At 39.0% G+C, this 72089-nt stretch overlaps 1 protein-coding gene and 1 long non-coding RNA gene across 4 annotated transcripts in view; both read left to right on the top strand.

Moving 5' to 3' along the window:
• The window catches only part of LOC116579505, an 8119-nt gene extending 7621 nt beyond the window's left edge, over positions 1 to 498 (top strand). The window contains exon 3 of the long non-coding RNA XR_004281301.1: positions 254 to 498. This is a non-coding gene — a long non-coding RNA (uncharacterized LOC116579505). The remainder of the gene's footprint in view (positions 1 to 253) is intronic.
• A 48745-nt stretch (positions 499 to 49243) lies between these two features.
• On the top strand, positions 49244 to 53887 carry LOC116579495. 3 transcript variants are annotated; one of them, XR_004281296.1, is made up of 3 exons: positions 49244 to 49633; positions 50533 to 50626; positions 52004 to 53887. XR_004281296.1 is itself a non-coding variant. In XM_032324959.1 (3 exons), exons 2-3 carry the CDS (start codon positions 50927 to 50929, stop codon positions 52247 to 52249), a joined length of 648 nt encoding a protein of 215 aa, XP_032180850.1. In that variant the 5' UTR covers positions 49244 to 49633; positions 50533 to 50926; the 3' UTR covers positions 52250 to 53887. The 3 variants fall into 3 exon arrangements, 1 of the variants encoding a protein (XP_032180850.1); XM_032324959.1 differs by having other exon boundaries at positions 50533 to 51328; XR_004281295.1 differs by lacking the exons at positions 50533 to 50626; positions 52004 to 53887 and adding an exon at positions 49774 to 50484.
• The last annotated feature ends 18202 nt before the right edge of the window (positions 53888 to 72089 follow it).

Genomic DNA, 72089 nt, shown 5'->3' with positions numbered 1-72089 from the left:
ATCTGTTAAAGAATGATCAGTTAGTTATTTTTGGTATTTGTAACAATTTAGCCAAAGTGCTGGAAATACTACATTTAAAAAATACATAAAAAAACATACATCTAAAGCAACGTAAGCCAAAGTGCCGTCTTCCCTTCCAGTATGAGGATTTGTTTTTTCATATTCTTAAAAATAGTATCTAGGTTAATGCCCACCTGTGGGTAACATGATTCTTTTTAGAAAGAGAAAGAGGATAATTTTTTTTTTTTCCTAGCAGGGACTGTAAAGGTGACTTCAAGAAACATGAATCCCCCACCTTCTTGAGCAGACATGTTGCCACTATCCCGTGTTTTCAGAATCCATTCCAAGTGGACTAAAAATTCCACACCAAGATTTCCCGGTGCCCGCCACTGGTGCAAACAGTATCTAGTGATGTCTGCACAAGTGTCAGAGAGGTGGAGAAATCCTTCAAATCTGTTAAATGTGGAATAAAGAGGAGAATAACTTGAATTAAATTCCTGTCCCCACTTGAAATAGACTCTGACTGTGCCTCTGTACCTGGCCCTGATTTTTGCATGAAAATATTCCTTTTGTCCCTATCTGGTGCTAGCCTTCAAAAAGGAACAGGGTTTAAAAAGCAGGAAATAATGTGAGATTTTAAGCAAACAGTTCAATATTCTTTTAGAATGCTCTCTGTATTCAAAAGCACTTTGATTTATATCTTTAGGAGTCTTTGAAACTGTACCTCTTTTAAAAGACCATCCCTGATTTGGGGTCTTTGTTCCTTTATGAGCTTTGTCCCCGATTTCTAATATAGAGACCCGAGAGGCATGTTGTTAAAGGAAGGAAAAATAATTTTTAAAAAGCCTGGCAAACTGTGTTAAATATGCTTTTGAAAATTAAGTTTAATATAAAGTTCAGTATAACCATCACCATTGAAAGTATTGTCTGTGCCAAATAACTCTTCAATAAAAATATCCTTTGTTTTCCTGTAATGTAATTAAAAGTGAACCCAAAAGGGCAGCAATAAATCAAGGTGCACAAAAGCAGAAAAATATTATAATTAATATTTAACATAAGTTTTGATTGCTTTTAGAGTATTAAAAATATCAATTAGAATATATATTCAAAGTTTTCTTCCTTTCCCATTACACAGTGGAAGGGGCTATTTTTAATTCTGGATACTACAAACCAAATAATACATAGTCCCTAATTAAATAAAAGACTGCAATTGAATTGAGAGTTTCTGCTGATGTCATACATAATGAAAGCACAGCTCCAGGTTTGAATGAATGGCAGCCGAACCCTGAGAATGAATTACAATGTTAGCATTCAATCAGGGACTAGGTATTGTTATTTGTAATAGATGTAAAATGATTATTATTATTTTTAAATACAGACAAAGGGAAGGAAATTTGAATTCAAAAATCTGAGACTAGGAGGCAAAAAGATTAGAAAGTATATGATTAAAGTGGATATACTGTATTGGAAAATGAAATGTACAAATTTACTAGGGAATAATTGCTTTATATATTATATATAGATAAATAGCTAGGTAGAACCATATCCATATCTATGTGGGGATAGAAGGGTGTATAGAGCCTCTAAATAGAATAAGACTTTCAGTTTGCAGGCATTTATTTTAAAATATTAAAAAGGAACTTATGATATAATGAAAGGGTAAAATGGTATACATTTAGCTGATCTAAAATTCTGCACAAAATGCTGTGATTTACAACTGCTATCAGAACATATCAAAGACTGTCTTTGAGAACTTATTTTCAGAGGCACATTTTTAATTTCCACATATGGTGAATTAAGTATGTAAATCCAATATGCCTAATTATTTATTGTTGTTGAGTATTGACAATATGCTTGACTCAGCATAAGGCACGGAAAATAATGTGTTTTCTACCCTTAGGGGTTTCAGACAAAAAGAGACAGTGACTTCTACCTCCACCCCCCCACCCCCCCATCTCCACCCCATTCCTGCTTCCTAACTCAGATTATCATTATAATACAAGTACTGGAGAGTGTCATTTCTAATCTTCCACCTAATCTCTCCTCAAAGTTTTGCTGGTCACTCCCCCTGTCTTATTGCCAGGTGGGGAAAAAATAGACTATATCCTATATAAGATGCATTCAACTCTAAAACAAAAGTGTGGAATTGTACTGAGGCACCAAGACAGGCAGAAACTCTGAAAGTTTTGAGGGAAACAAGTAGGAGTAGAGAGTTTTGAAAGAATTTCAGAAAATTAATGGGTCAGGACACTGATGGCTACAAATGAAGAAAAATAATATGACAAAGAAATAATTATATAGAAAAACTCCATTAGTTCTGTAGAACCAGAGTCCCACAGTTGTAATGTTCATCAATTCAAAATACTACTAGTACAACCATTTGGCTCGCTACCGTTTAGTTATTTGTGAATAACACCTACCTACAACATAGTGACGAGAAAGTAAGCAGAGGTTCCTGGTTCTCAAGGACAAGGGGAATGATAGAATTAGAACTATCTTGCAATTACTCATTGACTTAATTGCACATCACAGGCACAACTTTCTTAGAATACTAATATGAATGCTACCATCACCAATTAGATTCCTGAAGACAGTTAAGTACGTTTTTGGCCATTGCTTTCCTATTCTTGCATTTCTTTTAGAGTTGTACTATATTTACATTGGAAGAGCATGTAACCTAAGTTCTACAAATACATATATTCAAAAAAGCCCTTTTTGATGCCTCTCTGGTCATTCTGGTTATCAGAAACTTTCTTGGCTTCTTACAGATAGCCATGACTGGTGGATATGTTTGTTTTTGTGGGTTTGTCATCATTGTTTGCATTTCAGGGCTTGTGGTGGTAGGCTGTCACTTTTTCTTATTGAAAATACTGTCTAGAGGGTTCTGGTGTGGCCATCTCGTTGTTCCGTGGTTTCTATGATTGTTGAGGAACATCTAAAAACTATATTGCTCTATAGCTGCTACCTTTCCAAAATTCTGTCCTAAATGTTTTCAGTGCATTATTTCACTTAATTTTTACAACAAGCTTAGAAATCAGTCTTAATGCCCTCATTTTACAAAAATAAAAACAGAAGACTCATCAGTGATAAATACTTGCCTAAGATCAAACAGCCAGTTGCTGATGGTCAACTATTTGACCTCTGGTGGAACTTGTCAGTCCATACGTTTAGCTCCAATTCTGCACTGCAGTAATTTCATTGATGGCATAAATTTTTTTTTTTTTTTTTTTTTTAACTGGGGCCTTTTAACTTCTAAATAAGATAAGCTTTCAAAGGAAAATTTCGATGCACTAGCCAAGTTTTAATAATCTTGCCCTATATAAAATAACACTATGTATATTATCACACACACATACACACACACACACACACCCCTACCCACACACACGATTTCCTTTCAGAACTTTTGTATAATCACTAAAGAAATTTCCACTGGATTATTTTTTAAAAAACTGCATGAATGCTTTATGTTTCTGGTAAATGGACTGCTTTCATCAAGTCTTTACGAAATACTAAGGATAGGTAGTATCATTTGTGGACAGAACACAAGACAAATGATCAGAATTCCTAGGTTTCATTCTTGATTCTGTCATCAGCATACTGTGTGGCCTCCTGAAAGCGCATTTAGTCATATGATTATAAACTCCTTCAACACTGACATTAATTCACTCCTGCAAAGTTAGTTTCTTGTATCTAATGTCCTTTGACATCATCTGGAGACAATAGTTGGAGCAAATACGATAAGAGGCACATAATGGATTATGTATTGATGACATAAAGGAGGCATGCATAATGAGTGGAAAATAAATTCCAAGCAAGTATGACAATAAAGGGATTGTTCCGTTCTCTTTAAGAATAGAAGAAAAGGCATTTTTAGTTTTCAAAATCCATTCAGACAAGAGTCTCATTAATAAACTAATTTCTCTGATTGTGTTGGTCAGTATCTGAGATGGATTTTTATACATGAGAAACATCCATGGAAAATACACTGTTTTCAACTTCAAATTCGTGGCTTAGCAATAACAGTGCCGAAGAAAACCCAAGGTTACTTGGGAGAAATCAGTTTCAGACATACATATATTTGGGCATTTTCTCACTAAGAGCTCAATGTTGGATTAAGTGTTGCGGGCTAAAAGTAAAACCAAAGGGACAGTCAGAGAGCACTGGGAATTCTTGGGTGTTCTGGCTTCTTACATTTTCATGGAGTTTCTCTGTGTATATGCAGTGAGAATTAAAAGGTAAATCCATGCTGTGAAATGTTTTCCTTCTTCCTCTCACTGTCAGAAACAAATTTAGAATTATTATATAATTCTTTCATTACTAACATCTGTTTACACCAAGTTATAGAGCATGAGGAAAGACATGAATCTCTCTGGTTTGGACTCACTCTTAGCGACCTAAAATCTTTGCCACGCTGGAGCATTTCCTATGTATACACAGGGAGGAGAGATGGAGGAAGGGGAGGAGAAAATGAATAGATACAATGTCATAGAGAAAACAGAATCCAAGAATCATCTGGACTGTGCCCTATAACTCAGTCTATATGGTTAAGTAGCCATCCCTGCTATTTCTCCTTCATTGGAAGCTGACATTCTAGAGAGAGCTTCACCTAACAGGATGGAAGTTCCAAGTGTTTTTATTTTAAGTATGTGTGAGGGGAAAAAAAAAAAAAAAACCAGTAATAGAATCACTTCACTTCATGAACAGGGCAAACCATGTTAATTCATTATAATTTGAGGCTAATTATGTGTGGATGACACTGAATAGCAGTAATTATTTTAGATCCAAATCACAGTGTCTTCAAGCTATAAGACAAGTAGGGAGAATATAACCTATACTAAGATTTCTAAATGGTTCATTGAGACAGTTCAGAGATCCTCTGAGACGACTTTTCAGTATCTAAAAGTTTAGATGCTCTTGGGTAAAAGTGTGGTAGGGGATGGGAGGAGGTATAAGAGACTCTAATGACCCTATCCCCTCCCCCACAACCAAAAAATGAGTCCCATCCTCTGCATTCTGGCATTTCTTTTTTTCATTGCAGTCCTTAATCTCACTTTGAAAATATTTGCATCTTAACCAGGCAGTTGTTGAAATTTTCCATTTTCTGGCCAACTTCACAGGTAAGTAAATCCCAACTTTAGCTATGTAATCTTATTAAATGCAGAACCAACAGGAAAAGGGAACAAGTAGAATCCATGAGTGTAAGTCTTAAGCTTTGATGCAAATGGGGGCATGGGTAGAGTTTTGAACAATAAATCTGCTAAAAGGGCATTATGAAGTTTTAAGCAGCTACATGTTAAACAGGATGAAAAAGTGATGTTGAAGATGATGATGATGATGATGATTAAGAAGGAGGAAGAGGAGAAGAAAGATAATGTAAGAAAGGAAATGAAGAATTAAATCATCTTTCCTCCATCTGGTTGTTGTCTGTAAAGTCTAGTCTACTCTGCTAAAATTTTGATATAATATTTCTACAGACATAATAATCATAAAAGTAATCATAATATAAACATCATTATTTTTATCTGCAAAGTGGCTATCTTTCCACTGGGGCATTGGCCCTTATCCACACTGCCTTTGTTTTGTGGGACTATCATTTATAGAACCCAATGAATGTAGAGGTGAGCACTTGACCCAGAATGGCTCATTCCTAAGGTATCTCATATTTTTGGATACAAAAGTTGACACATAACTACACAGGTAGAGCCCTTTAACAGATTTAATACAGATAGCAGGAGAGATAAGATTCTCTTCCATTTGGATAACAAGCTATAAAGAGCTAGTTTGAAATTATAATGTTGCCAGCAGCAACCTTCTTTAGTGTGAGAGGATCTGGACCATCTGGCAAAAAAGAACAAAACAAATATGAAAAAAAAAAATCTAGCTGCACTAATAGCTGGTGACAGAGCAAGCCCTGACACCATTTTTGAGCCTCTGAATCCACCTTTTCTGACGCCAGTTCAACATTTAACTTCTTAGTTGCATGAGGAAATCATTTTCTTCTCCAGACATTTTAGTTGTGTGTGTGTGTTTTTTAAGGGGACTAGTTTGAGTTTGTCTTTTATTACATAAAACTAGAAAAGTTTTGACTAATGTGACTTGGAAGGTCATAACTAATTCTTTATCATTTGCATAGTTAAAAAGCCAGAAGACAGTAGGGAATAATCAATTAGGGTGGGTAAATTGACTTCATATCTACTTGAAATGACTGATTTGACTATTTACCAGTAACTGAAACATAAGTAGCAAGTTTGCTTTATGAAAGTTTATGAATTAAAAGTAATTCAACAAAGACAAAAATAAACCTAAATAAAATATTTTCATGTATATTAATTAACCTGGGGTTTAGATCACAGGTTGAGAAACTTTCTTCCTAACAGGTCAGAAAGGAAATATTTTTGGCTCTGTGGGCCAAATAATCTTTGTTACTACTCAAATTTGCTGTTACAGCATGAAAACAGTCACAAACAATACATTAAAAAGTAGCATGGTTATATGCCAATAAAACTTTATTGACAAAAACAAATGAGGACCTGGATTTGGCACATGGGCTAGAGTTTCCCAACCTCTATTTAGGAGAGTAACTCTGTATTTTTCTTCACCACAAATTTGCTAAAATAACTACATTCTACCAGGTGACATATCTAGCCTCATAAAGATTCAGAGATGTGTATGGAAAAGTTCCTATCCTTAAGGACTTTGTAATATAATAGGAAAATAAGACAAGTTTATCCCTAAATTATCATTCAAATCAAATATCAAGTGTCTTAAAAATAAAATAAAATTATGTGGAAGCCCAGAGGTAGAGATTAAGTCTACTGAGAGCACATTTCCCCCAATGGACTGTAAGGATGTTATTTACTCAGGATGACAATTAACCCCATGTTATTCTATGTTGCTATGTGACAGAGAGAAAAAAACATAATGATTGCACTCTTCTCCTCTTTCCTCACCTTAGAAGGTAGATTCTCTGCCCTGCTCAGAAAGAGACCTTTTGGAGTTGATCTAGATTTAATAGTGGAAAGGGGCAATTAAAGATGGGCAAAGAGAGCTGGTAGCAATAGCTCTACAAAAGAAAGGACATGGAGATACATAAGGAACAATTTCCCATTTCCTGTTCCAGATTTGGAATGAGATTATTTAATGGGAACAAATCCTTATTCTAAAAAAATACCTCTATCACATCTGAATGTTTAGAGTCATATTTCTGTTGCTTTTGAGAGCCATAACATGCAACAGAGGGCATTAAAATGGGAGGGAGAAGACCCAGATTAAATGGATGTTAAATATATAAATGATATTGGATGTTTTGAGTTAGAAACATCCTTGGAAAACACACAGGGTATATCCTTTTTATTCACTGTTTTCTGCAAAATCCTCCTGTCTAAGACAGGTCATGAGCAGGTGGTTGGGGACATAAGAAGAGGTTCTGTGGATTGGACTCTGAGACTCTTACCCTCAGCTCAACCAGAGCTAATGAGCTTGTTTGTAACCTGTTTTATATACTAGGGTTCCAGACAAGATACTTGAAAAGAAGGCACTAAGACTTGAAAAAGAAATGCTTTAACCCTATTGAGTTGTGTCACACAGGTTGAGTCAGAGCCAGAACTAGATCTCATAGTTAGTTTCCTTTTTGACTACCCAGGATTGCTCTTTCATGTGCATTCTCATATTTGAAGCTGAGCTGCCTGAATCCATGAAGGGAATTAAATCACATTCAAGTGATCAGCTCTGGAGTCACATGTTAGTGTTTAATACCAGAATCCCTGCTATGGCCAAATGCTATTGTTTCCCATGTGTTTGCTTAGAGCAAAGGGCTATACACATATTTGTTAAATCCAATTGAAGGTATTTGTGCCTCCATACCTGATAAATTAGATGTACAATTTTCTCATCCTCTGAGATCTGTGTCCTTGGAACTGGGCTTCCCCTTTCCCTCTTACATAACTGTTTCTGTCATTTCATCAAGAAATGGTGGCGATCTAAAAGGAGAACCGTATTTTTCTTCTTCACTGTAGTACTGGACAAAGGGCTTCAAATGGATCTAGTCAGTCTCTGAGGACATCTAAGACTGTATCCTTTTACACTGTGGTTTGCTTGTAGAGTCCATCCAAGCATCCCACTTGTGTTTATATTCACTTGTGCATATACTACATACAATTTCTTCATTTATGTGAGTTCCTGACTACCTTGCACTGAAAATGTCTACTTGAAAAATTCTATCTGAATGATTTTCGGTAACATTCTCTGTTTTAGTGGAAGCCAAAGAGGTCTACTTAATTTCCTCCTCTGGTCAGTGAGTCACATGGACTTTTACTTCCGGTCACTGAGATATAAAGTAAGGTTCCTGCTGCAATAGATATAATGAATATGATGGACCATTGAAGAATGAGTATTAGTAAAAAGACTGCAGCACAAGAAGTGATTAGTTTTGGTTGTCCACAAGTTCTAACTTATATGACACATACTCATAAATAAAACCTTTATGTTCAGTTCTTACTGAAATAGTTTATTTATTGTTGCATGAAGCAGCTGTCCTCTGGCTTGCTCACTGAACACCAATACAGAATTACCTGGCAATCTGTTTAGATTTGATATACAACAATCCCCACAACAACCAATAATTTGAGAGGCTGAGGGGGTTCCACACACTGTCTAAGTGCTCCAAGTTCACCACCTGCTGAGAGTCAAGAGCCAGAAGAAGAGGCAGATCCCACCCATCTCTCTTCAAGCTTGCCATTTTGGCAAGAGCACCAAAAGGGGTAGGAAGGTAGTTCTATGACAAAATATTCCATAGATCTTAAGGAAAATACAGTCTACAGAAATGAAGAGTTTGTGTTGACCTCCAGAAAATGAATAAGCTTGAAGGAGAGACCACTATACTGAAGACTGAAGTTGGGAATGAATAGTACCATGAAATCAATAACAGAATACCATTTGCTCTATTTTTTTTTTAAATGTCAGCTTTTGGATCAATGAACAAATTTTAACAAGCATTTATTTCACTTTAAATTTCATATATTTTATATAACTATTCCGAAAGTTCTGTGTGAATGTATTAACCATAAAACATTTACTGAATTAAACACAGATTAGGAATGTCAGAATTTTTTTTTAAGTCAAAGAATTAAATATGTATACTTAATGACTTTCATAGGTGCTCTTTATCTAAAAATAGGATAACATATTTTAAGAACAAAATTCTTTCACCAAGAGTCATTTGTAGTTATAACATTAAAACATTCAAATTATAGCTAGAAACACACAAGTTTTAAAATTTCACTGAAAGACAAATTATTTTAAATAATTTTTAGCATAAATATTTAGTTGCTGGCATAAAGGCTAGAGGATCGGAAGCCAAGGGGAAGGAACCTGTAACAGTTATAAAGGTAACAATAGGCTCAAATACAAAAAGGACCAATTCAGCTGGTTTAAAAAAAGAAAAGAAAGCACAATAGCACACCAGTAAGTTCACCTATTATATAATTACAGGTTTTGTATACAAGTGCAGACAAGCAGACAGAATAAAAACCTCCTCTAGGAAATCCAAAAAACTTGGCAGGTCTGGCCAGGTGGGATGTGATGCTGGTACCAACAACAAAAAGAAACAGACTGCAACTAGGGTTTGGCCTAAGTCTGAATTTGGCTTCTCTTTGCTAAACAGCAGTTTGCGGCAAAACTCTGGGAAACAAAGGGAAAATGGAAAGTGCTAGAGAATTAAGGCATAGAGCTCAGGTAACTAAAAAAAGATGTTGTCAGTCACAGGCTTTGCCAGCCAATGTTTTTTCCTTCATTTATGAGAACAACTCACTTGAGGTCTTTCAAGAACTTCAGAAGACGGGAATTTTATAAACAAAGCTCTTTATCAAAAGGCAAAGGAGGAGACAAATAAAACTGTTTTTAGAACACGGCACCATGGCGATTATGTACCATTCACAGATGTGCTTTATACTCAAAAAAATTTCAGATTTGACTGTGGTCCTGGGAACTGATGAACCCAGACTTTAGAAACGTATGATCAATGTATTTCCTTTTTTAGCATACTTACCTTTTCCCATTTGCTTTCCCCACTATGTTTACTTGTCATGAGGGAACTCAAAAAAATCCAGCAATTCCACATCTGGTTATATATCCAAATAATTGAAAGCAGGGACATCAAGAGGTATTTTTACATCCATGTTCACAGCACCCCTGTTGGCAATAGACAAAGAGTGGAAGCAACCCAAGTGTCCAGCCATGGGTGAATGGATAAACAAAATGTGTCTCATTTTCAATGGAAAATTATCCGGCCTTTAACAGGAACAGAATTTCTGACACACACTACAACATGGATGAATCCTGAAGACATGCTACCACTGAAATAAGCCAGTCACAAAAGAACAATAGTATAGGATTCCCCCTATATGAGATTCCTAGAGTGGTCAAGTTCATAGAGACAGAAGGTAGAATCGAGGAGCTAGAGAGAAGGAGAAGGAGACTGGGAGGTCAACTGGGGAGGATTTCTATTCAGCAAGAGGAAAACTCTTTGTAGATGGATGGTGGTGATAGTTACACAACAAGGTAAATGTATTTCATGTCACAGAACTGTACATTTACAAACGGTTAGGATGGGAACTTTTCGTTTAGGTGTATTTACTCTTTTTTTTTTTTTTTTTAATCAAGTATTTGGAGGCATGGAGGGAGGGAGCCAATGAACAACAATGGCTCTGTCATTCAAGAAGGTCTCAACACCAGCCAGAGTTTGGAACTAACTAATGATGGGTTGCACCAGTCAGAGTTTGGAACTAACTAATGATGGGTTGCTTACAAATGGTAGCAGATACTGTCAGTGCCTTGCTTATAGTCCTTCAGCCACTTGCCATTTTTTCACATGTTAATCTGAATTCCAGCTGCCAGCCCCAGTACCCTTTGCCTGATGGATTTCATTAGCTGTCAGAGCCAGCTTTTCCTGGGTAAGCAGTACGCCAGAAGCACCAGGAAACTAAAGCCCTCTGGGAACATATTTCAACCAATGACTGATGGGAACCGGTGTACAAACACCCCAGCTCCCTCACCCTCTTGACTGAGATGGATAACTGTGAGACAGGTGTTTTACACCATTTCCCAAATTTTCCAGCAGAACTCCACTCATGTTCCTGTTAGAACTTGCTTAATGATGCACCTTTATTAGGGTTTTCCCCCTTTCCTTTCAGTGAAGGTTAATTTTATGTGTCAATTGGACTAGGCCACAGTACCCAGATATTTGGTCAAAAAAATTTTTTTTAAGATTTTATTTATTTGACAGACAGAGATCACAAGCAGGCAGAGAGGCAGGCAGAGAGAGAGGAGGAAGCAGGCTCCCTGCTGAGCAGAGAGCCCAATGCGGGGCTCGATCCCAGGACTCTGAGATCATGACCTGAGCCAAAGGCAGCGGCTTAACCCACTGAGCCACCCAGGCGCCACCTGGTCAAATATTTTTAAATGTTTCCTTGAAAGTATTGTTAGACAAGTTTAGCATTTATTTTTTAATTTTTTAGAGAGATTTATTTATTTATTTAAGAGAGAGAGAGAAAGAGAGAGTCATTGGGGGGAAGAACAGGGAGAGGGGAAGCAGACTCCCTGCTGAGCACAGAGTCTGACCGGGGGCTCCATTTTAGTACCCCAAGATCATGACCTGAGCCAAAATCAAGAGTCAGGTGTTTAACTGCCTGCCCCATCCAGGCACCCCAACAAGATGAGCATTTAAATTAGTAAATTGAGAGGTGCCTGGGTGGCTCAGTTGGTTAAGTGACTACTTTCAGCTCAGGTCATGATCCCGAGGTCCTGGGATCAAGTCCTGCATTGGGTTCCCTACTCTGTGGGGAACCTGCTTCTCCCTCTGACTGCCACTTCCCCTACTTATGCACTCTCTCTCTCTCTCTCTGTCAAATAAATAAATATAATCTTTAAAAAAATTAGCAAATTGAGTGAAACAGATTACTCTTCATACTGTGAGTGGGTCTCATCTCATCAGTTGAAGGTCTTAGTAGAAAAAGATTCCTCTGCCTCAAAGAAGAGGGAATTTTGAAAGAATTCTTTGAAAGAGGAAATGCGTGAAATGCAAGATCAACTCTTCCCTGGGTCTCCAGTCTGCTGGCCTGTGCAGATTTTGGACTTGTACCTCCACAATTATGTGGGCTGATTTCTTAAAATACACCAATCTTGCTCTTCCTCTCTATATACCTTCATACTATTAGTTCTATTTCTCTAGAGAATACGAATGTACTTTCTGCTCCCACACCAGTGTTGCCTGGGAAACACTTTCCAACTTAACTGTATTGCACTTGAATCCTGGACTGAAAAATGTGGTTCTCCCTCCAGAACGCAATAGTAATATCTGTAGACATTTTTGGCTGTCATGATTGAGGGTTCAGGTAGAGACCAGTAATACTGCTCAACATCCTATAGGGCTCAGGAGAGCTTCCCACAGCAAAGACTCACCCAGTTCAGTATCTGTAAGTGTCAAGGTTGAGAACCCCTGACTTAGAGTAGGTTTCTGGGGAAACCTAAACTAAAGCAGGGGCTAAAATGGGAAAAAAAAAAAAAAAAAAGATGGATATTGCTGAATTAGGGAACTTTCTCAAATTGAAGTTATTACAAATCTACAAAACAAAGAAATGAAAATGCTTGCATGAGGGGTGCAAGGCTATTAGAGAACCAAGTTTAATCTGCCAACCTGAGGGTGCCTCTTCCCTTTAAACTGGCCATGTCCCAAAATGGAAACAAAGCCATGTGAGTTTTGCATCTGTGTGGTCAATCCTCACACACGGAAATCAGCATAAAAGAAGGGCCTCAGTAGGATGGTCGACGGTGGACAGAGATCCTTCCTGGGTGTTCCAGTGTTGTAGCAATGTGCTAAGTGACTTGCGCCCAGGCTCCAGCCTCGTACAGCATGAAATTCAAATTCACTTCTCAGCAAAAAGACCAATTATTTAACATCACTGAGTTTTGGGAAGGTCCTCAAAAGGTCACCCTTGCCAAGGTTGCATCTGTGAATTCCCCGGGCCTCATGTACAGGATTTCCGGCTTTATGAAAAACATGATTGGTTGTCATCTGTGTTCGCTCATTTTCCTTCATTGGAACTAAGTTCTTTCTTGGCCACATTAAGAAGTGAGCCTGTCAACACTTCCATATGCTCTCCAGGAAGAACGGTCACTCCCTCTCAACCAGCCTTGCCAGAAAATTTCTTTTCAGTGTTACCTGTCAAGTCTCCTGTTTCTCCTGGGAGATGCTATTTTCCTCAGTCATCTGGATTGTTCGAGTTCTCTGGGAGTGTGACTTTAACAGGCACTTCAGGGTGTTGCGATACCAGTTCCTCACTATCTGTGTGTTGTTCATTTTCAGACAATCAATTGCAGAGCTCGCCTTGGCGTCTTTGATAATGGGGTTGGATCCAGGGCAGAGAAGCAGGGCCAGCAGTTGGTGAGAAAAAAAGTGAGAGTCAAAGAGAAGCCTCCAAGAAAACGTTTCTGGCTGCTTTGCTAATGCTTGGATTGATTTGATGCAGAGATATTCTTGGAGAGTTTTGATTATTAATGTGCCTAATTCTACAGCTTCCATGTAGGAAGTGAGTTCTTCTATAAAGTGGGATCCCATGAGGAATTTCACAGCATGAGATCAACGACAAGTCCAGCCTCTTGCCTTACACAATATGTTGACCAGAACGTCCATTATTAAAGCTTCAATTCTGCCACTGAAAATGCCAGACACTCTTCTGGAGCTCTAACAATAGCTTCTGTGCCACCTGATTCTATTCCAACATGAGAATAGCACAGAAGACTATCAGAACCTGTAGTTTTATAGACACAATTTGAAAAAATGTATGAGAAGGAAACAGTCAAACATTATATTTAGCTTTGAAAACTGTGAGCTGAGACCCTTGTGTACTGAAAACCCACTGGTTTGAATTCTAATTTTATCTGTGTTAGTCTTAGTCTTAGAAGAGTTATTTAATTCCAGTGGGCCTTAGTTTCCTCAACAGTAAAACTGGGGACTGGGCAGGACCTGATTCAAAGATCCTCCCCATTCAGGTTTTCTTTGAGTTCCAGAAAAGATGGGCAAACCAAACTTCATGTCATAAAGATTGATTTCATAGTATTAGTTAGCTTATTCCCCACCCACTTGATCAATGGCAAAAACACTGTTGATAGAGACCCAAAAAAAAAAAAAAAAAAAAAAGAAGAGATGATTTTGCACATGTGAGGTTGATTTGGGATTGAATCAATGAATACCTTGTGAAGAAAACATGAGAGAAACACTTCCTTTTAAGCCAGTAAAATATACTTAAGTCTATGAAGAAATGATTAGCATGACTCTGTAGGGGAAGGAGAGAATTTTTAGGGGAGGGATTCTCTCTCATCATGTGTTCTACCATTTACTTTGCCAAACAACAGACAATAACTTATGTTGAGATCCAGGGAGCAGAAAGTACTGTTTGTGAACATAAACTGTTACATGTGAAAATCATAAGTTGGTCACTGTGTTAGTAAGGACTCTCCCCCCAGCAGACCCTGGGACAAAGATTTCAGTGCAGGTAGCTTACTGAGAGATGGTACTAGAAAGCAGGAGAGAGGGAATTGGAAAAGTGAGACAAAGAAAAGAGAAAAGCCAAGAGGGAGAATGAATAAGGAGGTTGCCACAGTAGTCACACTGGTGCTATTCTGAGTAACTGCATAAGAATTACGGTCATAACTGACTCACTGAAGGACAGGAAGTATTGGGCATTTATCTACTCACTCTCATTTCCCTTTTGGTTGAAAGCTGTTCTGGGGGACATTGACTGTCTGCTGCCTTGCTCTATCTGCCACCCTCTCACAGCTTCAGAGAGAGCAAAATGGAGAGCGCCTCAGAACACACTGCTTCTGGGACAATTGACAGGTAGAGAGAACTGCCCATCTCAGCTGCCTTGAAGTCAGTTGGGTCACTGGACATGTCATGGTACATCACTGTGCCACATTTATTTTAATTACCTATAGTATATTTACATCTTAATTCAGCTAACAGGAGAGAAGTATATGTGCTGTAACTTTTTAAAGCTTAGAATGATAGTTAAGATAGAGACTTGAAAAAAAAATTATGTATAATACCAAGTTAGAAATATCTTCCAAGGATGGAGCTCATAGAAGAGGGTAGAAGATGCCCATGGGGATATCCATTCTGGACAAGGTGACCAATAGCTGAGCACATGAGCTCAGACTTCTGTATTCCCTTTTCATGTCATGACTGCACCCACAGTGAGAGCCAGAAAAGCATGAGCCAGCACCAAGCAACTGATTACTTACCCTTTCACGTTGTCCTTCTATATATATTTTTCCCCTCTGGATTTAAAAAAAAAAAAAAAAAAAACACAACTTGGAAAGCAAGAGGGACAATAAATATGACTTAGAAAAGATATCAGCCCTATTCTTTGTACACTTTTATTTAGCCTTGGGCAATCCTATCTCTGAAGAACATACTTAAGAACTCTTGATTTGGACTTTGACACTCCAATCCCTCAAACTTCCAAAAGAAAACAGAGGGAAGCATTTTACTCGGTTGAATATGAAACGAATACTCATAACTTCATTGGCTAATCATGGTCCTTTTGATTGAAGGATCAGAGTCCCCACTCCTAAGCAAAGGGGGATTCATTTTAATGGTAGAACACAGATATGCAGAGACTCAAAGAAAGCTCATTTGGGTTTCAAGGGCTGAAATCAGAAACTAGAAATTCAGCAGTGAAATATTTCTCCACTTATTAGGGGCTGTGCTCTGTCTCTGTCTCTGTCTCTTTCTCACAGACAATTCCCCTTTCCTACCCCAACTTCCTCTACTGACTTTTATGCTAGGGCCTCAAACCCCCACTCAAAACCTTCCAGTTCTAGTAACTATTTTCAACCAAGAATTTCCCATTTCTCTAACACCAAATATCCAAGAGATGAATCCATTGGATCCATTCCAATTCACACCACACCAGATGAGTCATAAATTGTTGGAAACTATACAGATGGGTCAAGTTCCCATCTTTTGTTCAATCAGCTGTTGCAAGGGCTAGGATCACAGAGACCACGCATATCCCACTCCTGCCAGCTTCCTGTGTTTTCAAATAAAGTTTTATTGAAACACAGTCACTCTCACTTGTTTATATATTATAAGATTCCAATAGCAGAACTGAGAAGCTGGAACAGAGGCCTTATGTCCCATAAAGCCTAAAACATTTATTACTGGCTGTAGACTGAACTGAGCCCTTCCTTCCTCTTAAATTTATATATTGAAGCCTTAGCCCCTAGTGTGATGGTATTTGGAGGTAGGGCCTTTGGGACATAATCAGGTTTTCATGAGGTGTTGAAGGTGGGCCCCTCACAATGGGATTAGTGCCCTTATAGGAAGAGCAAGAGAGAGATCACTCCACATACAAGCACTGAGGAAAGACAATGTGAACACAAAGCTAGAAGGTGTTCATATGCGAGCCAGAAAGTATGTCCTTATGAGGATCCAAATCATCCAACTCCTTGACATTGGACCTCCAAACTCCAGAACTATAAGGAATAAGATTCTATTGTTGAAGCCACCCATCTGTGCTATTTTGTTATGGCAGCCTGAGCAGGGAAAGACACTATATATCTTTCTATATGCCCAGATTACTGTGAAGATTAATTATGACAGTGCCTCCCAGAGGACACAGCCTTGTGACCACACACTTTCTCAACATGTATTACATTCCTTTTGCTGCATTCAGAACACATTCAGGCTCTAAGACCACATCGCTTTGGGAGGAAAAAAAAAAAGTAGCCTACAGGTTCAAGATCAAAAAAGTGGTTTTTATGCATTCAATATACTCTTGAAGTCTTCGCAGGTTTTCAGTTAATCTGTTAAATGTAGCAGTGCGTTCATAACTTAATTTGTATATTTTACCCCATTTGCCTTAATGCAAGTAATTGGCAGGTACCACATTAACACACAAAAGTAGTTAATGCCACGTACCAAAAAAAGCATATTTAATTCTTTATTATTTCTGCTAAATAATACAATGCACAAATCATAGAGCTGAAGGGCCTGAAAAGATGTGTGAAGGTGGATTCATTCATCCTTCAGCTTCTGGGCAGCACTTCACATCAATTATCCTACAAAAATCGTTGTACGTTCGTCATTAAAATCACCAGATAATGAGATTCCACAGAATCCCTTGGTAATATGCACCAGGGCATCACAATACTTTTATTGTGGTATTTTCCCGAAACGGAGCCCAAATTCTTCCTGCTGCTAGGTCTTTTCATCTTGTTCTCAAATGTCCAAGCTGTTCCACCTGAGTTCGTGCATGGCATAGGGTCGTGCAATGATCGGCTCTTTCTCTTGCTCCTTGTGGAGGAAGGCGCTAGTCACATTGCCCCCATAATAACCTGGGCCTTGCAGATCCTACTTCTACAGCCAGAGCCACATCGAAGCAGGGGGACAGAGGTTAGGGCCACTTTTCAGGAGCCTGTGCTCAAGAGGTGAGGCAGTGAGGCTTCTGGAACCAAAGAAGGTATTTTTCCTCCGTCTTGTCCACAAAGGACATTTTTTTTTCTAACTACAAAGCTCAAAAGCTGTCACTGTGATAGTATTATAAACAGTACCACTTCCTACACTGAGTCATCTCTTCAGAATGTTTTGTGATATCTTCTTTTAATATTTGAAATGCATTTTCTTAAACCTATATCTTTGATAGGGATAGAAACTTCAGGATGTCGTGACAGTAAATGTTTAAGAGTTTGAGAAAAATTAACTGCTTCAGGATGAGAGAGGGTCATTTAACACCCCTATCAAATAAGGAGTATACTTTCCTGAAATCACTTTCCAAGAGGATTAAGCTAACCAAAAATATGCTCAAATACATTTCTATGAAAACACTGTTGTCAAAAGTAAAATACGTAAGTGAAGACATGTTTAAAGCTATACTTCTGTATTTCTCCATCTTCCTAGAAAAATGTTTTCTTAAGACAGGCAAGAAAATATGCATTCATTATTTGAGATTCTTCTCCTCATTTTAATGATTAACTTAAAATACAGTGTTTGGAGGCTTCATACCAAGCCTTTCTTCTCGCCTCCTCCATGCCTCTGCAATCACACCCTACTGGAACCCAACCACAGACAGACCATTTCTGTAGCTTAATTGCCATCAGTCATCAGATGTGGTGACAAGAGGTGTTACCCCAAGAATTTACAGTTGAAGATACACCTCAGTGTAAAGGCAGAAAAGGAAATAAACTCTCCCAGGCAGTATGAGAGCTGTGGAAGAGAGGGACCAGCGACATTATTTGATAAGATTGGTTCCGTCAAATTGGCAATGCATCCATCCACCTTCATCATGGGACTTTAAAAATAGACAGGAGTGAAAGAAAGAAATCATCTGGAGCATACTGACTGACATGGAAACAAACCTATAAAAAGTGGGATGTTTCTTGGAAACCATGTCAAATGTATAAGCCAGACAACATTTTGTCAATATATCTTTGCAGATATAAATAATTATAAAACAGTTACTGTATTCCTAGAAATATACATGGGTTTTAAACAAGTAACTGTCTGATAATTTTAGGCCGCACTTTCATAGTGTCTGTAGGTTCAGCCACTGGCTACCTCTTACAAGTGATAAAGCTTTGATTACTGACCTAATGCAGACTTATTACCCACGATGGATCAGAAAGTCTTTACAACTGAGCCCCAAGCCTATATCTATGGTCTCAAATAGCTGTGAAGAAATAGATTTTAAAACTCCACATTTTGATCCAGGTAGAATTCTGAAACTTAAGAATTCTCTTTAGAATCTGTTTCCAATTTTAGAACGTCATCAACATTTGTGCAATTTTCTTAAAGAAGAATCTAGGATGACTTCGTAGGTTGGACATATTCAATTTTCAAATTTGATTAATGAAATATGTTATATGCGAAAAGACTACTGATTTTTAAATTAGTTCCCCATCACATACTCACCAAAACACCGTGAGAGGCACCTTTAATCATGCTAATTTCAGGCAGGTTCATAATATCCTGGAGATGTGTATATTTCAAATTGAATTAATCATCGCCTCCCCTCCACCCAAGACTTATCAAGTAGCCCCTCCTCCTATTCCTTTCTTTTCTGTTAGTGACACCCTCCCTCCCAGCCACCCAGGTTCAGAATCTCAGATTTCGTTTCTTGTTTAATATTTAACCAAATGACAAGCACCCATGCTACCTTTATAACATTTTATATCCCTTCTTCTTCTATATGTCATTAATTCATGAACTTGTACCTCAAATCAGAGGTCCATTGTTCTGAAGGCCCCCAAATTCTGATAACCCAAAGTTTTTGGTTTTAATAGTTTGTTTAATAATTTGAATAGACATGAATCATTTTATAGACATCATTTGTAATATTTAGTTTCAATTTGTCTGGACAAATATTCAAGTGTTTGACTACAGAGAGCTTATCTATACCCAAGCATTATCCAATATATGGTATATGCCCTGGAGCCCTTTTCTAAAGTCTGGAAAATTCTGTATCCAAAATACATCTGGCCTCAAGGATTTCAAAGAAGGGAATGTGGATATTTGTTATCTTACTTATTGTTTCATCTTTCTCTAATCCGTTCTATACCTCTCCATCAAATTAACTCTTCTGAATACATCTATTCCAAAACTGTAGTCTTCAGCAGATACCTCTAGCTCTATATTCTGGCATTCAGCCTTGATGATCTAGTCTATCTTCTCTAAACAGGTGGAGCCTAGAGGACATTCAGATTGCATAATAACTAGCTTTGAGAAATAGAAAGTCATGTCCAATTCATTTTGCAGACTGAGAGGTTAGCTATTAGGTGTATAGCACTCAATAAATATTTGTTGAATAAATAAAAGAATGAATAACTGGCAGAGAAAGGAAGGACTAAAGAAGAGAATGAATGCCAAGTATTGATCTGAGAAAGTATGGGTGGTAATATAAAATGGCAGATTTTAATTCATATTTTTATGCAGAACCCCGGTTGGGCTCTATTAAGAGTCAATTTTGGAACTCCTTGAGAGAGAATGAATTCCACGAAAGATCTAGAGGAACAGCTGCTAAACAAATGAAGAATTGTTATTAAGAAAATCTAAATAAATAGGTGGGAATTTGTTTTTGTTTGTTTGTTTGTTTTTGTTTGGTTTGGTTTCTGAGCGAAGAAGGAAAAAATGAAGGGACTTGTATAATAGTCATCTGTAGTGGCCTGGACTTATTGCCCATGTGACTAGCAACAGAAAGGGTAGAGCATCAGAGAACAGGTAGGGCTTGCAGTTTGAAAAACTCAGCAAAACCACACAGGGGCACTCAGGGCCCATGGTGGGCTCCCTCTGCCCCCAGCACTGATGTAAGTTGATTTAGACATGAGAAGAGGGATTTAGTTTATACTGAACTGAAGTAAATATAAGTGGACTGAAATTTAGGGATGTCAGTTACATGCATTGAAGAAACAGGTTGAGATTAATATGATACAGAAACTATATCTGAGTAGTAAATATGGTACAATAAATCAAAAAGCACTTCAGGAAATAAGTTAAAGATATTGACACAAGTATTAAAATTAAGTAAAATTTAAATGTTACTCCATTTTTACTTAGGTCCCTAAAAGAAAAATATATCTGCATATATCTATATATCTATCTTCCTGGGATAGTTTAGAATCATTCCAGTTTGGGAATAAGCTAGCAAACTCGAAAGCTTTTTGCATAGCCTTTGTAATGTGGGATTCTGAAGAACTATATTCAAAGGGCATTAGATGGAGAAAAAAAAAAAAGGCAAGCAAGCAAGCTACTGGTGACAGAAATAGAAGCAGTGGAGGGGTTTGTGATCCTTTTGACAATTCATAAGGAAAGCTTCATCTGTCATAACCTTAAGCGCAGTAGAATATCTATGAATGCTCCAATAACGGTGGCTTATATTTGAATCACCTAGTCAGCAGCTCTGGTAGTATCAATATGACACATATGAATGGACCTGCTCAAGCCGCATTCCAATCACTCACTCCACTTCTAACCCAGGACTTTAATGACTGCCAAGCTTCCACACTGGCTTGTGTGCCCTCCTCTCAGACACGCGCTCCTGACAGCTTCCTCAAACAAAAAGAATATGACTAAACTCTCGAAGCAGGACATAAGGAGTTCTGGTGCTGAGAAGCAAGCCAAATTTACAGTTTGAAAATAAATGCCAGTGATGTTCAATAAATTACATATTGCATACTATAAGAATTACATTATTATTGCCATCATAATATACGGCAGTTATTAGAATTACAGCAGTAACATATGCAATAGCTAATGGACTTATAATGTAGCATGCCATTGGGAAATAAAAACCAACTATATTTTTTCCTGTTACCAAACAAATGCTGCTATAATCTATACAGTAATTTGAAACTGAGTAGTTATAAGTAGAAGTTTATACCCATATTTGCTATGCATATATGGGCCTCTGTCACATAATTTCCCACTAAAGTTAAATAAGAGGAACATATCGCACACAGACTGGTTCTATGTGCCCAAACTGTTTTGATTATTTTGACTGACTACACCGGTTAAGTCAAATTCTCCAGTTCAACAGAACTGAACTCAACCAAAAGAAATCACAGAGGTCAAAACAATAATCAAGTCAGTCAAAAAGTAATTTTTTTTTTTCTTTCCTGAGGTGATTGATTTGACTGGTCAAGGCAGTCCAAAGCGTTGAACCAGCCTGTGCGTACAGGCATAACCACAGTGTTTCATCACACCTAGCTCACTGGAGAAAAAAAAATAGTATCAATACTTCACATTAACTGATCTTTGTATAAACTCACTGAGGAAGTTGGGACGAATGTCTCCTTTTCACCTTTTAAGCTGAAGACTTTCAAAGAAAAGTGGCTAGAATGTGTTACCTGTAACTGTATTAGAGGTCACCCCAAAACAGTGACTTAAGGTAGATTTATTAATTCCCACAAAGCTGTGGGTTGAATGGGCCCAGTTGCACAGTGTTTCTGCTGCATTTGATATAGACTGAGGTCATTCATGAAATTCCATTTAGCTGGGACCTTGATGGGGGATGGAGTATCATGGTGAACTCACATCCATGTGGGTTTCTCTCCATGTAGGTACTCATTATTTCATAGCTTAGCCTGAGTTTCTTTTGAGCAAGGCAGTTGACTTCCAAGTAAAAGCATTCCAAGAGGATAAGCCCTAATATGCAAACATTACTTGAACCTGTGATTCCATCATGCTTGTCAAAGCAAGCCCGGAGCAAGATAAGAGAGGACTCTCCAAAGGCATAAATATGAGGAGACGGGGTTCACTGGGGACACAAAATGTAACATTCTACTAAAACAGGGCTGGGATACTGTAGAGCCAGAATTAGAACCTGGCCTCCTTAAAGTGGTTTTCTTCCCAACAAATTAAGCACATGTAAACTTTCCTTAGTAATACTAAGAGGATTCATCATCATTTTAACATTCGTTGTATCCTTAATTCAGCGTAGAGAGGACAGTTTAATATTGCAGATCTGTTTTGAAGTTTCCAGTTGCCTTTACCTTCCCATTTAATTTCTCATCATTTTTATCTAAAATGGAAATCCAAGACAAAGATATCTTTGCTAGTTTTCACAGGACTTCATTTCCAACAACTCAAAACCTTATAGAGACCCAAGTATGATCTTGCTCTCTATCATCTCACCTTATGCAGAACTAACATGAGGAGGTAGAGAGAATTATTATGTCCTATATTGAATAGCAGAGAAAAAAAAAACCAGATTGTTGAGTGGCCTGCATAAATTCTATGGTGCATGACAAAGCCAAGCTTCAATTCTAGAAGATTCATGCTCTGGAAGAACTTTTGGTCTTTTGGGAACATATTTGCATAATATTTCTGCAGGAACTTAATATGGATCTTTTCTACCTGCTGACTGTTTATAGCACAGATGGATGGTTCTGTATATTCTGGCGTTTGAAGAGGTCCATTGCTTGGAATTTAGCACAAAGGATAGCTCAAAACAACGCTTCTCTATCCTTTTGATCGCCAAATCCCTTTAATGCCTGAATGTTATTAAGAACCCCCCAAAGCTTTTGTTACATGAATTATAACTATCAATATTTATAGTATTCAAAATTAAAACTGAGAATATTCTTCAATTATAAGGACACGAAAGCCTACATTCAATTAGCTGTCAGACTGATAACATCATCACATGTCATGTTGCCACTCTACATTCTACTGTACCTTGAGGAAGAAATGGGATGGGAAAGAGTAAACTGTGTCTTATTTATTAACCTCGAAAGAAGTTTTGACCCTGAAAGGGTCTCAACAGCATTCCGAGGCACCTAGACAACATTTTAACAACTGTTGTTCTAAAAAATTTTCTGCCTTAAAAATAGGAGTGCTAATAATGAAATTACTTAACATCTCTTTAAATTCACTGCTAAGCTGAAAAGAAATTAAAAGCTATCCATAGAGACAAAAACTGAAGGAAAAACACAAATCCAGAGAGGCAAAAGGAAACTGAGCCTGGGGATACCTGTCTATTTTTTGCGACCAAAAGATTTTACCTGGATACACTGGGTGGAGAAGTCAGAGAATAAGGAGAAGCGGGCCCAAAGTGGTTAATTTGATAGATGGCAGTGTAAGTGGGCTCATTCTTGGCTTCATGCCAAGACCCCCAAGGGAAACTATGTCTCAGCAAAAGTATGAATGAGGGAGGAGTCCTACCCCATAGAACAAGGTATGAGGAAATTTTCTCTCAAATTGGTTTTGGATGAAAGGGAAAAAAATTACCCAGAAAATTCATAACCACAGGCTTGTCCTCTTTTAGTCCTCTTGCCCATTTTTAGTATAAATCTGTCACAGGTTGGTGACTTCCTGGTGTGTAACAAATACAAATGCCAAGCCTACCTGGAATAAGGGACGTTCAACCCAGGCTTCAAAGAATTCCCACACCCAAATGTCATTAAAATATAAGCTCACAATTTTAAAAAAATGAAATAAAGAAGAAACAAATTGCTCCATAAAATGAGCAAACCTCACAAATGAAAGGGTATAAGACTGTGTAACACGCTTATTAAAAGATTTGAAAATATATCATGTGACCAGTCAGATCTGAAAAGGAATAAATTAGAATTTATTAATAAAATAATCAAATACAACTTTTAAGAATTATAGTGTTTGAAGTTAAACAGCTCATACGGTATGGCTCAGTTGGGCAAATTGGTAAAACCACTTTGGGAAACTGTTTGGCAGTATTCACTAAAGCTGAATGACACATACTCCATGAAAAAGCAATTTCTCTAGGTATAAACTCAATAAAAATACTCAACATATGTTCACCCAAAGAAATACCCAAGAAAGTTTACAGCAGCACTATTTATAATGGTTATAAATGTGTTTTTACTTCATAAGACTTCATCTAGCTCTACATTTAGGATACGTGTTATTTTCTGTGTGTCTGCCGAAACGGAATAAAAAGTTTACACATAGTCATGTACATACATACACAAATCACTCACACACAAAAATTCCTTCATGTCCAAAGAAAAGGACATCCCTGATAAATCAGAGGATATACTACCCTTAAATGGATCTATTGCACAAAATAGAAAAAAAAAAAAAAGGTCGACAAATGAAGCCAAAAGTAAAGTAGAAACCTTTAAAGAGAAAATGAATCAGAAGTTACATCCAAAGAAATTACAAAGCAGGGTCTGAAGAGACCAAGAGATGGAAGTCCTGAAAAAAGAAATTCAAAGATATGGAGGACTGAAAAGGAAAATATAACATACATATGCATATACGTATTCATATTTATATTTATATTTATATATTTATGTATTCCCAAAAGGAGATAATATATATATAAATATATATGTATATTTATTCCCAAAAGAGATAATAGAGATCATGAGAGGCAATATTTGAAGTAAAAGACTACAAATTTTCCAGAGGTGATGTCAGAGTTGAACCTCAGAACCTGGAAGAAAATAATCCTCAAGGTTGAATCATATAAAGAAACATACACCAACATGCATCATAGAAAAATAAGAGCACAGCAAAGATGGAAGGAAGATCCTCAAAGTAAGAACAAAAAAAGCAGAATTTATGCCGAAAAAAATTTTTTTAGGCTGACAGCGACAACAGAAGCCAGAAGATCACAGAATGATGCATTCAAAAGTTCTGAGTGAAAACAACTATGAATCTAAGAACAGTCTAAGTGGAGAAAGGGTTATAGAGAATGAAAAGTATTTGACGTACTTTGTGGTGTCTGTAAAGACATGATGTCAAGGTACCATTCCTTTCATCACAATCTTCAGCGTAAAATAGCATAGTGTACTCTTCAGTTGTTTATGAAATTTTATTTTATTTTTTATTAATTAATTTATTTTACAGAGAAAAGGAGAGCATGCGAGTGGAAGGGGCAGAGGGAGAGGGAGAGTCTCAGGCTGATTCCCCGCTGAGTGGGGAGCCTGATGTGGGGCTCAATCCCACCACCCTTAGATTGTGACCTGAGCTGAAATCAAGAGGTGACTGCTTAGGCGACTGAGCCATGCAGCTGCCCCTGTTTGGGAGATTTTAAAGGTGTCATTAATAAAATTGCTCTGTTCCTGAAATGTGCTTTTTCATTTACATGGGCCAAAAATGGGAACAGTCTAGAAGAAAAACTCAGATTCATTTTTTCAGGTCCCAGCCTTAGGCTGAGTGAAGAGGAGATGCTCAGGAAGTACGTAACTAGAGGCATGGATCCGTGCTGATGTACTTAGATACATACATAGATGTTTACACAGATACATACACTTCGTGGACTAATTCTGTCATTTGCCTCTGCCCCCTCTTCAGCAGAGGCTGGTACAGTAGAGTCCCAAATGCTAATTTTCTGGATTTTTTAGCTCCCAGAACTGATTAGTGTTTCTTGGGCTAAGGGAAATGCCCGGCAACAGCTTTATGTGTCCATAATGCAGAGCATTTGTCTCTATGAACACTCTTTGGGCGCCGCTGTTATGTTACCAGTGAAAGGAGCCGATGAGAGATCCCTGCCAGGGTGGAGGTCAGGGTCTTTCTCTTTCCCTGAGTGAAATGTGACATCAAACGTTGGCCAGTTGTGAGTATCTTTGCCCAAGTCCCAGAACTTATTTATCTTCTCTGGACAGTGACAAAAAAAAAAAAAAAAAAATTGTATGGCACACTTTAAAAAGTGTGTCACCGTTTCCTGAGAGAAATGATCTCCTCTCTAGGATCTGACTGAAAATCATGGGCAACTGAAAGTCTGGTTTATCCCTGTGGACTATTAGTCACCCTATAAAAGTTAATTTAAAACAAATTAATCCATAAATCTCTACATTGTCTGCAAATACTTACCACTATAAAAAACCTAATTTAAACCCTTTCCCCTCTATTCTAAATTAGGGTTGCACTGCATTTTAGAAAATGTCTTCCCGACTCCGAATAAATTACCAGTTATTTCCTTTCTTATTGATGTCAGTGGAAGTTCTAAGGGTAGTATTAGGTCCAGTATCACAATCTCTTAGCACTCAAAGAGAAGAAGAAAGTATGCACATTATTTAAGAAGCCTTAATACATAAACTTCATGCTTTGGAAAAGTTTAATTTTAAATGCAGTTCCTCAGGCCATTCCTCCTGAAAGTCACTTAATAGAGTTTCTTAGTTAACACTTTAGTCCAACTTAGAATGAGGAAGAAAATGAAAGCAGAGAGGTAAGTCTTTGATAGGGACAGAAATTTTACTTTTATCAGGATCATTAATATTGGAGTCTCAAAGAAGATTGAAGGGCAGCCTTCCCTTAATCAAAAGGCTAAAAGTGGCATCTGGAACCATTAAGTGGCTTAGATTGCTGCAGAAAAGCCTAAATGCAAACTTTAGGAAAGCAGCTCTGGAATATTTGGGGAGCACGGTCAATGGCCAGGTTACAGATAAGGTTTCCTATCCTTTCTAAGTAGAGGAGGCAGTAACTAGAAACAGTCATTTAAAACACTGATTTTAAAACCACCATTTTGAGTGGTAGCCTGTCCAAAAGCAGGGGTTGTTGCCTCTGGTACTTTGGAAGTTTTAGAAATAGAATTTTCTGGGGGTGTGCCTGGGTGGCTTCAGTCAGTTCAGATAATGATCTCAGGGTCATGAGATTGAGCCTTGTGTGGGGCTCCGCACCTGCTTGAGATTCTCTACCCCTCTCTCCTCCTTTATTCCTCCCCCAACTCACATGCTTTCTCTCTCAAATAAATAAATAAAATCTTTTAAAAAATAATTTTTTTTTTTGCATAGAAAAACCTTATTCTTCCTGCTAAAAGATTTCTATCCTGCACGTTTAAGAAAATGTCTATCCTCAAAGAGGAAGACTTGGGTGGTGATGAAATCAATTAAGTCCAAATGCTTCCCAAGTCTATTGTCTACAACCAATAGGAATAAACAGGAGAGAATTTAGCACGTTGAGCCATTTCACGGAAAGGTGTTCCAGGGCTGTCATTCCATAATCTAAAAAAAGGCACTTATCAAGCTGCTAATTATCAAGTTCCCCCACACCACTATACTAATGTTAAATGGCACTGTTCCATTAGCTGTAATTATTCCATTTGTAATAAATAAGCATTAACCATTTTCAAATGTACACTCACCAATCATTTTCAAAGGATGAGTTTCATGCATTTAAAATCATATATTTCAAAACAGCCTAGGTGACAAATCTGTGTGAAGGCCTAGATTCAAATTAGAAGAGCATTTAAAAAATTAAAATGAAATAAATTCATTAACAGAAATTATTACAGCTTGCACAAAATCTTAAAAAAAAAAAACAATAACAAGAGAGAATACTATAATAAAGTAAAGAAGAAAAATGTTGGGTATTAATTCTTCAAAAGACCCAGGATTCTTTACTGTGCTCCTGGGCCCTAGGAAGTGATTCACATGAAAATACACTTGGTTTGCTTCTGAAGACAGGATGCACTTGCCTAACTCCGCAAATGCCTTTCCTCTCTATTCTGAGTAAGTGGGAAATGGGCAACCACTCACAACTACAGAGGTACAGATGTAGACTGGAGTGAGTGATGGCAGGGTTTGCATGTGGAGGAAAGAAGGAGATAGAATAGGATTAGATCTCTCTCCCCCACAACTGTTACGTGGAGAATCTTTTAAGAAGGGCGTGATCTGTCACATTCACCAACACTTACTCACCTTGCTTAAATAAGAACAAAACTCTTAACTAACAGGAATATAAAAAGTCATGGAACCACGCAGGTACCAGGTGCACCCTTTTTTAAAAGTACACTATATTACAATGAAATGTACAAAACAGCGAAAGATGGGTTAATGACTATGAAGTTACTATAAAAACATCGCCATACCTGGGGTGCCTGGGTGGCTCAGTTGGTTAGGTGACTGCCTTTGGCTCAGGTCATGGTCCCGAAATCCAGGGGTCAAGCCCTGCATTAGGCCCCCAGCTCCGCGGGGAGTCTGCTTCTCCCTCTGACTTTCTCCCTTCGCATGCTCTCTCTCTCTCTCTCAAATAAATAAATAAAATCTTAAAAAAAAAATCGGCATACCTCTGTGTAGGTTACAGAAAAGCTAATGTTGGTGTAAGGGCTAAACCCCAACATTAACTTTACAAAGCAAATAAAAAATAAGTTCTTACATTATGAATGAACTTGGAGTCGAAGTTCAATTTGTTACCAATTCTATATGGAACGGAGGTACCTACACATTGGTCCAAAATTCTCGAACTTGCTCTACTTGTGGACTATCTGAACGCCTCAGTGCTTAATTCTGAAAATTTATTTATTTATTTATCAAGATTTATTTATTTATTTGAGAGAGAGGGGTGGGGAGGGAAGACAGAGAGAAAGTCTCAAGCAGATTCTGCTCTGAGCACAGGTGGGGCTCTCTTCCACAACCCATGAGATCATGACCTGAGCTGAAACCAAGAGTCCATTGCTTAATGGACTTCGCCCCCCAGGACCCCTGTCTGAAAGTTTCAGTGCTTTAAATAAGACAGTAGAAACTGTCTGACTTCGCCCCTCAGGACCCCTGTCTGAAAGTTTCAGTGCTTTAAATAAGACAGTAGAAACTATTCTTACATTTCAATTGGTTTTGCGAACATGAACTGGACTAGCAGAAAACATGACTTGTTGTATTTAAATATATAGAAACATATATATGTATATAGACATACAAATGCCCAATCCGTGAAAAAGAATCCATGAACAACAAACAGGATTAATCTATTTGCTACTGTGAAAGAGTGATTGCTTAGTGTTATGTGCTATCCAAGATAGCACCGGCGTGGCTATTTAAATTCATTAAAATGAAACACAACTAAAAATTTGGTTCCCCAGTTGTACTAGCTGTATATCAAGTATGAAATGGCTACACATAGCCAGTGGCTATGATTTTGGACAACTGAGACAAAGAATGCTTCCATCACTGCAGAAAGTTCTATTGCCTTCTGAAAGTACTTCCTGGGGGCACCTGGGTGGCTCAGCGGATTAAGTGTCTGACTCTAGATTGTGGCTCAGGTCCTGATCTCAGGGTCTTGAGGTTAAGCCCCTCATTGAGCCTTCTTAAAATGCTTTCTTCCTCTCCCTCTGCCCCTCCCCCACCTCTAAACAATAAATAAATCAAGGTACTTTCTACCAGTCCGCCAGGAGAAGGACAGACCGGACAGTTCATAGTTTTCTAGTAAACCTTTTTTGTTTAGGTTTTCTGCAACCAATATGCTTTTCAAGTTTAATGTCCATACGTGCTCTGAAGTCGAAGTATATATTCCTGAGAAATTAAATCAAAACTTCGAATCTGAAGGTAAGGGGTTTGGGGAGCTGTATGCACATTGGCTGTAAACACTGGGAAGAACTATGATTTTGTGATGACAAGAAACAGAACTGTATAGGCTTAACCTTAAACAGTTTCAGCTCCACTTGCCTGGGTTGTCTGTTCATTGTGCTTCTGCCCTCACCCCGATGTAAATATTTTCTTATCTTTGCCCGTTAGGGTAAGAGCTAACACGGTACAAACACACGTCAACCAGATCATTTTGTTTCAAGTACTCTCATCAAATGTCATTGTCAATTCAAAGTTTGGGTGGTTTAAAATTCCCTCCCACGCTATAAACAACAGTTTTTTTTTTCATTGTTCACTTAGAGCACTTTGCAACATTTAAGCACCCTGTAAGGCGCACCCAGTACTAAGCCTCAGAACAGAATTCTTTTTTTTTTTTTTTAAGATTTTATTTATTTATTTGACAGACAGAGATCACAAGTAGGCAGAGAGACAGGCAGAGAGAGGGAGAAAGCAGGCCCTGCTGAGCAGAGAACCTGACGCGGGGCTCGATCCCAGGACCCCGGGATCATGACCTGAGCTGAAGGCAGAGGCTTAACCCACTGAGCCACCCAGGCGCCCCTCAGAACAGAATTCTTAACAGGAACTGTCGACCTGTTTTCTTCCCACTGTGGTACCCAAATCATGACTGATGCTTGAGAAGGCCCCCCCTTATATAATATATAAAATTATATATTAACACATATAATGCATTTATATATTGCATCATATAATCTCTCGATAGCTCCATATATCTCTATCTCATATATTTCAAAATTATACCTCAAGAAATTTGTTTCCTTCTTTCTTTTCTTTTTTTAACCCGAACCTACAGTGAGGAAGAGAATTGGCAGAGAATTGACTCTTCATGTCTATGGACGTTATACACCAAGGAACCCACAGTGACTTTGCTCTGTGATCTGCTCTGTACTTGGAAGAACGTGGAAAACATTAGCCAGCAACCATTACCAAGGGGAACTCATTGGCTGGTCTGCTTTAGGTGTCCTTCTATGGACCAAGTTGTACTGGTACCATGTGGCCGTTCAGTCTGTCCTGCAAAGCCCTCTTCTCAAGGCCATCATTAGAAGGTTCCGCCCCTGTTTATACACTTGCCTAAGGTAAGTTGTTTATATTCTGAATATTTAATCAACTGATTTCTTCAAAAGGCTTTATTTTCTTTACGTTAAAAAAAAAAATCTGCCTTTATTGATGGTTGTAGCTCTCTTCTTTCTTAAAACATGATTTCATCTACTCGCACTCAAAATTAAATTGGAATCCCTAGAGGGAAAGGCCAGGAAAAAGCATTTTAGAAAATTCGCTTAGGCAATTCTAAGACACATTCATAGGTGAGAAAATGCTCGGAGTGTGATTCATTTAACTGCCCAGGCTGTGAGTGCATATCCTGGTGTTGTCACTTAATCAGGATGTGATTTGGGCTACAATACTCCTAACCTTCTTGTACCTCGTGGTTCTCATCCATAAAATGGGAACAAAAGACTCATGCAATCATCCAGACACTTAAATGAATTAAAACGTGCGTTCTCTTTATGGGAACCTAATTTCTTCTCACCCTCTGTGTTGAGTGTAAGTGAAGGTACTTTCCAAACTTACTTTGGGGGAAGAGGCATGTTCCTCCTTGGGTTCAACACTGAAGTGGGGTCCTTATTGTGGAATGCCATTATCACTGAGGCACCAACTACATTTTCTTTTTTTTCTTTTTTTTAAAAGATTTTATTTATTTATTTGACAGACAGAGATCACAAGTAGGCAGAGAGGCAGAGAGAGAGAGAGAGAGGAGGAAGCAGGCTCCCTGCTGAGCAGAGAGCCCGATGTGGGGCTTGATTCCAGAACCCTGAGATCATGACCTGAGCCCGAAGGCAGACGCTTTAACCTATTGAGCCACCCAGGTGCCCCCCAACTACATTTTGTGAGCTACTTACATATCTGAGAACAGAGGTCACATTAGATTGTTTGGGGGCCTATAACATCCCTTGCGAACAGAAGATATTCAGTGAGTAGTTAAAGTATTGCAATTGAGAGAAACAGGCAGGTTTTAGATTCCAAACAGCAGATGATCTGAAGTTCTTTATTTTTTTAATTGGATATTGTTTTCACCCTCTAACGAAGATATGATTCAAAGATTCAGGTTTTACTGTGGATTGCTCAAGTCCAAACCATAAAAATGACCAAAAGGGGGAGATGCTCAGGGGTTATAGTTTTTCATAAGGAGTCCACATGTGTTTTTCCAATATTTGAAACATTTATAAAGCAAAATCTGAGTGCTCTGGCAGAGCCACAGACTTCTGCAAGACAAGCTTGACAGATCAGTTTGATTTCTGACAACGTTGTGGGGGGGGGGGTTCGGCTCATTTTTAGCATAGTTATGTGTAGTTCTCCAGGTGAAAAATCACAATTACCCCAAACACCTTGTCCTGCCTCCTATAGCAGTTCTAGCTACAATCTAGCTACATGACCATGAGGTTTGGCAATCAAGAGGTAACACTGGTTGAGGGTTGGTTTGGGGAACCATGAGATAAAGAAGAGGCTGTATTTCATAAAGCCTCCAAGAACAAATTCTGGGACAACCAAAATTGAAAGAAAAAAAAAATCTTCACAAATTCTAGAAATAAAATGGCCTTGACTAATTTTCCAAATAGACTCAAATGGGATGACCCTTAGAAAATTATGAAAAGCACAAGATGTGTCTTCTTGACTTCTAACCTTTCTTTGCCCCTTTCCCCACCTCTCACAGACACACTCCTCCTGGGGCCAGGAGCCCCCTGAATTCTTGTCAATCATTCGTGATGGCTGAGTGACTGACATTCTCTGAATGAAACTCATTCACACTCAAGTGTTACCTTGAGCTCTCATTTGCATTAAACCTTTTTTCTGTGGAGTTGCCAGCTTTTTTTTTTTTTTTTTCTTTTTCCTACCTCCAAAGATTTTCAAGCAGAACACCAGAGAGATCTGATCCTGGGGCTAAGGGTCATATTAAACCACAACCATTTTCTCAGTTCTGAAAGAAAAGCTCAGAATACCTTTTATGTATCCTTTGAGGAAAGCGCAAGAAGTAGGACAGAAGGATTCAAGAATGGAGAGAAGAAAGGTAGGAAGGATGGAAAGAATGGGCAGAAGGAAGGGAAGGAGGAAGAAAAGCTTTGGATTTTTATAATCTAGAGTCAAAGACCTCCTGCTTGATGTCCCTTTAATGGTGGTCTTGAGGATTATAGACAGGGTGGGGGATGGACCTTCCGGCAATCATTTCTTCTAGAGCCTGAAGCCTATTTACCTTCCTTTCTCAATACAAGTGACTGGGGAACTGGTAACTCCCCAGATTCCAGATTAACACAATGAACCTCGCTCCATTCCTCTGTCCCGAGACATGGAGATACACGCATTTTGTCCGGCGATATTTTTGGTAGGTTTCCCCCAGTCTTCTATATTTGATTGATTCAAGATAATCCCTGGGTATGATTTTCTAGTTCCAAACTCTGTTTCCGACAAAATAAGCATTCGACTCTCTTCACAGCAACATGGGTGTCATCACAGAGCATGTGGCCAACAATCCCCTCTCAGCTTGGCCACTCAGCTGAGCAAGGCACAGGGACCTAGCTTAAGACCAGGCAAGACTAGGCTGAAATCCCATATGGAAAGGTAGGATCCACATAGCCTTCTCTGATGTTGGGTTATTACTATAACCTTGTTATGGCCTTGTGTGTTCAGGAGGGAAAACTGATTAGCAAGGTCTGCTTTGAGCCCCGGGAGATTACAGGACACTTACTTACTTCTCCTTGTCTAAGCTTTGCAAACAGTGTTGACCGTCCAATCAGTGCCCAGACACTATGTGTCTCTCTCTCTGTCTTCCTCTTGCTTTGTCAAATCTTATTGGATTCGAGTTTGACTATCGTTAGCTAGATGGTCTGCATTAACAGAGATGATGTGTGAATGTTCTCAGCAGGGCATCCCAAGATGTCCTGTTTCTAGGGACAACTGATTTTATAAATTTTACCTAGACTTCAGATAGGTGAAAATGGCATGGTTAACTGTAAAATATCCCACACTTTTGCGAACGTTTCATATCAATAGGATACTAATGACGATGATGATGGCGGCTGAGTACTTATCTTTCACCAACAGACTCACAAAGCCAGTCAGCTAAGACTGGCTGAGGGAAGCAGACTGCCATCTCCCACCTCTCTCGCACTCCAGCATGAACTGGCAGGTGGAACGACTGGCACTGTTGCAATTAATTCCCCGACGCCTTTTTGAGGGGTGGTTGTTGCCAGTTGCATAAAGTGGAAGTCATTGAGTTAGATGTTCTTGCTGTACGTATGTGTACTGTTTTCCCAGCCACCCTCGTACCTGGAGACCAACCCTGGCAGCTTCTTATGACAGACAAGAATGAGGATGTCAGTGAGCACCCGCTAGTGATCCTCAGTCCCCCAGCACCTCCCCAGACTGGAATGGTCTTCATAATAATGAACTTGGCTCATTAAGAAGGAGAGCTGTCCACTTGCGGGAGGGAATGTCTCAGAGGACGTAGGAGTGGAAACACAGGCTTTGATGGATATGAAGTAGAATCTTAACCCTACAACTTAGTAATTATAGCACTCAGTGGCTATTTAGCCTCTCTGGGTTTTTTCTTCATCTGTAAAATGGGTATAATGGTACCTACCTCATAGACAGTACAAGGGTATGCTGTGCAGTAGATATAAAGTTTTTTGTTCTTTTTTTTTTGTTTTTTGTTTTTTGTTTTTTTGCATCTGGACTCCAAAATTAAGTGCATCCTGGTCACTTCAATTAGAGAAGCTGCTTTGGTCTAAGACTAAAATTGAGCCTGTGGGAACTGTCATATCTGGGAAAGAGCATAATCATCAAAAGGGAGCCTCTATGACGGACTCCAGCCAATTTCTGCCAAGGAGGACTCTATCCCAATATTTCTAGATTTACTAATTTTTCAAAGGTTTCAAAAAGCATACTTTTTTTTTTTTCCTGAAATTTCCCAAAAATCCATACTGTAGAAATTTTGCCAGGACAACAAGACAGAACATGTCCTACATAGGATCTGGCCCTCGCTCCTCCTCAAGCCCTGTCAAATCATAAACAGTCAACACACAATGACCATGAGTATTATCATTAGCTTTGCCACTAGCAGTAGAACAACCCCAAACAGAAATCTTGTAACATGTGTATGACAATTGTCTGGTCCTATAATAGAGTTGATGTTGGAATCCTTAAAATTTAACTGATGGCCTGAGGTCCTGTATGTTTTCAGAGCTCATTATGAATTTATCAGGTAACGACTGCATAAGCAAGGTCTGTCTTATCTAAACCCAAATAGATGCAGCCAGGCCTGCCTGGAAATTCAGTATCATCCTCCGAACGTAACAACAAACCGCAACGCATATGCCGGTGTACAGAGAATGCATTCTACTTGGAAAGCAGGAGGAAAAAACCAAGAAGCGCCTGTTTCTATGTATAAAGCATATCCTATAAGTGCTAGTGCAGTTTTACATTATAATAGCACATAAGCAAAGTGCTTATGATATATTTATAAACTTCCACATAGGGATCTGGGGGGAAAAAGAAACTGTTGTGTTTGCTCACGTTGAGTTTCCATCCCACGGGAGGCCGGGGAGGCTTGTTAAGTGCTCAGAGGTACAATTCAAATTGATTCTGTCCGAGTTCTTCCCTTCTTCAGCAGTAGGACACAAGGTCAAAGGCTCTCTGAGCCTTGTCTGTTCAATGGGAATAAATACTAGATTCGAGCTCAGAGAGTGATTCTGAAGCATCAAGACCATGTACACGCACAGAGTACGATGTCCAGGACACAGTAAATACTCAGAGTGTTAGCTATTCGGGTGGAAGGTCTGAGATCAGACCAGTGAAATTAGTATATCAGACAACTTGGCTTTTTGAATGGGCTAATATTTTTATTATGATATCTGTCTGAGAGCAAATTACAAAAATAAAGACTTGTGACACGTTCTCATATTAACATCTCCAAGGTAGCATTTTTTAAATGCCTTTATCCAGGGCGAATGGCTGGGGAAGACTATTCTAATGCAACATTTGAGTGTTATGAACAGGGAGCTTTTGCCTTGTAAACTCATGGGGTGAAATCTCATCCCTTGATCTTCAAAGTGTGACAAAGAGCTATTGATTGAGAGCATATTGTCATTTAAATTACAATTAGGGATGGGTGAAAGGTGGTTATTCAACAGTTCAAACCTTTCTTTTAATACTGTCAAGGACGACTTAACCTTCACCCAAACACACTTCTAAAACTTGTGAGTTTCAATATGTCTAAAATCAATGTGCTTTTCTTAAAGTAAGAGAATCATGTCATTACTCTCGTGTTGAACTCGGTAGTTTTGAATCGTGGTGGTGAAAATCTTTCAGAAGGCTTTGCCCTCAGTCACAAAACACTTGTGTCTCCACACAAATTTGCACCTTAATATGAAATTAAATCATTCAGCGCATTTTTCCTAGAGTAGCTAGTTATACAAGTATATGCATTTTCAAAAATCAAGTGCTATGTGGGTGATGTATGTTTTAATTTAGAGTATTTTAAATAGGAAACCATCCTTTTGAAGGCACAAATTGCTGTGAACTTCATGTCTTTTATTACTGGCAAAATAATGTTCAATTCTAAAGGCATTAGGCAGTACGTATCTTAAACGAGACAATGGACAGAATGGAATCTGTGTATGTGTGTGTCTGGTTATTTATGCTTTATTACCAACTCTCTTGCATTTTGCCATATGAATATACTTCATAAATAATTTGCTTTGATGTTGCAGACACATACACACACACACACACACACACACACCCCACACGCTAACACGTTATGCCTGCATTGGCAAAGTGCTGGACTCAATCTCGCAATCTTGCTCTGGCTAAGCTCCCTGCAGCTTTTCACAGGCAATGCAGACAGCACCAAGACTGCAGCTTAGATCTCCTATATTGAAGTGTGGTTAGCATTTATTTTGTCAAAGCCTCTCTTCTCTCTCCTCTCCTCTCTATTTCTATAATGCATGCACACCTGTCTGCTCTTCTCCCGAATGGCAGGTGTTTACTGGGATGACATATTATGCCAGAGGTACTCTTGGCAGCCTCTCGTCCTCAGGGCAACCATTGTTCCGGCAGCAGAAAGTCAGTGAGCAGCGCAAGGTCATCCAGCCCCACGGTCCTCCGCCCCCTTCTCTTGTATGGGGCATGAGCTCCAAGGTACCCTTCACTTGCTTGACACATGAGGTCATGAGAGACAGTTTCCAGCTCAGGTAGACACCAGGTAGGCGATAGCACTGAGAAAGTGCTTGGCGGTACCCATCGGTGGGTGGGAAATCTACTAGAGCAATTCTGAGGGAGCCCTCAATTCTCGCTACCATTAGATTTTTTTTTTTCTTCCGCACAGGGCAGGGAAACCTATTCAAAGTGTATTTTTCTATATCGCAATGGTTTGTCAAGGCGCCTGCTAAGCAAATGGGAACATCCAATTTTACATTTTATTTGAAAACTCCAAGAAGAAAAATCACATTGAATGGGATCTTCGTATTATATGACTGGGTAGAGAGCAAGGGGGGGGGGGGGATCAAGCTTTATGTTGCTCAGATAGCAACTTCTCTACTCTTAGGAAATTTACAGGGACTTGTAACCTTGAAAAATAAGAAGGGAGTATTGCTCACCGATATGAATAGGGACTTTATGTTATCAAAACTTTTAAGGATTTCTACTCATCTATCATAGGAAAAATTAATTATGGGTCTCACCATGACCAACTCATATTTACTAATACATTCAATTTGAATGGCAAGGTAGAGACTTAAAGGCAGAATAATGTTTAGTGTGATTCGCACAAATATAATATCGAAATGTTTAGAAAATGAACACTTGGGAATCCAAGATATTGTGAGGGAAGCAAGATGTTTTACTGCCGCCTTGTGGACAATTTTAAAAGAACTGAGTACTTACTCAAACCAGGGGTTAATTTGCGAAATCTTGGTCAGTAACAGAACCAGACAAAAATGGGTATAAGATAGAGGTGGGATGGAAATAAATATTAATTAAACTTAGTGAGAATAAAATTTCCTCTTTTTTTAAACCCAGGGAGGTCCACAGTCTTCAAGCAATTATGTTACCATATTTGAAAAAAATTCCCAAATCCACAAACAGATGAGGAGAAACTGGGATAGAATTAAATATTGGCAATAGAGTTTAATCAGAAGACCACCGACCTGCTTTTCTTTTTGATCAGAGGAGTTCTGCAGACACCGGAAGGGGTGTTCCCACTGTATTTCAAGAAAATTTAGAAAATCTCAGTTAGTTGCCATAAAATTAAAGGCAGCACTGGAAAAGCAGTGATAAGAAAAACTGGACATATTCTAGGGCTCCATGCAGGGTTTTAACTTAGAATGTTTATTTAAACATAACACGAGCTATGAACTTGTTTTCTAGGGAGATTTCCAGTGCTTTCCGATTTGGGCTAGATTATAAAAGGCCAGCTTGACTTCCCGTGAAGAGAGTCTTCTGTAAACCACCTTCTTCTTGACTTTTGGCATGAAAATCAAATTTTCATTGGGTATATTTCCAATGACCAACAAATGTTCAGGTAGATGCTTAATTTAAATCTAGCTGCCAATATCACAGAAATACGTTCCTGGAACTTGTAGGACTCCAGCACCATATAAATCCTTTCTGCTAAAACACCAACAAATACACTGTAATGTCCACTATCCCATGGTTCATCCATTGGATAAATATTAGAAATGCTAACTAATTCATTAAGGAACAAGTTTCCTTTATACTTTGGAGGAGTAAATCTAATTTAAAATGGGAAGAAGAAATGAATAGATTTTTTTTAAAAAATTAGAGCATATCCAGTTATAAAACAAGTGCTGTAAAATTTAGAAAATGATTTTCAGTGATTTTGTACCCAATACTGAATCAGCACACGTTTTTCACTGGGGAGAGCGGGGGAGAACTACCTCTAGTGAAACAGTCTAAAAATCAGAGAAGAGAATAATTTAAATTTTGCTCAATAATCTAAAATTTAAACTATTCATTTCTTTTTACTCAACCACTTTAATTTGAGTGAGAGGTAGGTACAAGGAAATTATTGAAATTAAATCAGCATAAACTCACATTCCATATCAAGTAACAGTCAGTACTCCAAAAGCTACAAAGCAGGGTGTAGAAAACATTTCTGATATTTTTTTCTTGGCCATGAGCATGACAGACCTTAAGTAAGTATCTTTTTCAGAATATCTGTCCCATATTTGTTGTGAAGAAAGTTTAAAGATGACTGTTAAGTATACCGATCCCTATTGTGAAAAGAAGGGCTCTGTTAGGATATTAATCACTTATTTCTCAATGCCATCGAGAGTTCCTTCTATGCTATGCACTTTGTTTTTAATCCCATTAAACCTCATTACAGCCTAGACATTGGCTTGATGATTACTATCTCCTTTCTTACAGATGAAGGCTCAGAAAGGTTAAGTAACTGAGCTGTGGTCACACAGCATTTCAGTGGTTATTCTGGCAGCATCATTGGCTTTGTGTGGCTCACTCCCTTCTTGACATGTGTTTGGGAAACGAACAGCACTTATTCGTTCAATATTTGGCAATCCTCTGAGCTGTATTCAGGCTCTTGACCAAAGACCCTTCATGAATGTTCACACAATTATTGAATAAATGCTCAAACTGTTTATTACTTACTTGTCAACTCACTTAAGTAATTATTTAATGCTTTTTCTATGTTGGACACCGTGCTAGGAAACAGAGCACAAGGATGCCATGTCCAGAATGGTAACTGCACTTTTGGAGCTTATGGTTTAGACAATGAGTAAGTTTCAGAAATATAAAAATGAGTAAGACCTGGTTTGTCATGATATGGGGGGGGGGACAACACGAGCTTTAGAATCGTGAAGTTCAAGCGGTTCTGCTATCTTCTATTTCTGAGAAAGTTAGAAGTTACTGGTCTTTCGCTCTTAGTTTCTTCTTGCACGCACACAGCTTTATTCAGAAGCTTAGCATAAAGCTTGTGATGTTCCTGCCCAAAAGGTGGGTGCTCGGTGCTTAGTGATAATTATTACAACAGGTCAGGGGGACAAAGGGGCGTGGAAACAATTCAGTGAGCATGTAAAAGGTATGACTCTAATGGTATTAACAAGGTTCTCTGGTAACCCAGGAGAAGGGTGATGAGAATGTCACATCAGAAGTGTGGGCACAGGGAGCTCCATGGAGAAAGACAGAGATGGGTGAGTATTCCTATGAGTCCGAAAAGTAAGGGGTATGGAGGATTGGGGAAAAAACAGCAGTCAGTTCTCAAAAGTCATATACTCCACAGTTTAAAGGTAGTATTGTGTAAATAATTCTCTAGCAAACGTTTCCTGTATCATTTAGGAATCTTTGCATGCTTAAGTAAATAAACTCAGACAAGATTAAATAAATAAGGAAAAAAATTTTTTTTTTTTTTTTTTTTGTTCAAGTAACTGGAAATTCAAAAGTGACACTAGCTTCAGGCACAGTTTGATCCAGATGTCATCATTCTCAGTAATTCTGTCAGTTCTCCTGTCTCCTACAGGGTAATATCATCTTCAGGTGAGACTCTACTCTTGGCAGCAGCAGTGTCTGCAAACAGTGAAGTCAGATCTCTTGGGCCCAGTAGGGTCACAAGCTCATCCTTTTACTAAATTCTCTGCCCTAGCAGAAAGATATTCTGGCAGAAGCACTCCCCCAGACCAGGAATACTTTCACCCAAACCAGGTGGCTGTGAGTGAGAGAGGTAAAACATGGGAGCTATTAGCCCAAAGCAGAAATACAACCAACCAAAATCTAATACCCTCCCATTGTACAATGGAGTCTCAGTAGGAGTTAATCCCTGTGAGGGCTGGCATCCAACTCTCTTTAAAACTGAACAAAACCAAGAAAAAATGGAGTATGTATATTATCCTACTTTTACACAAGAAGTATATCATTGACACATGTTTGAGATACAGCAATGAATGATATAGCTAAAAAGAATTCCAAAAAAATTTATTCTCCAATTCATCAAGTGTATCCACAAAAGAAGGACTTAACTCTGAATCAAGTACATTTCAAGGCTAATTCTGAAACACATACTCCTAGAATTCCTTTTTAGTTCATATTTTTTTAGAGTCCATTTTTTTATGCAAACACAGGCCAGAATGAGTTTAAATAGGATGGTAACAAGAAAATTTAAATAAAACGTTCATTGTATTTTTCCTTTGTGTTTCCCAAAATGTTTCCCTTGCGTAAGCTTCTAATATCTATAACTGTAGATGTGTCATCATTACTTAGCTGGAATGTTTGCGTTATTAGAACCACATTAGGCAGTAAGCAAAAACACATGCCCGGGAGTCTAGTTATGAGATTTGTGCATGTTTTCTTTGAGTTGAAACAAAAGAATAATGACCAGCAGCATTCAGCAACTTAGCCTTGTCTCTATCCTATTAGGATCATATTCCCAGGAGAGGGCTCTGGTTTTAAAAGCTATTTGCAAATGTATAGCGACTTTTTTTACTGTGATTTTTCACAAAGCAGTTGCAGAATAGAGCAAGGAACGTCAGGACTTGAGGAGGTCCTTTTTCCCCCTCTGAAATTAGTGAATGGCCAGAATGCTGAGGATTTGTGTTTTTCATTTAGTAATGTAGGGAGATTTTTTTTCCATTTGCAGCTTTTAGCTTACGGAGAAGGGTCTTTGGAACGTTCAGATTGATGATGTACCTTGATTAGTTGGGATTACAGTAATGGCTGCAAGTCATGCTGTGTTTTATTTTTATCCCTAACAGAGTAACACGTATGTTATCTTATCCAAAGTCCATAAATTAAGGAAAAATAACTTCGTGATGTCTCTGTATTCAGTGATGTTTCAATATATCTTACGAGATGGTGTCCCTACATTTTGACACTTGAGTTGAGACCCTCATTCACTTACTGAATGTTTCTAGAGTCCTAATATGTGCAAGGCACTGTTTGAGACCCCGCAGATGTGGAAATCAACACACTGTCTAACCCTCACAGCAAGAATGTCAGGAGAAGGTCAAGGGATAATTATAGATTTGAAGCACATTGTAAAGAGAAAGAATAATTCATAAAGAGATTGTGGGAAGACATGAAAGGCAGATCTGACCTAGGCTGGTGAGTCCAATGGTCAGACACCATGTCTCTAAGGAAGAAGCTTGTAAGTTGAGATCACACAGCTGAATAAGGGGTAATTGGGTTTTGAGTCCCTTAGTTGTAAAGCAGGATTCAAGGCCAAGTGTGTTCCTGGCAGCGATGACCCTAGAGGGGTATAACAAATGTCAGAGGGCCTCGAAATGAAGGCCAAATGTTAGTACTTCATGTGATAGGCAAAGGGAAGCCACTGCTGGATTTTAACGTGGGGGTGACACGACCAGATCTGAATTTTCCATGATCACTCAGGCTGCTGTATACGGAATGGTTTTCAATACGTGCATAAATTATAAGCGAAATGTTTTCATTCTTGTCATGAAACTGTATTTCTTTGTCCTTTTTTGCTTCAATATGACCACAAGGACTCCCGGCTTAACACCTTTGATTACCAGATCAACAACAAGCAGATTCACTCTGACAGATGATTTCACCCAACTTTTTTTGTGGAATTGTACAGTTTTTGGCTTTCTGTGTTTTGCTTTGTTTTGTTTTTTTTTGTTTTGTTTTGTTTTGTTTTTTTGTTCCAGTGGCTAAGTAGTCTGGTATGGCCAGATTTAGTAATCCGCTAAATTGTGGAAGTTCTTTTGGAGCTAGCCAGAACTACAGCTGGTCACTCGGCAGCCTTTAAAATGAGTGCTACTAAATTACCTTCATTACATACCCCCGTTCCAGATCATAACGCCATAGGAGTTGAGTCATAGGACATAGACAGATTTCCTAGCTGTAACTTTCAAGCATATGCTACCATACACATGCAACTATCAGGGATCTTTCATGTCCTAGCTTGAGATACAAGAATTTATGTCCCAGAAGAATAGAACTGTTCCTCTTATTTCAACAACTCTGTTCCTCGAGTCTTTAACAGAAAATAAAACACAGGGGGCCTGATTATACAGGACAAACAGAACTTGCTGTTTTCTGGTGAAGAGCTTTCCATGACATAGTGCCCTCTTTGCTTTGGCCGCTAGCTTCACGAGGCCAGATTCAGGCTCATCTCTGTTCTTGTGAATGACATTTACTAGGCATTCAATAGCCTAATATACCTAGAATTGACTTGCATTAAATTTTCCTTTTATCTTTTTGCTTAAATTTTCTCTTTATTTTCTTCTAAGGGGCACACTCCTGTAAGTCACCTCAAGTCATTCTTTTCTGACCAGAGGCAGATAGAAAGAAACTGTTTGCTGTCTTAGATTCTCCCAATGATAACTCCCTTTCAGCAGGCCCTCTCATTAAAGTATTAAAGTATGTGTCCAATAATATGTCAAAATAACATTTCCTACTTGGCAATAGCTGGGGATAAAAGGCAGCCACGGCAACCCAAATAGACCGTTTGCAGTAACTGCCTCCCCATCCCCATCCCAAATTTGGCCGGCGTGGAGTCAACAAGACAGCAAATGGGAGAATCTGGCCCAACCCTCTTGATAATTGATCTACATGGGCTATACATCTGATCAGATCTAAGGAGAGCAAGGTCCGATGGAAAGCAAGGACCTTAGTGAACTATGGTAGGGAACACTTCCCTGCTGGGACCACCCCTTCTGTGATTGTAAACAGGACTTCAAAGGCAAGGGAGAGGCCAACCAGACCAAGCTTGAGCCATGACCCCTCTCAGCGTACCCCCTTCCCCTGCTATCCTATGTGTCCACCAATGTTTTTAATAAAAAAGAAATGGTTTTGTCCTGCGGTCATTACAACCGCTGGAGAGAAAGAGACACCCTCCATTTTTAACTTTGTCTTCCATAATCAACAGGTCTTTTAAAGAGACAATATTCAATTCATTTTTCTTTCTCTCTTACATGAAACGTTTTGGTAGTTGACACGGGTTTACGCAATTCCAGGATAGGGATAGTCAGGGTGTCGGCAATGCCCCGACCTAATGCCATTAAGCGTTCAACAATGACTTTAAAAATAAGTAGCTTTTTGGAAGTTATGTCTTTGAAGTTTCATTAATTAGTCATATCATTGGAAATGTATGGCCAAAGTAAATTACAGTGTTTAAAATATCTACTCTTTCAATGTGAAAAATGAAAGGATCCTGCTACCTTGTCTTTATACTAATGAAGATATTATTAATTGGTTTAGCAAAAACATAGATCTAACCATAATGTGCAACAGTTATTAAAGATAATTAACTACAGATCATTGGTTTGAAACATCTAGTCCAAAATGATTTCTGAAGGGCACATTATTCTACGAGATAAAATAATTAAATTTCTAACTGCTGCACGAGACAACTGTGGCATATCTGCCGTTTTAATTTCTTTTGTTCTATTCTCAGGGTACTCTTACTGTTTTAGGTTTTGAAAAAGCGACCTGTGTTTCACAGTGAGTTCGCTGTTCAGCATGTTTTGCCGAAATCTTTCATGTCTACGGGAAAATTATGATTGAAAGAAAAGGATTACAATGACACTAGACCTAATAAAAAGCCCACATAAATTCAGCCTCTTTTTACTGGAGAGGGGAGCGTGGTAAATCAAACAAATAGAAAACTAAACAAGTTACTTTAATGAAATACCTTTCACATACGTCTCTCACAAAATCTAGTCTAAAAAACGGAAAACCTCATATGTGCAAAATAAATAAAGGACAGTATAAGGATGAGCAAATGCCAGGTATCTTGGATTAATGAATAATGTAATTATGTACATACGCATAAAATAAAATTAAACTACAGTAAAAACAATTGAGGCACTAGAACAGAAGGTTGCTTATTAAAAGCTGTAAGAGGAAAGGCAAAAAAAATTCTGACCATATTTCTAAAAATTGTGTTACTTGGGGATTTACTATTTGAAAATCAGTTAAATTAAAGGGGAAAATGAAGACTCAGATGCCAGTAGGAGTTGTAGGAGTCCTAAACAAAATCACGACCCTGATATTTAACAAAGCTCGCACATTAGGACGCTCATTGGTGATGGTGTTTAAAATGAGGCCTGAAAGTCCCAATTAGCCTCCGTGTCAGATATTCAAATTTTTAAATATTTATTGCATTATCTTGTGACCAGGAACTTACTTTGTATAAAAACCAACAGTGAAAAATAATAATGATGTGCTTTCTTTTTAGAAGCAATTCAAATTTATATTCAGTCTAAATTCATGAAGCCTGCCTTAATTTGTGGGAGGCCTTGAAAGGGTAATGTGTTTGGAGTCCCAGCTCAAAGCTTAGGTGTAAGTTAGTATTTTTAGAAATATTATTAATATCTTTAATCCAGTAAGTGTACACTTGGTAAAACAGGATTAAAAAACAAAAAATAAAAGCATTTCTTGCTAGGACTAAAGTAAGGAGACATGACTGATGAGAAAATTTTGAACTTATGAGCTTTATACTGATGCTGATTCCAGATACTTGGAAAGAACACAACCAAAATATTTAATGCATGCCTTTTTTGGTTCCACACACACAAAAAGGAGAAATTCCTAAAAAAAGTAAAACAGGAAGGGAAAAAGAGGCTTTGAGAGTATGAGTGAGTAAAGTCGTTACAACCTCCTTACCATAAAGGACTGTATTTGGAGATTTGTTCTTGGTGCCCACCACCCCATAAAAAGAAAGGAAAAAATGTTATGGTCAAAGGTTTGAGAATACAGCATGGTATATGCCCTATTTATAGGTATGAAGCTCTTAAAGGCCAAATCAAAGGTTCTGAAAAGTCCTGTAATCACATTGTGATTACTTCACTTAAACCTAGAGGTCAGGTGTTCTGGGAACATTGAGTCCCAGGGAATCAGTATTCCGTGAAACATGTGGGAAGACTCTCCTGTAAGATACCTTGCGAAGAGTAGTTTGGCTAGATTTCAGGGCCCCAAAAGTCCCTTTCTGTAGTCCTCTTGTGTCACAGTCTGTCATCTTCCACTACCTTCACCACTCTACTTCTGACTGAAACCATTTTTAAAGCTTTTGTGAGATATTTGCAACTTCCTCAGAATCTGGACTTTGTTTTGGAATATTTACTTTTTAATATATTATTCTCATTATAGAATAAAAGGCTTTAAAAATCAAAGACTATTTGACATTGTAGAGCTGGGGGCTGTGGGCAAAGAGGGTTTTAAGTCCTCCCCAAGAGTGTAATGCACAAGTAACTTCTTCTTACACAGACGAGGAGGCAGAAGCTTGCATGAACAATGGGCTTGGCCAAGGACATGTAGCCACTAACATCCAAAGCTGAGGTTGGAACGTGTGTCCTCCTATTCTCAAATTCAGGGCCATGTTCACTAATGGTTTTGGACACACCCATCTAGAGGGAAGTATCCTAAACACGGGACGTGCCAGACTCATACCCTCCAAGCTGCATTTGCCATAAGGATATACTTGTTGTTTTTCTTTCCCTGCTCCGTGTTTAATTTAAACAATATAGAATTAGTCAGCAACAATCAAAATTCTGGGGAGTCCATACAAAAATCTAGATTCTGTCTTCTTCTGAACAAGTAGAGAACCTTGTAATACCAGACCCCCTGGATAGAGCTGTCACCATCATCTAGTTTAGAAACAGAATTCCCTTCTCTCTCCATTGAGCCATAGTCCCCATCATTCCTTAATGCCCCCCTTCAACCTTAAGTGAATGTTGGTTGCCATTTTTTGCCTTACTCACGTTGCTGGTTGACTCATGTCACTCATTTGGATTTCCTACTTGCCTTGTGGGGCTTCTTCTCTTTTCAGTTCCTGGTCTTAAGAGCCCTCTATACTTGACCCACTACGACTCTTCTCTCTCTGAACACCCTCTCCATTTCCCTACTGAGGGCAGTATTTGAAGGTGATCACCGGAAGGTTGCCTTCAGATGAATAACTGAAACCTGACTGTGCTCCACATTCCAAGGGCAATCTAGAGTTCACCCACTGCCTCAGGCAACCCCAACGAAAACCGTTAGCTCTTGCGAATCCAACCACACCAGCTTGCCTATCTCCACCACTAACACTGTAGCAGACGTGTGTCCCTCACACCACATGGGGTTGGAAAGTGAGGCTATTTTTAACCACTGCCTCTATAACGATTCAGTCAGAAGACTGTCTTCCCGCTGACATCGGAGACCATAGGCATCGTTTCATAGGAAGACATTCCAAATAACTAGAACAATAGTTCACTGCTTCACGACACTTAAGAAATGCAGATTTTTCCCCCTTCACTGGATGTCACTTTGTGCAGCCTAAAGAAGGTGCAACGTATGCTTTCTCGCACTTTCCGTGGGTCATACAGTCATTCATGTTTGAGGACGCAACGGCAAGAGACAAATTTTTATCAAGAAAGACCACTTGCTTCTAGTCTGTTTTTGAACATCAGAAGACTGAGTGGTCACCGTGGGCATCACGACTAGGCCCATAATCGCAGCCTGAGCTTGGAAGCCTGGAGCTGGACTCCTCCTGCCTTCTTTTCTGAGTGTCAGCCGTTAACATGCCCGTCCTCCTGGGTGGCTGCGGGAGTGAGCGGAGGGGAGGTTATGGATGTGTTGCAATCAGATGGAGAGGTGGAGCCATCTGCTCTGACTTTCCAAGTTATTGTTGGCTCGGTGGCTGCAGCATTGGTTTGGGTCTTTTAACAGTTCATTTAACTGAGGAGGGAGGGAGTGGATGCAGAAGAGGAGGCCTTTCGTATTGGTGAAGTTTCGTTGCCAGTTTTCTGATCCTCTTTCTAAATCCTCCTCTTTTCTCTTGTCTCCAACCCACTCTTTTTTGATTCCCCTTCCCTCCCCCCCCAACCTTCTTTCCTGGCAAGGAGCTGCTCCTCCTGGATGGTGAGTGAGTCAGTTCTTCCCAGCACTGACCCCAACACATTCACCACCAACAATCACTTACTCATGATACTTAAAATGCTTGGTACACGGTGTCTTCTGGGATATTCTTGTTGCTTTTGAAGTGCAGCCAATAATATGGCTTCTAACTGAATAGTACCACAAATCCACAAATGTGTCTTGTTAACATAGGTGTTCTAGAGGTTTTTCAGAAAGATGGTTGAGTGTGATTTCCATTGAACTTCTTTTCATGGGTTATACTTTGGGTGGAGAAAAGGTTAGGTGGAGCCCTCCATTTTTCAGTCCTCCTAATTTGTCTTTCCCTTAAAACATGTTCTCTAGCCTCTTTCACTCCCAAGTAAGATACTTTACCTCCAGGAAAATGATAATGAGGTTTAAATGAGATCACAGTGACTTCAAACTGCTCTGAATATTACTTGCTTTTCAACTGCACGACTGGATCCCTATACAAAGAAATACTCGACTTTCTTCTGGTTCAGTGACATAACTATACAATCATCTGTCTCCTTTCTTCTTCAATACATTTTCTAAAAAATTTAGATAGCAGACAAAGAGGCCTGTGATTTGAAAAATGAGTCTTTGGTTAGAAAACAAAGCAGCCTTAGCAGATATAAGGGTTTTTGTTGTTGTTGTTGTTATCAACTTACCACAGAACAATGTTAAGAAAAGTCAGTGCTAAATGGGGAAGTACAATTTGGAAATTCTGAGGAGAAGCCAAAAAAAAAAAAAAAAAAAAGATAAAAAAAGTGTCCCGATCAATTCACTGATTAAAAACAAGTAAATTATGGCATAAGCCACCTTTTTTCTTTTTTACCCTCCCTTTTTGGCGACAGCTTTCCCCAACTTAGCTTCAGACTCCTTCTTACCTCCAGAACCCTGCACAGGCCAAGGCAACCGAATGACACGTACTGGACAGATGGAAACCGTCTGGCACTCCTGTGCTCTATGATGGGCGTTTGACTCTCAGGCAAACAGGTCCTTGTCTGTGGACAGGGACCACGTCTCAAGTGTCTCCTGTGGGGATTCAACAACTATTTCCTAATAGGCCAATTGATTCCACTGCCAATGAGTGGTGCCTACCACCACCCGGAGGCTCGAGGGTACGAATCCCAGGGCTTCAGCTGTATGAAGACTTGGAAGCTTGAGAAAAGAACATGAGAATGAAGAGACTGGAATTTGAAGCCCACCTCGGTCAGTTACCTGTGTGTGTCACCTGAGGGAATCAAAGGATTCTCGCCCCATTTCCCATTAAAACAAACAAACACAGTAATACCCCCCAAATACTGACTTCCTACAGTACAACGTGGGCACTCGAGGGGATGAATACTAGGATGGAAAACGCAAACAGAGGCTGGCAGGGCAATGCGGCTGAATGAAGTGGGTCGGGTGTAAGACCGGCCGTGGCCGCTAAGATTGTCTAAATTCGAAGGGAGTGGCGGGGCCTCTCATTATCTCGAGACTCTGTGTCCATCCAAAGAGGCAGCTGTTCCTATTTGGCTTTGGCCAGTTTTTGCGATGGGGTAAAAAAAAAAAAAAAAAAAAAATGGGGGCCTGGCCTTGCCAGATTCTCTGGGAAGCTGGAAATCCGGACGTTTCATGCAAAGCCTCCCAATTTTCAGACGTTGGCAATTAATTCAAATTTAAAGGACTCTGCAAGCCAAACAAAACACATCTGCAGGCCACAGAAGCCCTGGGAGCATCCATGTGTGACCTCGGATACACGTGAACAGGTCTGTAACAGAACATGCCTCATTGAAGATAGCCCGTGAGCACTGGCCGCACAGTTTCCTTGCAGGAGATCCCCAGGAGGAGAGAAGAAACAATAACCCATCCGAGCGTTCGAGGACAGTATCCGCCTGCTCGCTCTGAAGGCTCAGCTTTGGTAAGTCATCCAGGAACCTGTTCAGTCTTACTGACTCAGTGGTCTCTGACCGCTGCGTTCCTTACCCCGGGGGTCGCTTGTGTTTGGAAAATGTCTCTGCACCCTGTGAGACTTTCTAACAGAAGTTTAATTTTTGTTAGAAAACACACCCTCGAAAGATGGCTCAGCCGCTTTGGAATCATGGCAAGGAAGAATTCACCATTTCTGCTGCTGGGCCGAGTTCCTTTCGGATTCCAGTGAAGTGAGCAGCTCCCGCCTGGATTTTTCTTTGTCTTCAGAGGAGCGGGACCTGGTTTTAACTGGCACATCTTCGTGTTGCTCACTCCTTAAGTAGTTTCACTTACTTTTTAACTGTTACATGCCAACAAAACAGGTTGCTTAATTGGTTTGACCTTTCACAGTATTTTTTAATTTTTCAATCTTCGTTTCATAGTTCCATCTGGCCCTTTAAAACGACATCTGGTTAACTGTACTTAACCAGCTGATCACTGTACAGTTATTTTTAAATGTAATGTATGCTTAAACAGATGTTATTTTTATAGATGTGGATCTAAACTGCACTTGTGTACGTGCTATGTCTGCATAAACTCTTTCTGTAATTCAAATGTTGACACCCAAAATTACAAGCCAGAATGCTTATGAACTCCACTATTATGGTACTGCACTTTTGTGCTGCTTGTTAGGTAAACATCAATTCAGTTCTTTTTTTCTCTCTTCATTGCACATAAATAAAACATTAGCATTTAGTTTATAAAGTGATGAACATTTTGCTGTGTTGGATTTAGCTTTATAAATACAACTGCTGTCAGCAAGAAAAAAGGATTTATTGAATAAATAATAAGAAAGCTAAGGGAAAATGAAAATATATATATTATGCAAAACATGGTGTCTGTCAACAGGTCACAAAGGGGCCTCGACGCTTTTGGTGTTGCTGTCGGAGATAATTCCATCTCTGACACACGGTGTCGTGGCGTCCTGGACCTTCCTCTCAGGGTAGGTGTCTGAGATTTAATCCAAGAAGCATGCTAGAGAAAAATCACTTATTTTGGAGAACCACGAATGCTTCACTGTCTGGGGCATAATTAACACTTAGACCAAGTTAAATGTCTTTTTACCTGAGCCCGGAAAACGCGGAGAAAACTTGATGCAAAGAAAATCTAAGGGGCCGTTCAATTCTACAGTTTTATTTTCATTTTTGTGTCTATCCGAAAAGAAAAAAAAAAAAAGGAGAGAGTTAGAGAGAGAGAAAAGGCCACAGCACTTCATATATGGACGAGGACAGGTTTCCTGATCATGAAAGCATCTCAGCACGGAGCAGACCTTGCTTCCGAGAGAACACAATCTCCCAAGCCCAGGACAGCGGGTACTTTGCATATGACACAAGGTTGCGTCTTCCTTGACACAAAGAAAGTGGTCACAGTTGAAAATATTTTGCCGAGAACTTTAAAACTATCGTTCTCAAGGTTAAAAATTGCTGTTATACATAATACCTCGGTAATTGATAGACATTTTCTCTCTCCAGAGTCCAGTTTCTGTGAAAAACACCACATAACATCTGTTCATAAACAGTCCTTCTGTGAAAACACTGACACAGGTCTTGAGCTTCCACGGGCTCAATTCCCCTGCCATGTGCAGATGGCACGATGTGTTTATACAGCTGAAGCCCGGGTAACAGAAGCCCGGCCGCATCTCCAGGTAAGACTGGAGGCAAGCTTGGGCTGCTGTTCCGATGCCCTCGCCCCACGTTGTTCAAGGGGTTCCTTCTGACACGAAGACAAATTGTTTCCCGCTAATGTGCGGGACACATTGGAAAAAAAAAAATCACCTTCGGCAAGGAACGTCTAACTGTACAGAGATAAGGGCATCTCTAGCCTTTTAAAAAGATTCCATGGAACACATTAAGGAAAAACTAATTAGGTTACAGAGGTAGTTGAGAAACGAAATATGACTGAGATCATGCAGTTTTTTTTTTTTTTTTTGGCTCCTATACTTGATGTGTGATGTTCAACTATGAATTAATTATTCCAACTAAATGTAACAAAGTTTGGGGTTAAGGGTTTAAATAATTAACATTCGATTTTTCGGTGTCGGTCAGGAGGGGGGAAACGCTGTGATGATGAAAGAAAGTCGTCCTCCCTCGGTGTCCCTTAGTGTCTCCCATGACATAGGAAATGGAGGTGGGGACAAGGATGGAGGTTTGTGGGTTCTGTTTTTGGTTTTGTTTTTGTTTTGCTGAGCCTTTGTGGAGAAACACTTGAGAGCCTTTCAAATCCTGGTGAGCTTTTGCTGCTTTTCAGATCTGGTTTCCTTATTAGTCACTGAGAAGCTGGTCCTTCCGTCTTCACTAAAATTGTGCTTTCTCAAAACAAGGCAGATTTCAAGAGCAAGCAAAGCCGCCTTCTCACGACCTGGAGAAACACTGACTTGAAGTCAAAGCAGGATACCGGAGCTTCCGAAGGGCTTGGGGGCCCCAAAGACCACCCAAATAAACAGAACGAGGAAGCCATACACAGGCATAACCCCGGGTTTATTTGTACCTGTCTTTGTCAGACAGCTGCAGTGCACATGAGAGTCACGATCAGAGAAACAGATCTACGGTACCCTACTGTAATATAAACTAACCGTTTTTTATTCTCCATGAACACCACAGGCAAATTCTTGTTCCTATTTGACCAGCTGGGGTCCAAAATGTACCTACCCAGTGCTTGGAGGTTTTCATCCTACTGCCAAGGTCCATTTCCACATGAGTGTTCTGGTTTGTGCATTTCAAGATGCTTCTATAGCATTTATGCACTTATTTGTGGCTTATCAGCTCCGGCTACAGAATCAACTTTGGTATAGATTGGCAAGAGAGACAAAATAGCCATTTGAGAGTACGAAGTTTGGGTGTTATGTCTGGCTGGAGGAAGCAGATGGAGCAGACAGAACTTCTGGAAAAATTCTCCTGCAGGGACAGTCGTGGGTGTCTGTTTCTACTTTATGGGGAAAAACAGTCCCGTTTTTATGTTTGCTTTTCTCTAGTTATTCCTCACAACAAACCTCACCTGAGACGTAGGCAAAAAACAACCACAGTGAAAATAAAATCATTCCTTCCCATCACACACACAGTAAGACTGCTTTTTACTAAACATCCAGCTGCACTGTTCGGATGAGATGATGTGTTTAGGACCAAGAAGAGACCAAATGCAAGGTCACGTGTTACATTTGAGAAGGCACATGTTATGTCAGACAAAATTTTTTTGGTTTTGGTTATTAATTCCTTTTTTATAGATATTTCTTTTTTTTTCTTAGAAAACTGCAGGTTGAGGGAAGTAAAGTTACTTTTGACTAAAAAAATGCACACAGAATGATAGGAGGCTAGATTTGTTGGATAGCTTTTGACCATATTTTTATCATTAATTTCATTATGGCATGAATTATAATAGCAAAAATGGAAGCAGTACTCATGCTAGGGGCTGTTTAAGTAACCACTGACATGGTAAAATTATGTCATTATGCTAAGTGGCAAAAAAAATAATAACTGCGTATATATTACACAATCTCAAATAGGAATATGTCATAGGCAGAGGGAAAAAAAGCCTAAAAAATATCAATATATTCATAATAACTATTCCTGGGTAGTAGGCTCATGAACTATTTTTATTTTCATCTTCTTGTTTTTATGTATTTCCCAAATGTTTTACATTGGACATATATTTCTTTAATAATCACAAAAATGTGATGGAAAGCACGATAAAGGCATTTTCTCCTAAGAAAGGCATTTGTTACCTTAATAACATGAGTTCTGGCATCTTTGGGCAAGAATGCAAGTAGATATGAAGTATACTGAGTTATATTTTTGTAGGAATTTTATTAAATTTGGAAGAGATGAATTAGGGAACTCTTTTTCCTCGCAGTAAGATACCTTAAGATCATCTGCTACCTGGTTACTGAAATAATGCCCTAGATGGTCTCCCTGACTATATTAATCCCTCTCTTTGTCTCTTCCTCCCTCTTTTTTCTTCCTTTCTTCCCTTCCTTAATAAACATGTATTGATTGTTAAATGTATGCCAGGTGTTCAGCGTCAGAGCCAAAACAGAGCACCCCTCTGTGCAATTGTCAGTACTGGGTGGGAGACAGTGGATGAACAAGTAACAGTATCCAAGAAACACATCAACAGTTGTGTGAGGGCAGAGCACCTAAAAGAGCAGAGGTGATGGGGCGCCTGGGTGGCTCAGTGGGTTAAAGCCTTTGCCTTCAGCTCAGGTCATGATCTCAGGGTCCTGGAATCCAGCCCTGCTTCTGGCTCTCTGCTGAGCAGGGAGCCTGCTTCCCCCACCCTCTGTCTGCCTGCGTCTCTGCCTACTTGTGATCTCTATCAAATAAATAAATAAAATCTTAAAAAAAGAAGAAGAAGAAGAAGAAGAAGAAGAAGAAGAAGAAGGCAGAGGTGAGCAGTCCTGGCATTTGCAGAGTGGGAGGGAAGCCCTCTCTACAGCAGGGATATTTGTGCAGAAAACTCTATGAGGGAACTGTGTGTACCCAGTGCAGGAGAATGCTGGTGGGCGTGAGCTGGGACCTACACTATGTACTTGTCATTCCTGTCTTAAACCCTTCCTACCACTCCCGTAGGGTTTTATACACAAGCACACACTCAGATGTGTATTGGCTTGTTTGAAATACATACCAGCTAAGTCTCCAAAACGGTAGGACCCGGGAGACTGAATTAAATCCTATCAGTCTATAGGTGACCATAATTCCACCCCCAAAACAGCCTGCCTTCCATGAGGCCCGTCTTCCAACCAGACGTTCTCTGACTCACTGTTGTTGAATATGGAAAGCTTTACTTGTGGCAGCATGGGGACGAGGGATCGTGTAAAATGCATTCTGCATTTCATCGGAGTGGAAGTTTTTCTGTATCCAGTGCCTTGATGTAAAGGCGGTAGTAGGAATATCAGACTCTGCAAAATTATTACTGAGTTCCTAGAACACACTAAACTAATTTCTAAACACTTTAATGCAGTGTCAAGTGATCAGTTAGTAGTGTTAGCATACGTGGCTAGCTGCTTATAATTCAATGTTTTTCCTCAATAAAAATATTTTGGCTTAATCTCAAAATCATCAAAAAGACTAGACATTGGTTAGTCCAAACCACTCATGCTTTCTGAATTTGTAGCAATTACTTTCCACAAAGAGGATGCCCACCCAGCTGGAAGAAAGCTGAAAGAGCAAAAGAATTTTTGCCTTGATGGATGCCAAGAGAGGTTTCAAGTTCTTTTTCCCCACTGGGTTGATCACACCAAGCATTTTCACCTTTGAAAATGTAAGTGGTACTATGTCCCTCGGCTTGATGAAGGCAATGACGTATCTACTATTAATGAGGGGCTATCACTCTCGAATAAGGTCATCTTTTAAAAATTAAGAAAAAATGTAATAGTGATTGTAGCGATAACACAGTTTCCATAGGAGAGAGTCTAGTAAGAGAAAGTTGATGATGACAAATACGGGACAGGATCAACCTTCCCCCTCCACCGAAAACAAGATGTTGATCACGAAATGATATCTTGGGCCTGGAATTTAAAAATTTATCATAAAAACTATTGCCTTCCAGACATGTATAATGGATTGTACTTGTATCAACAGTAAGTTCCTTTTCAGTTTTTTTCCATGTTAACTTCTTTTTACATGGTATTATTTTCCTCAAATGGCATTTCCACTGACAGCTATGCCAAATGCACTGTGTAATTATCATGTCGTCAGTTTCTTTTTCTACAGTTCTTTTTAATTACAAAATAATACCCTTTTGAAGCGTACATCTTTGATATCTTAACCATCGTTGGGTCAATATAGCAGTGTGCGCTCATTATCAATATATTTTAATTATTTCATTCTTTCTAATGCCCCATTTTTGTTTTCCATGAACTGCCAGGTAATTATGTTTGTATCAGGATAAATAATTAACGTTCTCTGGAGCAAAATGACTGTTATTTTTCTTTTATCCTTTTTTTTTTTTCCTCCCAGACATGGCAAGACAATAAATAGGCATTTACCTAAGATTGACTAAATGTGTCTTTTTCTTAGGGCAACAACAACTTATTGGTGATTTAAGATTTGTTTTTGGTAGTTCAGAATTGCCAAGAACCAAAGCTTCTGGGCTCCTAACTTCTATTTAAACAGAGCAATGCTGTTTTCATCACATGGTTAAATTCCCCTCTGTCCTATTTCATGCCCTAATCCAACCCCCACAGCAGGTATAGATTGATATGGGTATAATTACTATATAATTGTTTTCATTTGGAAAGATACATCTCTAAAGTAAATTCTATATAATAAGGCAACAAAAACATGAGCAAATCTACAAATATTCATTGAGAAGAAATTATGATGAGTTATAAGTCCAGAAACAAAGTGGAAAAAGTGAGGTTTGGTAGGTGATGCTTGAGGGAAAGACCAGGAACTAGGTGAATGGAGCAGACGATGTCTAGGGCACAGAACTGCAATAAGTTTCATTTCTTCATTGTTAGTGTAAAATGGCTTCTTAGCAATTTTACCTCTAAGGTACTATTCCAAAAGGAGGGGCAAGGTACTTTAGTACTAGCTGTGTGACAACTGTTGAGTTACTTAATGTCTCTGTGTTAACGGCCTTCTCATCGGTAAAGCAGGGGCTAATGAGAGAGCCTGTGTGGTTCTAAGGGCAGTTTTATAAGGCCAATTGCAATATTAAGGTAGATTGCAAATTCCTACAATTCTTCAAGCTAAACATTCCAACGTCTTAAGCATTTCTCAAATGAGAAACTTTCGAAGGCCCTTGCTGTTTTGGTCATTTTCCTTTTGTTGGCGGGGGGGGGGGGGAGTCTATTTTTAAGTTTGAAGGCTTCCGATGAGCTATAGACACCTCAGAAAAAAATCTGAGCTGCACGAAGCAAGACACAATAACTATCCTGTGCATTTCCATCCAACAATAAAACCTAGTTTTACCTTTGAATTTTCAGCTTTCTGATTTTATCTACTTTTCCACCCATCTTTGTATTATTTTTAAAGTCTGATAAATGTGTTGCTGATTCTTTTCAATGTCTCCATATCTGCTGATTACTGGGCTTGGTGCCAGGGGACGCAATATTGTCATGCCTGTCCTAATCCTTGCCTTGCTAACAGCGTTAAAGTGGATAGAGCCAAGGGCTCACCTTTATTTTTGATAAGTCAATATTCTCCTATATAAGGAATAAATATATGGTAATTTGATAAATCCCCCATTGGGAATGAAAACAGTCAGAAGAACCAGATTTTCCCTGTAGAACCAATTAAGTGAGAGGAGACAGGTGAAAAGCTCTTTATGGACATTTTAAAGACCATGATATGGGAGAGGGGATAACTTACTTTATGAATCTCTGAAGTGCTAATCTTGGATTGATTGGTCAAAGTCACAGTCATCATAAATACTGTAGAAAAAGAATCTTCAGTAAAAGGCTGAATAGTAGGACTTCCCTGAAACAGTTCTGCCTAAGGCTTATACAATAAGTATGGTCACCTTGAATGGTATGACAAATAATACCACAGTGTTTTATGCTCTAGTAACCAGACTTAAAGAGTTTGACCACTTTCCAATCCTGACACCTATTTCAGTGAACTGAGGCTTATGTAGCTTCAAAATCTCACCTGAACTAAAGCCACATTAACTTTTGATCGCTCATACCAAAAATACAACTGAACACCTACTGAGTGCAAAGGGATGATAGTTTTTGAGAGAGCTTTTATAGTAACATTTGAACAATTAGAATTTAAAATATATTCTTTGGGCACCTGGGTGGCTCAGACAGTTAAGTGTCTGCCTTTGGCTCAGGTCATGATCTCGGGGTCCTGGGAGAGAGTCCCGTGTCAGGCTCCCTGCTCAGGGAGCTCCTCTCTATCTGCTCCTCCCCTAGTTCATGCCAGCTCTCTCTCACTCCCTCTCTCTCTCTCAAATAAACAAATAAGATCTTTAATAAAAATATTATCATGTCTTCTTTTATTAGGCAGGTGCTACAATGCATGATTTAGGTCTGAGTGTGCACCCATCTTGCTGCAGTCCAGAAAAAGAGGTCCCCATCTCCAATCCTACAATATTACGTTATTTAAAGCAGAGAAGAAAAACCAACTCCAAAGTAATTTCCGGCTCAGCAATAGAAAAAGTGTTTCCATTTTTTAAGGATTTTATTCATTTATTTGACTGAGAGAGAGAAAAAGAGAGAGAGAAAGCACGAACAGGGGGAACCGCTGGCAGAGGAAGAGGGAGAAGCAGGCTGAACAAGGAGCCTCATGCGGGACTCGATCCCACAACCCTGGGATCATGACCTGAGCCGGAGGCTGATGCTTAACTGACTAAGCTACCCAGACTTCCCTCCATTTTCAAAGAAAGAGTTTTACAGTGAGATTTAGGCAGACCTCAATGTAACAAATCAGATGTTGCAGCTTTCTCTGTCTTCCAACTTAGTCAAATACTATTTTTCAAATGTTCATATCTCAGGCAATACATTAGAAATGTTTAAAAATGAACAGTCATTTTAATTACCATCAGTAATACTTTCTTAAGCAACCTCTTCCTAATAAAAGCATTTAACAAGATGAAAATATAAAGAAATACTAGAATTTCAAAGATTGAAATCAGAGTACCGAATCCACAAATTGAACACCTCTTTAGCATGAACTTCTGAAGTACTGTCATTTACGGGGTGTCTCCATTGTAAACGAACATTCTAAAACAAGACCAGGCAACCTAATTTTGATCTTTGTATGTCAGTGAAATCAGAGGCAAATGAATCCAATTCGGGAAAGTTAGATTTTTAACAGAGGACGTCAAAAATCCTGGCAATAACACGATTTTAATAAAAAGCTCTTCTATCTAAAAATCTGTGCACAATAAAAAATATTTATTAACATGACACCCTTTTTAATAAATGGCTAAAATCCTCTAGCAACATCAAGACTGTCCTTGTTTCTTCAGTAAAGTCATCTTCAGAGTAGCCAGACACTGCTATTTTACCAGATCCATGCCTCAGAGAGAGGCAGGATACCTGCAGAGTCAAACGAACTGGTTAAGAAATTTGATGCAAAAAAAGGGGGTTTGCACAGATAGCTATTAAACTTTGTGTCCTCAAAATTGAATGGCTCTGCATTTCTCTAAGAAGACTCTCCATGAAGTTGCATTCTACTGGGTTCTACGTAACTGTTTAAAGCAGCACTGTGACGAGCGTTTATTTACAGTCCTTCTGCTTTCACCATCAACAACCTCATTTCCCACGTTACTTATGATTTCATTTGTAAAAGTGAGCTTCATTCATGCTTGGAAATAAATATTTTAGGTGCTCCCGAAAGAAAGAACTCAAACTAAAGAAATTCTTTACAATAAAAAAAAATCTTTGAAATTATGGGGCATAAGAATTATTTATTTTCTAATAGTATGAAATTACAAGTATCATAATGTCCTTTCCAAAAACTGCTGCGCAAAAAACAAGAACTGTGACACAAAAGTCTCTTGGGAGAAAGAGTTCTGTCTTTAGCAAATAAACATTTTAAAAATGGCTTCCTTTTATGTTAGAAAATCGGTTTATGCTGGTGAAACATAAAGAGGTTAATAATCTTGCATGGGGCCGTGGTGGGTAAAATTCATGAGCTGAACAACTTTTCCCAATAGATGGACTTGCTTTCTCTAAGAAATAACAACATGTTCAAGTCATATCCATTGGGGAAAAGAGGATTTTTGCATATAGCTAAAGTAACAAGAGAGAAAATCAGCTGCTGATCAAATACTGAGTTGAGAGAGAAGAGTAGAAGCTGTGATCTTGCCTCTTTGCACTTTCTGAACCAGCGATTACGGGTCAGTGGAAGGATCAACATTCAGTATTCTGCAATGCTCCAAGTTTTTGGAAATTCTTTGAATTATAGAAGAAGTTGCACCTGACAACCCATCTTAATATTTTAATGTGAAACTCTATGATAATAATTTTCCACACTCTAAGACGATTGAGATTATTATTATATTATCTTTTCAACCAAATAATATCATGAAAGCTGTCAGGATACAGAAAAGGTAATGTAGTCCTATATTTTCCAGTACTCTCTGACTTACTCAAATAGAGCAAGAAGACAGAAAAATATTTTTCAGGTAAAGAGTGAATTAAATAAGATTGTGTACGAAAATCATAAAAGATTCTGCAAATGCTAATAATTGTGAGGAAAGCAGGGAACTACAACTTTTTTAAAGAAAAGATATCACAATTAAAGGCCTATGAATATTGTTGCAGTGAAGCAATTTTTATGATTTATGTGGGTTTTATCTGTTGGCTTCTCTCGATGCACTGTGGTATTAAACGTATTACATTAAGTAGTTGAAATCAGATTGAACACAATTCATTCTGGTCCTACTTGCTGGAACATGCCAATCGGATGTTTTCCAATTTTCTCACATAATATTTCTCTTGTCCTTTGGGGTCGTGTGGTAATTTCTGCAGGGAAAATAGTCTAACCACCGTAAAACTGATCAAAGTGTTACTACAAATACTGCCTTAGGACAAATGATTTGAACCCTTGCGTTATCAAAACATCTGCAAATGTTCTCTTTTATGTATGTGTCAATGAGTGCACATATGCTGGGTGAATTCCCTTCCCCCTCGGAACACCTGACAGACACCTGACGTGTGTAATTGATTTCAAGGAAAACTGACAAATGATGGGACGTTTTAGGAATTAACACATTCAGCCAAGAGGGCAATGCCCCAGTCCTACGAAGCCAGAAAACATTTTGCATAGTCTTAACTGTAAATCCACTTTGCAATTTTCAGTTAATATGCTGGTTCCTAAAATATTACTACACATAAATATTGCTTTTGTACCTATTCCAGAATTATGTATGGTGGCACATAAACCTCACTATGATATATACCACTAAAGGTCATTTACATACAGTTTTAAATAATCTCAGCTTGATTTTTGTCGTGTATTGGCACAGTTCATGTTTTTTAGACACATGTTTTTATTTAAAAAAAAGATTTATGTCTTATTTCGCTAAATGAACTCTTCAGCAAAAATAGGTAAAATATTTGCTTTGACAGTAATGAAGGCATTATATGTTTCTTGGTGTGTGTCTGCGCACACACACACACTTACGCAGTGCCTATCTCTAACCGAAAATAGAGCTTTAAAAATAAGAGTATAATAAAAAATATAATGAATGGTTAATCTCGGCCATCCTTTTTTAAAAAAAAATTGATGGTCACAAGCTAAGTCACTGTTTGGTTTTTGCACCTACATTTTAAAGATTACCAATGAGCAGACTGGTCCTGGCCCGTTTCTCATGGATGTGTTGGTTAAGTGGAAATGCGGTCCAGAAACGCAGAATAAAAAATAACAATTTCCTTCTGAAAATCCCAATGTGAAGCTATGTACGCCCACATAATTTTCAAAGTGACAAATATGAATTAGGACAAAGTATTTTCAGTTAGTCGTGAACCAGGAAAACGTAAGCTTTCTTTCATTGGCAGTAGGTTGTATTTTGCTCACGGATTTCATTTGGCTGGGGAGCTGGTGGGGCGAGCGACCCCTTCCTCTCTCCATCTCCCAGCCCAAGTTTTAGGACACTATGAACCTGTGCCTGAATGCAGTGGTTTTTTTCCATTAGGAGTTTTATTAGAATTTTGAAGTATTCTAGAATCCAAATGGAATATGTTCCAGAAGGGTTGGATAATATGGCCCACATACAGACTCCATAACCCGAGGGTTCTTTCTCTATTTAAAGACACTGTGACATGGCATCTTAACATTCTGTTTCGCTGATTGTTAACAGTCAAAATTCTCAGTTTTCAGCTCCCGTGGTTTTACTTTCATCGATTTATTACTGTTTTTATTTTTCTATATCAAGTTTCTTATTATATTATAAATAAAAGTATATGTTGATGGTGGTATTCTAAACATATTACCTTGAATAATAGGAGTGTTTATTTCCTTTAAACTCTAAATGACATACTTTGCGCTAGTTAAATGTTCTCCAACAATGTAACAAAATATAAATCATCTGGTGGAACCCACATCCTAAAATATAACCAGGACTATATTCATATGAACTCATGGAAAATTCTTTTCTGCACTGTTTGAGAGAGTATGCTTAATGTTTTACTATGTTTATTCTTCAATAACTAATCACCCTTCTTGGTCTTCCAAAAGTTCCTGGCATTTCACTGGTTTACACATTGATTGAATACCGTTCCCAGAATTGCTTTTGGCACCGGGCCAACTGCTGTGATAATCAGCTATAAGATTTATTCCAGTGGAGAAGTGTTCTAAACATAAGGATTCATAGGGCACCGTGCTGAAAATGAATACTGATGCCTTCTTTGAGATGGCTGAAAACTTTCTGTGCCTTCAATGAGCACTAATGCCAGGCTTTACACTCTTCAACTACATGTGAAAGCTTTGATTTCATGGAAAAAAGGCATGCTCATTAGATTTGATGATTTGATATTTGTATTAATCATTATTAGCCGGTTTAGCAAATTGAAATGATTCAATTTCACAAAGGCGAATACAGGGAGAAAAAAAAATCACAGAGAATACTTTAAAAGCCCCACTTTTTTGGAAATTAAGGAATTAACTGCTATGCATGATCTGGCACATTTGCTGCAAGAGGATATATTATTATATTGGTTGATGGCTGGAGAGAAAGTACAAAGGAAGGTCCGAAATTCAAAGGGAAACAGCTGGCAGGTGAATGTGCCGAGCCGGAGAAGAATAATAAGGAGAAAGGAGGTGAGTGGAAAACAGGGCGCATAATTATTTATTTCTTAAATGAAAGACACAAAAGCCAAGAAAAATGCTACTTGGAGTTTACAGAAAGTTGAGAAGAAGAGGTTGCAGACTATTAATCTTAAACACAGGGAAAGAAAACCAGATGTGTCTGAAGTGTTGGAAAGGGCCAGAAATACACTCTTCAAGGAAGATAATTTATGAATACATGAAGACAAATCTTGGGGGTGAATTCTGGGGGCTGCACGAGAGTTAAGGAGCAAGAGAGTCTAGGAAGCTCAGTGTCCCCACAACAACAGTAACACACTTTCCACGGCATCTGGAATGTGTGGGTACCCCAGGGTCATTGGAAGTTCCCCAAAACTTCCCTCGGGAAAACCACTCCAGGCTTCCCAAACACGTGCTCTAAAAGCTTCTTTTCATTTTTCCTTGTTAGTACGTAGGAGCACTTGTAATTATTTACTGGTGTCATTAGAGAATTCCTTGCCCAAGGGGAATATGAACTTCGGGAATTCTGGTTAGGGCAACCTCACCACTGGGGCTGAAGGTCACCGCAGGGCCTGGAGGGGAGCAGGTACTTAGAAACATTTTTTGAATGAACAACTCAGTGAATGAACCAGTACGGGATTGAGTGCACAGAATAACTCCTCCCTGCCCAGTGACACCGCTGGGAATTAGGAGCCTCAGTGACAGAAGGCGGTAAGGGTTAGGCCGGCAGCACTAGAAAGGAAGAGTCTTTGTCTTGCCAGTATGTGGTGAGGCAGGGCTCACTAACAAACCTGGGGGAGATGCGCTTTCGAGGTTGTCAAAAGTAAAACTAGAAAACCAAGGGGGGGTGGAGGGAAGGAGAAAAACATAGAAATTACAGTTGAAATGTAATTTGATACCAAAAGAGGCATCTAACAAAACATGTTGCAACACTTATATGTTTAAAACATTAAAATCTTAAATGTCAACTGTAAATACTGAAATTATAAATAGCGAAATCATCATACGTTCTTGTACTTCGGGCTCTTCTCCAAAGAGGAGCAAGAACAATCTTCCCATTCAACCTGCTAATGCCACGGTAATCACAGCTCTCCCTTCCAGAGCGCACGTGATGTGTCCACTACCATCTTTATTGTTGAACGTTGTGCTTAACCCTCAGGTAATTACCATATGCGGGAGTCGCTATTGTTACTTACAGAAAATACAAGGTGCCTGGTTCTTTCTTTCTCCTGCTCTCACTGCCTGTGTCCCACGTGCCACCCCTGCACGTCTCTACAAATCTTTCTGATGTAGCTTCCCCGAGTCCTGAGGTTGCCAACTCTACACTGAGTTCCTTTTATCTGTTCACAGACCACAGAGCCAGTGCATGGAGATCCCATTCAGAAAGGACGTCGCCGGGGCGCCTGGGTGGCTCAATGGGTTAAAGCCTCTGCCTTCCGCTCGGGTCATGATCCCAGGGTCCTGGCGTTGAGCCCTGCATTGGGCTCTCTGCTCAGCAGGAAGCCTGCTTCCTCCTCTCTCTCTCTCTCTGCCTGCCTCTCTGCCTACTTGTGATCTCTGTCTGTCAAATAAATAAAATCTTTAAAAAAAAAAAAAAAGAAAGAAAGAAAAGAAAGGACATCGCTGAGACACTGCCATCCTGAGGACCTCCCGGGTGCCTCTTTCTGTACAGAGATTCCAAAGAGAGAGCCATAGTAGGTGCACAGCTGTGCTGGCCAGGTGCATCTTCATGAGTAGATGACAGTTGCTGAACACAGAAAGCATGGCCTGAAATGGGCATGCGTGAGGATTTCTTTCTGCTCACCTGGTTAAGCTGCTGCTCAGTCCTTACAGAGCACCTTGCGAGACAAGGCGAAGTGGACACCACCTGGCCAGATTGATGTGAGGTCCAATCCTAACTCTAATTTACACTTGCTTTTTGGAGCTTGGAGAGCAGGGTTAGCCTCCCTGAGCACAGTGCGGGAGATTGCCAAACGGAGATAACAATACCCGCCTGGCAGATTGGATGTAGAGATTATCTGGGATGCTTACCTAGTGCCTGGCATGCAGTCGACGCTCAATAAATGGGAGCACACGCTTTAACTGGAGAATAGGAAGAACACGGCCAATGGGGTTTTTTGAAAGTATCTAATTGGAGAAATCAAAGATTAAAATGAATAATATATGAAGCAGCCATTGGCTGAATCTGCACTTGTTCCACAAAGCGTAGCACTTCCTTATCGCCGCCTCCTTCCACTGGCCTCTTTATCTGGGGCGAATAAATTATGCTGCTTTTCCTTCTTCTCCTTCCCCCATTCCCTTCATCCACTAGCGTATGAATCTATTTCGACATCTCAAAGGGCTTCATCCCAGTCACACGTTTCTCTCTCCCAGAAGATTTGAGGTCATCCCTAGAAACTTGGAAAGGCTGCCCTATATTCGCAGTTCCCTATCTTATCTCGCATGCAAATTAGAATCTCCCATCTGCCACTCTTATCCCTCCTTCGGCTCTGTAAAGGAAACACGGGGCTCCAAGCATCCCAGGCTAGAAGTCCTTTCCTAGGACAGGTCTTTCAGCGGTGGTGTTTCCTTCCCACTCTAGCACAACTCCGATGTCACCTCTCCAAGACCTGTCTGGGCATATGAGTACTCACATTAATCTCTTCAGAACTCCAAGTACCATAGCCCCTTCCTTATCTGTGGGGCGGAGGGTATGTTCCAGTACCCCCAGGGGATCCCTGAAAGCATGGATAGTACCGACCCTAGATATACTATGATAAAGTTTAATTTATAAATCAGGCACAGGAAGGGATTCAAAACAATAACTAAAACTAGAACAACTATAATAAGCTGTAATAAAGGTGATGTGAATGTGCCTGTCTCTCTCAAAATGCCTCAAGGTACCATGCTCAGCCTTCTTGTGGGAGGACATGCAGGGAGATGAATGACTAGGCACTGTGATGTAGCCGTCAGGTTCCTACTGACCATCTCACCATGTGTCAGAAGGCGAATCTCCTGCTTCTGAACCACGGGCAACTGCAGGGAATGGAAATCCCAGACAGTGAAACTGTGGATCAGGGGGAGCTACTGCCTTAAAGTTAGAGTATGGAAATCTTACTGCTTCACTGAGCCTACCAGTTCTTTGAGAAACAGGAATAAGGTCTCCTCCGCCCCTGCACTGGTGCTTGTTAAGTTTCAACAAAGGCTCAGGAGTCAAGTGTGCGGGTTTACATGGCCTTAGGAGGCATGGCTGTTAGCATGTTCATGAAGCTGGATTCTTTTCCTGCTTCTACTATGAAAGGTAACTGGTTGGTTTCATTGAAGGAGACCTTGACCGTTGTTCATAGGTGTTAGCACATACAGACACAGAGGCTGTGGCTCAATATTTCTGTATGTATGAAAGGCTGATGGGAAGTAGAAATGTACTTGTACGATTCATATACTGTAAAAGAATAATGACTACAAACATAAAAATATCTCCATTGATCCAAGAAGAATTAACAAAGAACTAATTAATGCATTTGGCTACTGAATTTTCTTTCCTGGTTATGAGTCTGACTACTACTGCGGGAGTATTGTTCCTCCACCTTCCTTGGCATTTTCTTTGATTGTTTCGGCCTTCTCCCTTTTGTTTTGTAAACGATCTGTGTTTTATGAAATTATGAAAGGGATTGCACAGCCAAAAAAATCAGAATGCACAAAGGGGATGATTTTTGGATTTGAGATTTTATTTTATTTTATTTATTTATTTTTTTAAAGATTTTATTTATTTATTTGAGAGAGAGACAGTGAGAGAGAACATGAGCGAGGAGAAGGTCAGAGAGAGAAGCAGACTCCCCGTGGAGCTGGGAGCCCTATGCAGGATTCGATTCCGGGACTCCGGGATCATGACCTGAGCCGAAGGCAGTCGTCCAACCAACTGAGCCACCCAGGTGTCCCTGGATTTGAGATTTTAAAAGCTCAAACCTCAGATTAATGGGAAACACACAAGTGCACAGCTAAGAGACTCAGGAGAAGGTAAGCAAATCAGAACAAAAGTTCACCTCTCACTCCTGAGAATGTACAAGATTTCCTCAGTTATAGGGCGTGGGAAAGATAGAGATGCTGAGGGAAGGTAGTGCGGGTCCAGAGGTGTGGCAAAGGGCCCACACATGCAGTAATACAGTGACCATCCAGCCACTCACTCCTCATTTGGGCAAGCGATATCTATTGGCAATTCCCTGCAATCAACTGAGAGCTAATTTGGTGCCCTACAAACCATGCAGATATCACTCAAATGAACATCACTTAGGCCTGCCCAAAGGAGCCATGTTATCTCAAAAGGAGGAAATGATTTTTTTTTTTTTGAAAAGCCTATTTAACATCAATATCAAACACCGAAAGAGATTTATCAAGAATATATAGGATCAGGGCGCCTGGGTGGCTGAGTCATTAAGTGTCTGCCTTCAGCTCAGGTCATGATCCCAGGGTCCTGGGATCCCAGGTCCCTGCTTAGCGGGAAGCCTGCTTCTCCCTCTCCCACTCCCCCTGATTGTGTTCCCTCTCTCACTATGTCTCTCTCTGTCAAATAATAAATAAAACCTTAAAAAAAAAAGAATATATAGGATCTAAAATACATATATCAAGTGTGTAATACTATATAATCATCAAATATATATATCATCAAATATGTATATTTATATATTATATAATATATTTATAATATATGTGTGTGTGTGTGTGTGTGTGTGTATACACATATGGCATACAAGTACCATATATGTGTTGTTCTTATATTAAGGAGCACATGGAAGAAATGCCTTAAAATTACAAAAACACCTATTTGTTCATTATACATTTAATACAAATAAAATTAAACGTATAAGGGAAATTGGAGAAATTGACCATCAAGACTAAAATTCAGCAACTCTTAACATCCTTAGCTTTCTTTCCTCTCCTCTTTTTCCACAACGGACTTCTCCATGTTGCCTGAATAAAGGCCATCTCCTTTCTTCCTGGCTGGTAGTCAATGTCAACTCACTCCTCCAGACCTCCATCAAATGTTAAGTGCATAGTTTGCTTTGAGAACAAGGCCTCCAAGAAACAGGCACACAGAATTTATGGTTGGTTCTCTCTTTCCCGTGTTGTGAAGTCGGACAGTTAACGAACCTTCTCTGAGCCTAGTTAATCCCAACTCTAAAACTAGAAAAATGCCTGCACCATCTACACCCAGAAGTAAATCAAAGAAAGCCTAGTGAAGTGCTTTGCAACTTAACGTTGACCATACTGAATCGTGCTATCTGTCCTTCTAGAACTCTCATTTGCAAGAAAAGGCTGCCAGTGGACTTGACTGCTCGCTGACAGAGGAGACGCTCTCTGAGCTCAGGCTGTGCCGTGAGATAGGTCGTGGTCTTGGGGTAAAAGGTAAACCAAGACAGTCACATTCCGTATTCAGAAAACTGAACTGAAAGAACAGAAAGGAAATTCTCAGCAAGAGCAGGAAGAGAAAAGGGAGAGCACAATGTGGAGACAGTCAAAATGCATTAAGAGAAGTTTGCCAGGACCAAGTTTTTATACATTGTGACACCCAATAATACTGATGGGTGGGATCAGTCAGCCCCATCCTCCTGTAGAAAGTAACTGAAAAATACTGAGATAAATTTTAAAACATCTTCTCAGACAGATAGATTTGGTGACTAGGTCTTAAGGAATTATCACAACAATATATGAGTGGAAATGGGCACCCAGACAGGCAGGGAAACCTCAGAGTCCTTGGGTAGCCAGGAGCACTTACTCTTATGTGGGAAAATTCGCTGGACCCAGTGAAGTCAAAGCCCTGGGCCCACCTACAGTCAGAAGTCCAAGAGGAGAGTTTCCCTCTGCACCACTGGGATCCAGTGGGTTGCATCCTCTGGGTTAGGCAAAATCAAAGGGAGACTCATTTTAACCCACCCAAAAAAACCTTACAAGAAGTGGTGTTGCTGCTGGGACATAAAAGATCTCTGAGAAATTAAAACCATAAACTGGCCCTTGTAGAGATATTGAAGACAAATATTCAAGACACTCATGTGGTCCAAAACACTTCTTGCCCAATAATATTCAGACCTTGAAATGTTTCTTATTAGTACTGTTATTGTTGTTGCAAAACACACAAGGTAAAAGTTTGCTGTAACTATTTTAAAGTGTGTAGTTCAGTGGCATTAAGCACATTCATATGTTTTGTGTTACATAACCCTTACCACCATCTAACCCCAAAACATTTCTCTCACCCCAAATGGACCCTCGTCTCTTCTAAACCACCACTCCCCATTCTTCTCCTTCGCAGAGCCCTAGCAATCACTCATGTGCTCTCCATCGCTGCATTCGACTCTTCTATTTCATATGAATGGAATTATATAATGTGTGGTCTTTTGTGTCCAATTTCTCTCGTTTACCATGTTTTCAAGGTCCATCCATGTTGTAGCAGGTCTAACTATTCATTTCCTTCAATGGCTGGATAACCTTCCATTGTATGGATTTAGTCCATTTTGTTCATCCCCTCATTCGTTGTTAAATATTTGGGACTTTTTTCCACTTTCCCTCAACTATTTTAAAAGAGTTCTGTGCTGGTGGTGACCCTAGGAACCTGGCAGAAGCAAGTCAAGGAAAGACTACTTTACAGAAAAATGAACAGGTCATTAAAAAACAACCAAGTACATAAGGAAACACAGCGTGACTGAACTTGAGCGGAAGCGATACAACAGAAATGCAAAGATTCAAATGTGGGAATTATCAAGGACAGACTATAAAAAAATACATTAAATACATAAATAAATTTTATACAGTGAGTTGCGCTAACAAAACATATTAAATAAATAATAATATAGCTCGAAAGCAGATAAAGAACAAATGGAACATTTGAATGAAGACGCATTACATTCAGGACACTAAAAACAAGATAACATCAAGTACCTGAATAACATTCTACATCTTAGAGAATATATTTATTATTTTTAATTTCCTGAGTTTCTACATGTGATGTTTTTCAAAATATTATTACTTCTTAATATGTGTTTGATGTTGAGTTCCTAACCAACCATAAACTTGGTCTTAGGTGAAAATACTAGCTGCTTCATAAGAATCAGCTTCTCAAACCTATTCCTGGATTATGTTGTGATAAAAGACAAACATGATTTGCTTATTTCATTCTGTGCGTGCCAGAAAGATCCATGGAAGGATGTTGAAATGGAGTCAGACCCACTAAGGCCTAGAAGCAGCTGTGAAATATTAAAATCAGTGAAGTCAGGTAGCTATTGAAGCCTACCCTCATCACCAAATCAAGGACAGAACAACAAAAAAAGGAAATTTAACAGGTAAGCAAATCATAATAATTCAGGATGTTTTTAAAATTATGATAGGGCACCTAGGTGCTCAGCTGTTAAGGGTTCAACTTTCGATTTTGGCTCAAGTCATGATCTCAGGGTCATGAGATCAAACCCCACATCAGGCTCCACACTGGGCATGGAACCCATTTAGGATTCTCTCTCTCTCCCTCTCCCTCTGGACCTCCCCTCTACCAATCTCCCTGTTTGTGTGTGTTCTCTCTCTCTCTCAATAAATAGACAAACTTATGACAAATATCTTGAGATGATTTATTATTTATAAATTATTTATTTTTACATATTCTATAACTTTTATAAATTTTAATTTGTTAATTATAAATTGTTTATTTATAAATAAATATTTATTATTTGTCTAAAATAAAAGAATTCTTCCAAAATGTAATCCTGAACCTCTTCCTATTAACCGTTCACAAAAGACCAAATCACATGAGCAAAAAGTGAAGACTTCAACCTATCTCAAGAATGACTTGTCTTGAGAATGCTAAACACCCAGATGACTGATGTCTGCATGGTTCATATCCTAATGCATACGCACAGCCAATAGGAATTTAGGTAAGCATTAAAGGAGAGTCCAGGGAAAAACTTCAATGTTCATCATCAAATTATTATAGCAAGATATTCCAAGTATGATAAAGGCTTGGGTAAAAACTGCTTATATTTGACTCCCCTAGTTAAGGAAAGAAATACCAATTAATTTCTTATCTGTCAAAAAACTGTATAGAATTTTATGTTCAAAACTTATAATACAGAAGTTCAACAGAAATATTTGAATACGGGCACTCCTCGCTTTGAAGGGCATTGTGGTCACGGAAACTCATGCACATGTCCTCTCCGAAGCAAGGACTGCCCGTATTCTTAACAGCTCAGTACTTTGCCCGAGTACATGCACGCTTATTCCCCAAGAAGCAAAAGGCAACAGTCTCACTACGTGGGCAAGTCATGGAATTCTTTGAGCTGTTTCACATATCCCCTGTTTTCCCAAATATCATTCTATTTTTATAAAATATGGAAGGAAGAATGGAATTCAATTTGTACTCAGTTATGCTGATTAATAAAACTGCTGTTTTTATCTGAAAATATTGTTCTGGGGTCTATTTAATGTGTCCGAAAAGACACAGATTACCACATATCACTTTCTGTGAAACTTAAAATGCTCATTCCCATGAGCTTTATTTTATACTCTGAATTCAGATAAGTACATTCTATTCTGAAATGCTCTTTTGAAAAGGACTCTACAAGCACAAACAGATGGATTAATTACATTGAAAACTGACATGTTAAATATGAAGTTAAAGCCAAACTTATGCAAATAGAAAATTTATCATTTAATACCCAATTGAATCTAAATGAATTCTTTTTTACTGTCATCAGGTTTCAAAACATTTCAGGCATGGGATAAGAGACAATTTATCTGGCATCATATAAATCTGAGAAAATAATTTTTCCTTCCTTTCAAATTCTTGAGAAGAGTCAATTCCTGTTTGTAGACTAACGATAAAAAAAATTTGGGATAGAGACTTTTTTTTTTTTTTTTTAAACAGTAAGTCAACGTAAGGAGGAAAACACAGACCATTCATTTCCCCAAATCAGCATTTTCTTTTGCAGACCTCGTTGTCCTTATCTCCTATTGCTGGGAAAATAGCAATTACAGAGGAACAGAAGGTTCACTTTCCTCCAGAGCACTTTCATAGGCGAAGTCACCAATTAAAAGTATTGCCAGATTTCAAACGATATCATGAGAGACAAGTCATTTTTGTCTTTCTCGTTTTTATAAATCAAAAGGAAGGAGCATACCTATCTATTATATGCTGAAAATTTATTAAATTTCTCTACTTATAACTCACTTATTTGCAAAACTGTAACTGCAGCTACCTGCACCAGACAGGCAGGATCGTGGGTAGGAGCACAGACATGGGACCAGACTGCCTCCGCTCACATCCCAGCTGGCCATATCACTTTGGGCAAGTCACTTAACCACTGCATGCCTCAGTGTTTTCATCAGCAAAATGGGATGACAGTTCATATATACCCCCAGAGACGACAAAGATTCAATGGGCTGACCGCGAAAAGCATTTTGATGAGCACAGTAAATGTTTGATGAATGTTGCAAAAATAAAAACACAACATAACCACAGAAGTCTGGATGATGACAAAATTCTTGTAGAGGGCCAGATTTCCAATTTAATTTTTAAAGAATCTTCCTATTTATTTCCCATTCTATTGCCATCCTGCCTCCTCCAAACAATTCTTTCTTTCTTTCTTTCTTTCTTTTTTTTTTTAAAGATTTTATTTATTTATTTGACAAAGAGAGATCACAAGTAGGCAGAGAGAGGCAGAGAGAGGAAGGGAAGCAGGCTCTCTGCCTAGCAGAAAG

This window comes from Mustela erminea, chromosome 1 (genome assembly GCF_009829155.1).
Source record: "Mustela erminea isolate mMusErm1 chromosome 1, mMusErm1.Pri, whole genome shotgun sequence".
NCBI lineage: Eukaryota > Metazoa > Chordata > Mammalia > Carnivora > Mustelidae > Mustela > Mustela erminea.
The sequence above is the reverse complement of the archived record's forward strand: the minus strand, read 5'-3'. Positions and strand labels throughout refer to the sequence as shown.

What these genes read in the sequence shown, in the direction of transcription:
- LOC116579495 (XM_032324959.1), top strand. Translation starts at nt 50,927, where the DNA reads ATGAAAGCATCTCAGCACGGAGCAGACCTTGCTTCCGAGAGAACACAA. An exon ending in AAGCCCGGCCGCATCTCCAG is followed by an intron (nt 51,329 to 52,003) that starts GTAAGACTGGAG and finishes TCTCAAAACAAG; the next exon opens with GCAGATTTCAAGAGCAAGCA.